Source organism: Parasteatoda tepidariorum, chromosome 8 (genome assembly GCF_982258835.1).
Source record: "Parasteatoda tepidariorum strain Cologne lab strain chromosome 8, Ptep-v5.0, whole genome shotgun sequence".
NCBI lineage: Eukaryota > Metazoa > Arthropoda > Arachnida > Araneae > Theridiidae > Parasteatoda > Parasteatoda tepidariorum.
The window spans coordinates 23,303,969-23,376,057 of record NC_141762.1 but is presented as its reverse complement, the minus strand read 5'-3'; the positions used below and the strand labels follow the sequence as shown (position 1 = coordinate 23,376,057).

The 72,089-nt window shown below is 26.7% G+C and overlaps 5 protein-coding genes across 5 annotated transcripts in view; all 5 read right to left on the bottom strand.

The window, feature by feature from the left end:
- The window catches only part of LOC107446170 (uncharacterized), a 5,742-nt gene extending 281 nt beyond the window's left edge, over positions 1-5,461 (bottom strand). Inside the window, exons 1-3 of the mRNA XM_043045292.3 lie at positions 5,282-5,461; positions 2,975-3,066; positions 1-34 (exon numbers count right to left, since the gene is read on the bottom strand). The exon at positions 1-34 is cut by the window's left edge and continues 281 nt beyond it. Coding sequence (XP_042901226.2) covers positions 1-34; positions 2,975-3,066; positions 5,282-5,283 — 128 coding nt within the window. The 5' untranslated portion in view covers positions 5,284-5,461. The remainder of the gene's footprint in view (positions 35-2,974; positions 3,067-5,281) is intronic.
- Positions 5,462-12,802: 7,341 nt separating this feature from the next.
- LOC107453860 (uncharacterized) lies at positions 12,803-18,962 on the bottom strand. Its single transcript, XM_043045295.3, has 3 exons — positions 18,811-18,962; positions 16,483-16,574; positions 12,803-13,117 (listed from the first exon to the last, which is right to left on the bottom strand). Coding segments are annotated over exons 1-3 (312 nt in total). The 5' UTR covers positions 18,813-18,962; the 3' UTR covers positions 12,803-12,899.
- A 10,421-nt stretch (positions 18,963-29,383) lies between these two features.
- LOC139424774 (uncharacterized) lies at positions 29,384-34,755 on the bottom strand. Its single transcript, XM_087149992.1, has 3 exons — positions 34,540-34,755; positions 32,671-32,762; positions 29,384-29,700 (listed from the first exon to the last, which is right to left on the bottom strand). Coding segments are annotated over exons 1-3 (312 nt in total). The 5' UTR covers positions 34,542-34,755; the 3' UTR covers positions 29,384-29,482.
- Positions 34,756-43,398: 8,643 nt separating this feature from the next.
- LOC107446171 (uncharacterized) lies at positions 43,399-49,534 on the bottom strand. The gene is made up of 3 exons (XM_043045296.3): positions 49,485-49,534; positions 47,253-47,344; positions 43,399-43,712 (listed from the first exon to the last, which is right to left on the bottom strand). Coding segments are annotated over exons 1-3 (312 nt in total). The 5' UTR covers positions 49,487-49,534; the 3' UTR covers positions 43,399-43,494.
- A 5,060-nt stretch (positions 49,535-54,594) lies between these two features.
- On the bottom strand, positions 54,595-58,813 carry LOC139424768 (uncharacterized). The gene is made up of 3 exons (XM_016070839.4): positions 58,675-58,813; positions 56,360-56,451; positions 54,595-54,915 (listed from the first exon to the last, which is right to left on the bottom strand). Coding segments are annotated over exons 1-3 (315 nt in total). The 5' UTR covers positions 58,677-58,813; the 3' UTR covers positions 54,595-54,694.
- Positions 58,814-72,089: the final 13,276 nt, after the last annotated feature.

The window sequence follows — 72,089 nt, the reverse complement described above, 5'->3', positions numbered from 1 at the left end:
CACTTGTAGACCTGACTATCACCGTAACAACATCCTGGAAAAGTTATGAAAAAATTAATTAGTATCCAAGAAGAGATAGTTTAGGCTTTTTGCGAATCAATGTACGACGTACTGAAAATCGTGCATCGTGTCCTAATAGTCGGTAGTTGCGTCATTAGATGCACTGCTTGGCTATTGCAATAATTAGCACAGACAATAGACACTCGAAATGGCAGTTACCGTAGCTGCAATTATTTGGTTATGGAGATAATAATTTGCTGCATGAAAAAGCTAGCTTAATTTAACTATTTTTCCGAAATATAGTTTATTTGCAATTTCTACGCACATTGTTGGACGCTTAGAGATAAAAATCAAAAGCATAATATTAAAAATACGTTAAATTTACGTAACTTTTGTACTTAAAAATTTTCAAAAAGGATCCTTTGAAAATTTTACTTTTACTTCTAGAGCTTCTGCAAACTTTTTTCTGAGCATATTTCGTAATATATTTCTATTCACTGGATGAATGATATGAAGCTTCTGATACAAAAAGACTAAAGTTTAGCCAACGTGATAAGATAATGTCATGCAGCATCAAACTCCTAAACTTTAAAAAAATACGGTAAGAAATATCGGCACTCAGGTGCTGATATTTTTTTCCGTAAAATCCATCTTTTTACGTAACAAGCTACGGAACAAAATATCTGATATACTGTAAATTTTAAAGCAATATTTAATAAAAAATCACTGAACTATTCTAATTAAATAAATTTTACTGTAAACATTACAATATAATGATATATGGTAAATATGTATTTTAAGATAAAATAGATTTCGCGTACGATGCACCCATTATGCACCGATTCACCCATCGCGTACAATGCACCATTAAGAAATATTGGCACTCAGGTGCTCGTACTTTTTTCCGTAAAATCCATCTCTTTACGTAACAAGCTACGGAACAAAATATCTGATATACTGTAAATTTTAGAGCAATAATTAATAAGAATTCACTGAACTATTCTAATTAAATAAATTTTACTGTAAACATTACAATATAATGATATATGGTAAATATGTATTTTAAGATAAAATAGATTTCGCGTACGATGCACCCATTATGCACCGATTCACCCATCGCGTACAATGCACCATTAAGAAATATTGGCACTCAGGTGCTCGTACTTTTTTCCGTAAAATCCATCTCTTTACTTAACATGTTACGGAACAAAAAATCTGATATACAGTAAATTTTAGAGCAATAATTAATAAGAATTCACTGAACTATTCTAATTAAATAAATTTTACTGTAAACATTACAATATAATGATATATGGTAAATATGTATTTTAAGATAAAATAGATTTCGCGTACGATGCACCCATTATGCACCGATTCACCCATCGCGTACAATGCACCATTAAGAAATATTGGCACTCAGGTGCTCGTACTTTTTTCCGTAAAATCCATCTCTTTACTTAACATGTTACGGAACAAAAAATCTGATATACAGTAAATTTTAGAGCAATAATTAATAAGAATTCACTGAACTATTCTAATTAAATAAATTTTACTGTAAACATTACAATATAATGATATATGGTAAATATGTATTTTAAGATAAAATAGATTTCGCGTACGATGCACCCATTATGCACCGATTCACCCATCGCGTACAATGCACCATTAAGAAATATTGGCACTCAGGTGCTCGTACTTTTTTCCGTAAAATCCATCTCTTTACTTAACATGTTACGGAACAAAAAATCTGATATACAGTAAATTTTAGAGCAATAATTAATAAGAATTCACTGAACTATTCTAATTAAATAAATTTTACTGTAAACATTACAATATAATGATATATGGTAAATATGTATTTTAAGATAAAATAGATTTCGCGTACGATGCAACCATTATGCACCGATTCACCCATCGCGTACAATGCACCATTAAGAAATATTGGCACTCAGGTGCTCGTACTTTTTTCCGTAAAATCCATCTCTTTACTTAACATGTTACGGAACAAAAAATCTGATATACAGTAAATTTTAGAGCAATAATTAATAAGAATTCACTGAACTATTCTAATTAAATAAATTTTACTGTAAACATTACAATATAATGATATATGGTAAATATGTATTTTAAGATAAAATAGATTTCGCGTACGATGCACCCATTATGCACCGATGCACCCATCGCGTACAATGCACCATTAAGAAGTATTGGCACTCAGGTGCTCGTACTTTTTTCCGTAAAATCCATCTCATCATCCAGAATGATATATGGTAAATATGGATTTTAAAATAAAATAGATTTCGCGTACGATGCATCCAAAGTACTGGTACTTCATACCGTAATTTGCTCTAGAATAGTGCGAGTAGCCCTTTTTTTAAAAAAAGAGTCACAACCTTTATTTAAATTTAAATATGTACAGGGGTGACAGTTTTTTTTCGTGTTCTTTAACTGCTAAAAGAGAATAGGCTCTTATCAAATCCAGATTTTAACTATTAAAAGAATATTTTAATAAAGGTGTTTTACATTATTTTAATGCAATTAAGGGAATTTTAAGATTTTTTTTGTTAATGGGAGTTGAAAGTCTTTGATCCATTTAACTAAAAATGTTTACATACAGTAAAAATTTAACAAAAACTTGCAGCATTTAAATTAAAAAGAAAGCAAAATTAAGTCACATTTACAGATAGTGCAATTATTCTAGATTGTGTAGTTATTTTTAAAGGTGTAAGTTGTGTTAATAATCTTTTTTGCATTTTATGTATTATGTATGAGTTAGAAAGTTCTTTTTTAATGAAAACATATAAATATTTATCCAAAATTGCTAGTATTTTTACAACATGCTTATGAGTTTTTAATTTTAAAAGATTTTTATAGAAAACAAGTAAAATGCAATCGATTTGTGAAAATACTGAATGTGTGTTGAAAACATGTTGAAAGTGTTTAGATTCTCTACAAGATATTAAATTTTACTCACTGCCAACTCCTGGGCAAGATCCCCAACCACATGTCTCTGAAGCAGCCAATAATGCCAAGCATAGGACGCCAGCGACAACAAGTAGTACCTTCCTACATAAACAAACAAATAAGTTTAAATAAGAGAAAAAAAGTAAGCGTTTCAAAAGTTTTTTTTTTTTTTTTTACCGTGATATCAAATGATAATAATTTTCTCAAAGAATGTAATTTTTTTACAAAAGAAAAGACGAAAAAGAAAAACATTTTTCATTTATAATTTTCAAAATGCACTTTTCAGAATATTTTCTTAAAATTATAAGCTAGCAGTTTTCGAGAAAAAACTTTTTCCCATTCGAGGATTTCATATTTTTCAATTTGTTTTTCCCGTTTCATTTAAACAAAAGCAGATTGTAGTTTATTAAAAAAATAGCACGTAGGAGCTTTTAGGTAATTTTTATGGCTTCCGACAATTTAAATAAAATGTTTCGTCTCTTAAGAAAATTTTTGTTCAAAATGTTGTTTTCAATTTATTATTGTCATTGAAAGTTAATAAAACAGTTAAAAAAAATAAAGGCTCATACAGTTTCGCTTTAATTGTAAGCAAATTATATTATTAAATATTTATATTCAAGCAAAAATTTAATTTTTCTGCACCTACATTTCAATGTATTAAAAGTTAATTATTTTTCTACATACTTTAATTGTCATTGATAGTATCATTAACAAAAGAAAGTCTCAAAAATCTTACTTTTATTGTTAGCAAATAAAAGAGTTTATTATTTTTATTTTACGAAAATTAATTTTTGCTTTATATGTATTTAATGTTTAATTATTCGTCTTAGCAGTTGGTTATTCCCTTTGAAAGTTAGTAAAACAGTTACTAAAACAAACTTTCAAACGTTCTTCCTTTTAATTTTAGAAAAGGACATAATACTTTTATCATTTAACAATGCCAAAAATTTATTTTTTCTTCAAAGTTTAATTTTAACTTGAAAGAAAAATAGAAGAAGCAGTTATAAAAATTTAGCATCAAACAGACTAATTTTATATTTAGTAATTGATATCATTAAATTTTCATCATTCAACAAATACTAAAATTTAAAAATTTTCTTTAAAGTTGTTGTGTATGAACATAGATAAAGCAGATACAAACAGTCTCAATTAAATTACTAGAAAACTATCTAATTATTTATCATTCAGCAAATACTAAAATTTTACCTTTATGTATGAAATTTTTAATTAATTTTTACACAGTTTTGTTACTGACATAAAACGTTGAAAAATTGCTTTCAAAATAAATTTTTTAACCCTTCTCACTTTTACTGTTTGAAAACAATATCATCAAATCCTTATTGTTTAACAATACTAATATTTTACATTTTACGTGCTAAGTTTTTAATTGTTCATCTTCATAGTAGTTTAATTGTTATGCTTTTAAGCTTTGATAAAGCTATTGCAAAAATAAGTTCCAAACAACAGTTACAAACACTATCACTTTTAGCAAATAATATCAATATAATAATAATATAATATTTACTTTATTTGTACCAAACTTTTAAGCAAATTTCATCTCCGTTTAAACATTATTTCTAATAAACATTGACGAAACGTTTTGAAAAATAAAGCTTTTGTAAGTCTTTTATTTATAAAATATATTAACTATTGCGAATAAACTTTTTGTTGTAAGATAGCGTATGGAATTTCAGAGAATGTTAACTGAATGATACATATGTTTCTAACAGTTATTTAGCTATAAAGTTAGTAATTTAGTTAACTTAAATAATTATTTGCAAGAAATGAAAGTAAAATTATAAATGTTCGATGCATTCTTTTTCTTTTATCACATTAAAAGAAGTAATTTTTATTAAAATTTCATACTGTTTCAGTTTACTTATGTCTCAAAAATTCGCTGAAGGCTTTAATATTTTTCTTTATAATTTTATTTAAGTAAATCGTTTTCTTCATTAATAACTTTATTTCATTTATTTTGAAAAAAAAATCCATTGTTCATTATAATGAATTTTCCAATTATTAAAAAACAATATTTATTATTTCAAAAGGTATAAAAAAACATAATAATTTATCTAAAACTGTATTAAAATTATAAGCTCTTACAACAAAATAAAAGAATAGAGAGGAAAAAAAACATTTCTATAGTTGAATTAATTTGTTAGATAATTAAATAATAATTACTTAGCAAATAAAGTATGAATCAATTAAAGCAAAATAATTTAAAATATATACTGTTCAAATTTAATGAAAGAACTGAGTAAAAATCATTTATATATCAACTAGTATTTAATAATACTATAAAATGATGAATACTTACATTATGTAATGATTCGAATATTCTCAAGTTGAAGAACAATAATGTAACTAATTGTTTCGGAATAATTACTACTTCCAAAACTTTTGATTTTTATAGTAAAACAGCTCTAAAATTATCTTTGATAATATTAGATAAGACTGCTTGAATAAAGTATGCAGTGAAAGTGCAACCAAAATCTCTTGTATTCGGAACAATACCAGGATCTCTTATTTCAAGATAAAAAGTGTTAATAAATTTATTCTATTGGTTAGTCTGAAAATTTGACTTATTGTGCTTTTCACCCATCAGGGACCCTTTCCAACTTAGTTTCATTTTAATTTTATTTTTCTGTTCATTCGAAGTTCCGTAAGAATTTGATAATAAAAATATTAGCTTTTTATTCTCTCAGACAAATAAGTAATTAATTCCTTAAATGTTAACCTCAAATTGTTTACCTATAAATAAATAAAGTGCCGAAATTTTTATTTTCAATTATTTAAAAGAAAACGCAATATATAAATTCATATTAATGTCATTTAGAATTAATTGGTGATACTCATTTTAATAGATTACTATCTATAGAAAATTGCTTATTTTTAAAATTAATATATGTTAATTTTATCTTTCAATCGAAACGTACTCACATTTAAACTGAAATAAATATCCTAATTTGTGTATCATAAATAAATAAATAAATAATTAGAAAAATCATTGTTTTCAACTATTTGAGAGACAAAAATGTTTTTAAGTCAAATTTATGACAATAAGAAATTAAATATGAATAACTTTTTGAATGTATCACCATCATGAATCAATGTTGCAAATTATGTTATTTACATTATTGCATGCTTATTTTATCTTTTAAATGGCCCTCAATAGAATCTCGCTCTCATTTAAAATGTAATAAACGTCCTAAGTTGAGTAAAATAAATAAACAATTAAAATAGAGGAATACATAAATAAAATAAATAATTAAATAAATAATATTTCATGGTTCATCTAGTAAAAACACAACTCAACCACAACCTAGCTCCAATGTCTAATAAGATTTTTTTTATGGTTTTATACCTAAGGTAGTTTTAAATAGTGAAAAAACTATATAGTTTTGTAATCATAGTTTATTTAACTATACCAGTTGTAAACATTTTAAAAACCATAAAGTTAAACAATATTATTTACGGTAATGCTAGATGGACTGCGGCTAGTTATTTTACCGGAATTTTGGAATGAAATTTCCAGCAGAGTTCTTAATGGAATCTCACTAACATTTAATATGCAATATATGTCGTAATTTGTGCACATTCAATCAATAAATATATAATTAGTGGAAGTCAGTTGATCCAATTAACCGCAACGTTTACGGGAAGAACATTTTATACTTTTATGGTTTTGAAACCGTTTATTACTATCATGGTTTCAAAACCGCAAAAGAGAAATTTAATTTCACTTTCTAGCTAGGCTTTTAGTTAGGTAATGGACTTCGAAAATAGGTAGTGGTTGAGTTGTGTTTTATCAAATGAACCGAAGAATGTGGTTTAATTAGTTTTTCTGGTTTTTCACCTGTAATAAGAGAGGAGAAATCCTAGACTTTTTGTGTAAAGCAGTTTTATGGCGCTTCCATCTATGCGCAAATGAGAGTATCGTATTCGAATAATCCAGAGTCACAAATTAGGAGTGCAGGAGGAGGGAAAGTCTTAGTGTGTTGAAGAGAATGTATGAGATATTTTGATGTCAATGCTGGGGCTTGACATCCCCCCCCTGCTGACGTTCATGAGATTGACTGAATAGCCCTCTCGGCTATAATGTGTACGAGACTGCAGGGTGCTAAGTGACTGCATAAGCTGGGCCTAATTGTTGCGATAAAATAATGTTGTTTAACCGTATTAGTTGAAACCGTTAATAAACTGTTTTTTTTACAGTAAACAATTTGAATACTATCTTATTTACGGTTATTTGACTATTTTGCTTGAATATGGTAAAATAACAATAAATAAAATGTTATTTAGCCAATTTTTTCGCGAAAAAATTTTTTTTTCCTTGATCAATAATGTGATTACCTGTGTTCTGAACTAAAACTTTAAAATGTTAAAGAAAGTCAATGAATTTGAACTAAATATGTTTCTTAATATTGAGTTTAAGAGTAATTAAAAATTTTGTTGCTTAAAGATTAATAAAAATAACAAATTCACACTTTGACCTAAGCTTTAGTTAAAAGTTTCGCCAACTTTATAGAAAATCTACATACAAAATTTAAAAAACTTCTATGTTAAATGGTTTTTTAATGTGTGTTAGCGTAAAGAAACTTTCTCAAAATCAACTTTCTTTCAGAAAATTTCGTAATGTAAAAATCTTTTGACAACATAAAAATTATTAATCGAAAACTAGTTTCTGGAAATGAATTTTATTTGTCTTAAAAAATACAGTTTATTAAAATGGAAGAAAAAGGTTTCGTCTGTCATACGAAAAAGCAAAAATAACTTCTTTTTTATAAATCAGAGTTCAAAAATGTAAAAATTTTCGAAAATTTATTGAGCCAAAGTTTGCATATAGATTAAAAAAACTATATAAATAAAAGAAAAACGGAATTTTTGTCGAAACTACCCATTTTTACCCAGGCGGATACCTTAAACTATTGTTTACATGTTTTTCTTATACCGATACTGGGGAGGACACAATATTGATAAAGAATTTTTATCTATTATTGTATTACGAATTCAAAAATATTTACGTAGTTGAATTTACAGGGTGTCCCACAACGATCGTTCTTAATAAAAATTTTTAGAATTTTATCCCAGAATGAATTTAAAAAAAATAGACATTTCACGAAAAAAAAATAATTATGGCAATTCACATAATTGAATTTACAGGGTGATCCACAACGCTCTTAATAAATATTTTTAGAATTGCATCCCAGAATGAAGTAAAAAATTATGGATAATATACTGGGAAAATATGGCAAACTCACCTTACTTGCATATTTCATATTTTATAACCGTCGTTGAACAGCCGGCCCAATTTTTGGGTTTAAGACTAGTAATGTTCAACTAAGTAACCTTGTAATTTTGGACCCAATTCAGAAGAAAAGGGAACTCATGGATCAAGTATTGGGAGAAATTTGCCGACGTGGAGGACTTTTTGATGCAGCTAATAAGCATTTGCGTTACTTGGAGATGAAGACCACTAGAACTTCCCAAAGTTTGCCTGATTGCAAGGGGACGCTTACCACTGAGGATATTTTACTTCAGCACTGAGGTTGGTGCAAGTCAGATGCGGAATTAGTATCGACCACCCATCGCTTGGATTACGAACCCGGGTCACCTCATTAGAAGGCGAACGCCCTATCCCCTGAGGTTTTTTACGATCGGAATAGCTTAGTTCGTTAAGCGTTTGACTAGTGATCGGCAGAAAGTGAGCTTGAGTTTAGCCAGCCGAAGTATATCGGTCTATTAAAATGTAACGGATGCACGCTGAATCTGTCGGGGTTACAAAGTCCTCCAAGTTTCTATAACAAATCAATTCGTCTGCTTAGATTCCCAAGCAGGTTTGCTGGAATGGCAAGTCGGAAATAGAGACAAAGACAGATTTTTCTCGTGAAAGGAACCACAATTCTAAGAATTAAATCGAAATATACGGTATTTAAATCATTCACGTGGTACTTTTACCGTTCTCTGTTGTTACTGTTTATTGGAAATTCTGATTTAAAATATTATAGTTCTCATTAAAATACATTGAAAAACAAATAAAAATCTCAGAAGTAAATGTAACCAAATAAGTGGTTTTTATGCCATATTTTTAAGTATCAGGGTAAAAAATTTACTTTTCTTGTATATGCCAACCAAGCTTTGAGGTGCTCAGGGAGCCAACCTTGGATGAGAGAGGTCCTGGGTTCGAGTCCCGTAGAATTCATGCATGTTCATTCTCAGTAGTATAAGTCCTTACTATGGGAGCAAGTCCCGCAGTGGACTGATAGTACAGAAACTATTCCTAGTCGAACACTTTGAGCAACAAATTTGTTCTACTTATGCCTAAATGATGAGTGTCAATCGGGTGGGCATTGGGAAAAAAATATGATATCTTAATAATAACAAGAGTTAAAGAGACAAAAATGATAGCTTGAAGTGTTTAATTAAAATGTTTTAAAGATACTTAACTCAGATAGATCATACTATGGTGACAATTTTATCCATCTTTTAAGAAATAGCGGGATTTATTAAGTAGCATATATGGGTTTATTTGTAAATACAAATAATGGCTTAAAAACTCTTTTTAGTTTAAAAAACATACAAGTATAATTTTACGAAAAACAGTAAGAATATACATAGAATGTTATAGCGGAATTCGAACACCCTACATTTACCCTTCAGAGCAGTTAGCGGGATAGCAATACTGCACGCCGAATTTCAAGTGAAACGACTATAATTGTGGTGACCATTGCCACAGAGTGTTGTCCTTCTGCTGAACGCTCAGAAACGTAGAAGTAGTGGGTTCAATATTTTTGAACTGTTTTTCGTATTCATATGTTATTGGTTCTGTAATTAGAAAAGAGTCAAGGAATTATTTCTATTCAGCAAACGATTCTGAACCAATTCATTTCAAATTTATATGTTCACTGTTACACATCCACGTTAACGCTTTGATTCGGACCCGCTACCTCTATTTTAATTTTGGGGAAAGAATAGTCAGGTTTAAAAAAAAATTATTACCTTTATACAAAATTATTTTGTTATTAATTGCTAATCATACATATGTAGGCTTGTATGCTCAATACAAAACACCCTCTATAAGCCTTACTCAGGTTGAAGAAAATGATAATCAAATTAGAGTAAAACATTATAAAGATGCATTTATTGCAAGATGGAGGTAGTTGGTTCAAATCCCACCGTGTACCAGGATGCTGTTTTGTGTTTTTTTTTCTATCTAGTGTTACCTGTATATGAACTCGACAAAGGCACAGTAGTCGAGCTCTGTATTCAGCACACAAGCCTCCGAATGTGTCCTTAACAATAAATAAATGAATTCATCCAGGGTTACTGTGGGATTTGAACCCTCTACCTCTACTCTTTCATTTTATTATGTTGGAACAGCCCTGATGGAGTAATTTTGTTTACTTTGATGTCGTATTTATTTAGTAATACTTAAGTTACTGATTTAGTTCAGCCTTGTTTAGGCATTTATGCAAATAAAATGTATATTTTTTCATAATTTTAAAAGTTGGTAGATGCAAACTTGCAATGGGAAAAAATCAAAACAAATAACCAACGAGAGAAACGTTAACTACTGTTTGCTAAATAAAATCGAGGCTATCAAAATAAACACTTTTTCGTCCTCTTAAGCTATGCTAACACTGCTAAAATTACCAACTTGCCCTTAAATTTACCTAATTTTACCCTATTAACTACCAAGCATCATTGTAATAAAAACCAAATTTATTTGATTAATTTTTCCAAAAAAAATCATTACAAAAGCGTTTCTGTAAAAATTACCTTGTTTTTTTGGTGTTCCCATAGAGCCAGAAAGAAGGTAAATGCAATCATATTCTGATACTTTTGACCACACTTTTTTTCCTCAGTGTGTCTCAAAGTAATATTTAAGTAAGTACATAATATAAAAGCTATATAAATTTATTGAATCAATGCTTTTGAAACGAGACTGAAAACTTCAAAACCTGCTTGATGGTCAACAAAGGCAAAGAAGAGTAGAAGGATTATTAATGAAATAACCTCCCATTTTCGTCATGCAATCAAACTGGTTTCGATAAATTCAGTCCCATCGTATTGGGTATGGACTTTCAACCTCGTATTTGAAAAAATTTTAAAAATATATTTCTTTATTTAACACTCAATAGAAATATGTTTTTAATTATTTATCTTCGTTTACTAAATTTAAAGTAAATATTTCTATGCATTTTTATATTTATATATATTTTTTAATCTCTCATCTACATTTTATGAAAGAGTGAATCTTTGAAAAATTGTGCGATATTTACATATCACTAAATAAGAAAACGTATTCCGATAATAATATCTTAAAAATCAATGTCTTACCCAATAATACTCGAAAGGAAGTTCTAAGATAACATATCATAGAAATTTCAATTAAGGAGCCATCCTTTTAAAACACATAAGAAAATAAAATTTAATTTAAAACTGGAAAATTTAGAAATCCTATTTTTCAAGTTGATTGATATGATATCTAACTAGTGAAACTACCCTAGCGTAAAATACCACAGCATTTTTGAATTTCAAGTATTGAAGCTGGAATAAATAATAAATTTAAAATAATAATTGATAAGTCATAAATAAATAAATTATATCGCTAAAACTAAGTTTTATAGCTGTGAGCGCTGTTTAAAAATGTTATATTCGAAGGATTGATATTAGCGTTGTTATCAAGTCGGCAATAATGCAATTAACAATAAAATGTTTGAATCGAAATAATTATTAAAAGAAAAATTTGTTTAAAAAACAAATAGGTTTTTAAGTCAAAAGTCTTAATTTAATTAGGTTAAAAGTAATTAATTGTCTCTAAAATAACACTTCATTAAAGTGCAAAGTCTTACATTAAGTATCGGGTAAATGATTATGTTTAAAAAGATATTGCTTTCTGAGTGTATAATTTTGTCTTAGTAAGAGTTTTTTTTGTGCGGAATCCTGAAAAATGTCAAGAATGTCTAATGATCCATGTTCAAATCGAATATAAAATTTACAAACTTTAGATTCAGAAAATAATATTAAAAATTTGCAATATTTGTATTTTTTAATTATTTTTTTAATACTGTGAATTAATTAATTTGTGAGTTAACTGTGAATTAATTAATTTGAGGCACTTACGCGAGGCCTCGCGTAAGTGCCTCAAATGTCTTAGCCTTACAACGATTCTGTGAATTATTTTTGAAAAGGGGGAGCATTCGGACACGAAATATTTAATGAAGTTATTTTTATCTAATAGAAATTAAAACTTTAAAAAAAATCAAAGTTATTACAAATTATTACTTTTTATAATAAAAAACCATTATAATAATTAAAATTTTCCTTTACTTAAACATAGTTAATTTATCACCGTTTGCTTTTTGACGACTTAAAAAAGGAAAAAAAATAAATAAAGTAAATAATTAAATAAAATAACGAAAATCTGAATTTGCAGCAAAAAAAAAAAAAAAAGCGACGAAAAGAATGTTACTAAATTTTATTTTCAAAAAATGCTATTAAATTATAGGCATAATTATAATTAAAACTTTTTTTAGCTAAAATTACCTATTTTAAATAAATTATTGTTCGTATTTTCACATAAACTTGATAGTAGTAATAAAAAGATAAATTCAAATAAATTTGATAGTAGTAAGAAAGTAGTGATCTAAAACTGTTAAACATTCATTGTATTACGTAATAAAGGTATAATATACTTATATTTATATTTCGTATTATATCTGTATTGTAAAATATAATATTTTATGATATATATTATACATTTATATTATAAATTTATATTGTATTTAAAAAGGATTTTTTTAAGAAGAAAGTAAATTCACATGATTTTATGCACATTGATGAAAACAAATATTTTATTCTTTCTTGTTTTTTAGACATTTATAAAAATCTTATATATTCTGAACACCTTTTAGTAACATCTTTTGTATTTCTTAAACATAACTCTTAGCATTCATGAGTGCTTCCGAGAGGCCCTTTTGAAAATCGAAGCTTCCGTCGCTGGAAACTGCCATAGCATTTACGCAAATGTAAAACCAAAGGACTTTGACGCAAGATTTTCCTGGAGGACAACTGTAGTCTCCACCAGGACAGCACACAGCATTGTCGAATGGAGCGCACTTGTAGACCTGACTATCACCGTAACAACATCCTGGAAAAGGAATGAAAAAATTAAATATTATTCAAGAAAAGATCATTTAGTTGCCTCATTAGATGTACTATTTGGCTATTACGAGAACCACCACAGACAATAGACACTCGAAATGGCTGTTACCGTTGTTACGAAAACAAATTATTTGGTTGTGGGGATAATAGTTTCGAAATGGTTCTGTTTAGGTTAGTAGAGTCATGTAATCTCTTCAGTTCTCCTCTGTTAGAAATGGTTTATCTTGTGTTTCCATGGCAGCAGACAATCTCAGAATGTCAATTGGGAGTAGTTCTTGTGATGGCTATGGAGTAATGTAACGGTAATTTACGAGATCATCACATTAGTAAAACATCTCAGGAACAAAATCTAAATGAGTTTTGAAATATGCTATAAGCATAATCTAGATCATACTTGCAAGATATCTTATGCAAAGTGTTCCACATTCACCATTCTTGATACATATTTTTAGCATTATCTCTAGATATGAGTAAATTAATTGACATTGTAAAATATTTTTTATAAGTTTGTCTTTAAAGACAAACAAGCTAAATCCTTCTGCATTTTTTTTGAATTTTAAATATATAAGAAATGTAAAAATACCTTTATAGCTGTGGTAAGAAGGAGACTTTTAGCAATATATAGCAATTTCTACAAAATTTTGAATCATCGAAATTAGCATGAATAATTATCAAAGCAATTTTTTTCTATAGTCGGCAGTGCTTTTCTCCTTCCATGAAGAAGAATTTCCCGTTTCACGAGAGGCAGAAATTGTTGTTTTAAACAGTCTAATAACTTCAAAATTCGGAATTTGATGTATCAGGTATACCGTAGCGAAATTTATGAAATCTGTAGTTTTAACCCAATTTTTTTTTACTTTCTTTAATAGATGAAAAGAAACCTGCCTTGAAAAATGAAATGTATTTTTTTTGTGTGCTGTAGAAAATTGTAATATTTAAAAAAAAATGCCTCTAAATTGTTGTTTACATGAGTAATTTGTATTTAGTGAATTTAGAAGAATATTTATACTAAAATGTATGTGAGATCATAGAAAAAAAGAATATTCTCATCAAAAGCAATTTTCATATCATAAAAAAGGAATAACTTTTTTATTTCTCAAATTTCGTTTTAAATCTAAGCATCTCGTAACAGATTTGCAGTCCTATCCAACATAAATACTTTTACACAGAGAAAAAGAGTATAGATAAAACTACCAGGAAATGGTAAGAATTACCGTGTTCCTGCTTCTATGGAAGCACTAAAATGCTCGGTAATTTTTATTGAAAGGCTTTGGTAATGATTTTGGAAAAATTAACAATGAAATATGGTGTTATAGTAAGTGATAAAATTTGTTAAATGTGTTAAAATTTGATAGTTTTATCATAATGTCTTAGACCATAGCACAAAGCCATTTAATCGGTTAAATTTATTTTTCATTTTTGTATTTTTGTATTTTTTATCAAATATGCGGTAATAAAATTTTTTTTTTAAAACTAGAATTTCCAGTTAACTGTTAGCAAATGAACGGAAAAAACACCATGTAAATGATTTAAATATATTTTGGTTTTGATTATCAACATTATGGTTGTTTTTTTTTACCAATGCCCCTACCAATATAATGAGCTAATTTTTCTAAAATTTTTTTCTTCATTTCGAAACTATAAGAAACTATCAAATATATTTATTTTTTATTGTTTCGTTCAAATAGAAAAACTTATAGCAATTTCCATATCAGAATCATTTTTCGTGCCAGAAAATGGAAATATTCAAAAAAGGAAAAGCTCATAGCTTTGTGATATTTTGTCCACAAATGATTAAATTAAATAATATTATTTGGTTTCTGGAAATGGAAGTGCACACTTAAAGCCTGAAATAAAAAATTCGATAATCAGTGCTTTAATTAGCTCCAATATTTTTAAACTACAAATATTTGGTGTAAGTAAATGCTTAGTTACAAAATTGATACAATAGTTAAGAAAGAGTCTATCTTTGTTAAAGAAAATTGTTTTTCTGAAATAAACATAATATAATTATTTAACAGGAAAATTTCTTTTTTTCAGATAAAAAAAAACGTAAAATATTTTTACTTGATTAAAAAAAAGCATTGTAATTGCCATGGTTTCAATATCTTATTGTAAAATATTGGATTCGAGTAAAAAACAAAAAAGGATGTGCTATTGAAATATTAAAATAGTAAAATTTAATAAAAACAGCTTGTAATTTAATCTGAATTCTTCATAATATTTTCAAAGTTTTGTTTGAAAAGAATTGTTTATTCAATAATATGATTATAATAACCCGCTTATCTTCCCAATAAATATTAAATAATGGAAATAAAATAATAATATACCGTATGATGAAGCTAGCTTAATTTAACTATTTTCTCGAAAAAATGTTTAGTTACAATACAAAAAGATAAAAGTTTAGCCAACCTGAAAACTTAAGATAACTTTTCAAAGCATCAAAAACCTGAATTTTAAAAAATTAAGGTAAGAAATACCGGCACTCAGGGAGCTGGTATATTATTCCGTAAAATTCATCCTTTTACGTAACATGTTACGAAACAAAAAATCTGATAAACCCTAAATTTTAAAGCAGTAATTACCGTAAAATAACTGAACTTCTCTAATTAAATAAATATTACTGCAAACATTACAACATAAAGATGTAAGGTAAATATGGATTTCAAGGTAAAATGGATTCACGCATGATGCACCCAAGGCACCGCTACTTTATACCGTAATTTGATCTGGAGTAATGTGAGTGGCCCTTTTTTTAAAAATAATCAAAGCATTTATATAAATTTAAATGTGTACAGGGGTGAAAGTTTGCTTTTCTCTTGCTCTGAAGATAAAAGTGAATTGGTTATTGTCAAAAACAGATTTTAAATATTAAAAGAATATTTAAATAATGGTGTTTTACATTATTATAATGCAATTAAAAGGGCTTTTAGGATTTTTTTTGTTAATGGGAGTTGAAAGTATTTGATCCATTTAATTAAAAATATTTACTTACTGTAAAAATGCAACAAAATCTTTCAGCATTTAAATTAAAAACAAAACAAAATTAAGTCACATTTATAGATAGTGCAATTATTTAAAATCGTGTAGTTATTCTTAAAGGTGTAATTTGTGTTAATAACCTTTTTTGCATTTTACATACTATGTAAGAGTTAAAGATTTTTTTAAGGAAAACATAAAAATATTTATCCGAAATTGCTAGTATTTTTACTACATAATTATGAGTCTTTAATTTCAAAAGATTTTTATACAAAACTAGTAAAATGCAATCGACTTGAGAGAATACTGAATGTGTGTTGAAAATATATTGAAAGTATTTAGATTCTCTACAAGATATTAAATTTTACTCACTGCCATATCCAGGGCAAGATCCCCACCCACATGTCTCAGCAGCAGTCAATGATGCCAAGCATAGGACGCCAACGACAGCAAGTAGTACCTTCCTACATAAACAAACAAAATAAAATAATACTTGAGAAAAAAGTAAGAGTTTCAAATTTATTTTCTTTTACCGTGATATCAAATGATGATAATTTACTCAAAGAATGTAAATTTAAATGAAAACGAAGCGAAGAAAAAAACATTTTTCATGTACAATTTTCAAAATGCACTTTTTAGAATATTTTCTTAAAATTATAAGCTAGTAGTTTTCAAGAAAAAACTTTTTTATATACGTGGATTTTATATTATTCAATATGTTCCCGTTTCACTAAACCTTCGCAGATTGCAGTTTATTCGACAATTGATATCGATAAATATAATGTTTCGTCTCTTAAGAAAATTTTTGTGCAAAATATTTCGTTCAATTCATTATTGTCATTGAAAGTTAATAAAACAGTTAAAAAAATAAAGGCTCTTACAGTTTCTCTTCCATTTTTAGCAAATTATATTATTAAATATTTATATTCAAACAAAAATTAAAATGTTCTGTGTCCACATTTCAATATAATAAAAGTTAATTATTTTTCTCATTCTTTAATTGTCATTCATAGTATTCATTAACAAAAGAAAGTCTCAAAAAATCTATCTTTTATTGTATAGTATCTTTTTTTATTTTACAAAAATTACATTTTGCGTTATATGTATTTAATGTTTAATTATTCGTCTTAAAAGTTGGCTATTGCCATTGAAAATTAATAAAACAGTTACAAAAACAAAGTTTTCAACATTCTTTCGTTTAATTTTAGCCTATGACATAAAATTTGTATAATTTAACAATTATGAAATTTAGTTTTTTCTTTAAATTTTATTTTTTATTTGAAAGTAGAAGAAACAGTTATAAAAAAGTTGTCTCAAACAGATCATTTTTAAATTTAGCATTTGATAGCATTAAATTTTTATCATTTAAAAAATACTAAAATTTTAAATTTTTCTTCAAAGTTGTTATTTATGAACATAGATAAAGTAGATACAAGCTGTCTCAATTAAATTACTAGAAAACTATTCTATTATTTATCATTCAACAGATACTAAAATTTTGCCTTTTATGTATTAAATTTTTAATTAATATTGACAGAGTTTTGTTATTCACATAAAACGTTGAAAATTTACTTTCAAAATAAATTTTTTAACCGTCTCACTTTTACTATTTAAAAACAGAATCATCAAATCTTTATCATTTAAAAGTACTAATATTTTGTATTTTGTGTATTCAGTTTTTAATTGTTCATCTTCATAGTGTAATTGTTACTGCTATAAAACTTTGATAAAGCTATTACAAAAATAAGTTCCAAACAACAGTTACAAACACTATCACGTTTAGCTATAGCAAATAATATCATTAATTTTTTATCGTTCAACAATGGTGAACTTTGCCTTCATTTGTATCAAACTTTTAAACATTTCTCTTCTTAGTTTAAAATTTATTTCTAATAAAAATTGATGAAATAATTTAAAAAATAAAGTTTATCAACTACTTACTATTGCGAATACATTAAAATATATTAACTATTGTGAATAAAGTTTTTGTTGCTATACAGCATATGGAATTTCAGAGAGAGTTAAGTGAATGATATGTTATTATACAATGATTATATAGTGAATGATATGTTATAACTATTATTTAGTTATAAATTTAATAATTTTGTTAACTTAAATAATTATTTTTCAAAAAAGGAAAAATAAAATCATAAATGTTCGATGCATTATATTTTTTATCACTTAAAAAGATGTAATTTTTATTACAATTTCATACAGTTTTGGTTTACCTCAAAAATTCGCTGAAGGCTTCAATATTTTCCTTAATAACTTTATTTAAGTAATTAGTTTAATTAAGTAATTAAGTAATTAGTTTAATTAAGTAATTAGTTAATTAATAACTTTATTTAATTTATTTTGAAAAAAAATCCATTACTGATCATTATTAATTTTTCATTTATTAAAAAACAATATCTATTATTTCAAAATATATAAATAAATATAATAATTTTTCGAAAAATGCATTAGAAATTATAAACTCTTACAACGTAGTAAAAGGATTGAGAAAAAAAAATTACATGGTTGAATTAATTTAGATAATTAAATAATAATTACCTACATGATGAAGTATAAATCAATTTAATAAAAAATAATATTCAGGCTCCATTTTAATTATATACTGTTCAAATTTGATGAAAGAATTGAGTAAAAATCATCTATGCATCAATTATTTAATTATATTATAAAATAATGAATACTTACATTATGTAATGCTTCGAATATTCTCAAGTTGATGAACAATAATATAAATAATTGTTTCGGAATAATTACTATTTCCAAAGCTTCTGATTTATATAGTAATACAGCTCTAAAATGATCTTTGATTATATTTGATAAGAATGCTTGAATATCGTAAGCAGTGAAAGTGCAACTGAAATCTCTTGTATTCGGAACAATACCAGGATCTCTTATTTCAAGATAAGAAGTGTTCCTAAATTAATTCTATTGGTTTGTCTGAAAATTTGACTTATTGTGTTTTTCAACATTCTGGGAATCTTGTCAACTAAGTTTCATTTTAATTTTATCCTTTTTTTCATTGAAAGTTCCTTAATAATTTGATAATAAAAATATAAGTCTTTTTTAAACAAATAAGTAATTAAATATATATTCTTTAAATGTTAACCTCAAAATGTTAACCAATAAGTCAAAAAGTGCCAAAACTATTATCTTCAATTATTTGAAAGAAAACGCAATATTTTAATTAATATTAATGTCATTTAGAATTTAATAATCATTATACATTGAAAATTACATATTTTTAAGTATATTACATGTCTATTTTATCTTTCAAGAAGCACTCAGTAGAATCGTACTTACATTTAAACTGTAGTAAATGTCCTAATTTTTAGTATTCTAAATGAAAAAATAAATAAATAAATAAATGATAATGCAAAATAAAAACTAGTGTTTTCAATTATTTTTAAAAAACACAATATTTCAGTTGAAATTAATGATATTTAGAAATGGAATGTAAATATTTTTTTTTACTATATTACTAAATTGAACAAATATTGCAAATTACAATGTTCACATGATTACATGTTTATTTAATTTTTAAGCACTCAATAGACTCTCTCTAGCATTTAATAAGTAATAAATGTATTATTTTGAGTGTAATAAATAAATAGATAATTCAAAATAAAATTATTGCTTTCAACTATTTAAAAGAAAAAAATGCTTTAAGTCAAATTAATGATGATAAGAAATTTAATCTATATATATATCAATGATATATAACAAATATATGATATATAATCTATATAGCTCTATATAGCTCTGAACTTTGAACTTTATGGGCTCTATAAACATCCTCAAATTATGCAGATAATCCGAAGCAACCGAAAGATGGCTCGGCCATATATGGAGAGGTTCTGAAGATAGCCCTGTAAAAATTGCCACCTTCAAGAACCCTCAGGGGTCCCGCTCTAGAGGTAGACCACCTACTCGATGGCTCAACGACACCGAAAACGACCTCAAAGTCCTAAAACTTAAGAACTGGAGGGGAGTTGCCATGGACAGAGAGAGCTGAAGAAGGCGTGCTGTTGAGGCAGCCAAGGCCTGCAAAGGGCTGTTGCGCTCCTGAAGAAGAAGCTCTATATATCTATTTTGAATATATTGCTATGATGAACCAATGTTGCGAATTACTTTGTTAACATTATTGCATGGTAATTTTTTAAATAGCCCTCAATAAAATCTCCCTCACATTTAAAATGTAATAAATGTCCTAATTTAAGTACAAATAAATAAAAAAAAGAAAGTAAATAAATAACTATGTAATAATACTGAAACTTTTTTAAATACACTGCTTAATTAAAAGCGCAGTAGCTTTTTAAATATATTACTATCATGAATAAATATGACGAATTACATTGCTTTACATTGTTTTATTTTTATTTTACTTTCAAGAACACTTTTAGAAATTTCTCCAAAAAATGGTTAAATAACAATTTATTTACTTTCAACAATTTACTTACACCTAATATGGTTAAACAATCAGAATTTTATCGCACCAACTAGGCCCATCTGATGGAACCACTTAGTATCTTGCAGCTGGGTATATATTATAGCCGGGAGGGCGAATTTATCATTCTTTTGTCCGCTAAAACGAGGGTTCGGGTCCCAGTGTTGACACTACACTATTGAACCCATTTCCTTCATCACATTTAGAATTTCCAGTGTTCCACATACCCTAGTGACCGCTGACTATTAGTTTATGATACTCTCATTCAAGCATAGATGACTGCAGCATGAAGTTGCTCAACACAAAAAAGTCTAGTATTTCTCATCTCTTAAAATAGGTGAAAGAAGCAAATAAACTTGTTAGGCCACATTCCCCTGTTATTTTGATAAAACACAACTCAAATATAGCATAGCTTCAATCTCCATTTCAATTTCTTGTTTTTACGGTTTTGAGACAATGGTAGTTTTATATGGTTAAAAACCCGTTCAGTTTTGTAATCATGGTTTTTTTAACCATACTAGCTGTTAACGGTTTCAAAACAACAGAGTTAAAAAAATATTCATTACCCTTAAAATTTACGGTTAATTAGATAAACAGACTTCTGCCGGTTATTTTATAGTAATTGTAGAATAAAAAAAAACAGACTGCTCAATAGAATCTCACTAACATATAATGTGTAATAAATATCCTGATTTGAGTATTATAAATAAATAAATAAATAAATAATTCAAAATAAAATCATTGTTCATAATTATTTGAAAGAAAAAAGTGTTTTGGGTCAAATTAAGGACTATAGGAAATTAAAAATATTTTTTTTTGAATATATCACTACCAAGAACAAATGTTGCGAATTACATTGTTCACATTATTGCATGTTTAATTTATCGTTCAAATAGACCTCAATAGAATCTCACTCACATTCCAAATATTATAAAAGTAATAATTTGAGTATAATTAATAAATAAATAAATAAAATAAAAAAGAAATAAATGAATAAATAAATAAAATAAAAAAGAAATAAATGAATAAATAAATAAAATAAAAAAGAAATAAATGAATAAATAAATAAAATAATGATAAAAATAACTTTTTCAATATACACTCCTTTCTTAACCCTCAGTAGCTTTTTGAATGTATCGTTATCATGAATAAATATTGTGAATTAAATTGTTTCATGCTTATTTTAATTCGCAAATAGCGATCAATAGAGACTCACTCGCATTTAAAATACAATAAGTATCTGAATAGTATAATAAATAAATAAATGTATAACATAAATAACTAATTAAATAAATAAATAAATAAATAAACAAATAAATAAATGTATAACATAAATAAATAAATTAATAAATAAATAAATTAATTAATTAATAAATAAATAAATAAATAAAATAATAACAAAACTTTTAGTTTAAAAATGCACACTACTCCCCTTTATAAAAAGCATAGTAAAGAAAAGAGAAAATAATTTTTAATCCAAAATCTTGAGAGAAAATTAAAATTCATGAAAGTGGTAAGGTTTTTTTGCAACAATGCTCTCTCTTATATATGATTAGAATAAATTTACCATATCATGAAAAGTCAATGTTATGTAACAAGAATATTATAAGATTTATATTAATGCATGACACATTTTAGAAATTGCTTCACAGTTAAATAGAGTGATAATTAAAATAAAAACTTCAAATTTCTACCCTGGAGTTTATACACTGCATAAAATGTTTTAATTTATTTTTTACTATACTTATATTCAGTGCTGTATCGCTAAACTTTTCTTTCTCCCAGGGCGGTATTTTCCGGGAATAGGTGAGGTATTTAAATTAAGGTATAAAATTGGCTTGGACACAATTTTTTCTTTCTTAAAACTTAATTGTAAATTTAGTTTTATGTTTGTTTTATGTTGATTCTAAAATTATGAACTTGAAGTAGAGTTTAAAAAAATTATAATTTTTTTTCAAAATTAGGACAGAATTAAGCATAACTTTTCATGTCACACTAACAGCTCTACATTGTTAGAATTTTTATTACGGTAATATAACCAGCAGAAATCAGTCGATCCAATTATCCGCAAAGTTTACTGTTAAGAACATTTTATACCTTTATGGAATATATTTTTCTCCTAGGGGGCATTTTCCGTGAATGAGGGAGGTATTTAAATTAAGGTATAAAACTGGGTTGGACACAATTTTCTTCTTTTTAAAACTTAATTGTAAATTTAGTTTTATGTTTGGCAAGTTTTATGTTTAGTTTTATGTTGATTCTAAAATTATGAATTTGAAGTAGAGTTTAAAAAAATTATAAATTTTTTTCAAAATTAGGACAGATTTAAGCATAACTTTTCATGTCACACTAACAGCTCTACATTGTTAGAATTTTTATTACGGTAATATAACCAGCAGAAATCAATCGATCCAATTATCCGCAAAGTTTACTGTTAAGAACATTTTATACCTTTATGGAATATATTTTTCTCCTAGGGGGCATTTTTCGTGAATGAGTGAGGTATTTAAATTAAGGTATAAAACTGGGTTGGACACAATTTTCGTCTTTTTAAAACTTAATTGTAAATTTAGTTTTATGTTTGGCAGGTTTTATGTTGATTTTGAAATTATAAATTTGAAGTTGAGTTTAAAAAAATTACAATTTTTTTCAAAACTAGGACAGATTTATGCATAACTTTTCATGTCACACTAACTCTACACTGTTAGAATTTTTATTCTAAAATTACGGTAAAATAACCATCAGAAGTCAGTCGATCCAATTATCCGCAAAGTTTACTGTAAAGAACATTTTATACTTTTATGGTTTTGAAACCGTAAAAGAAATTAGCTGGACATTCTAGCTAGGCCTTCAGTTAGGTAATGGGCTTTGAAGTTAGGAAGTGGTTGAGTTGTGTTTTATCAAATGAATAGTGGAATGTGGTTTAATTAGTTCATCTGCTATCACATAGTCACAAATTAGGAGTGCAGGACACGGGAAACTCTTGGTGCGTTGAAGAGAATAGAGGAGATATTGTGATGTCAATGCTTGGACTCGACACCCCCTTCCAGTTCTGTCGTTCATGAGATTTACAGAATAGTCCTGTCGGCTATAATGCGTACTAAAACTGACTGCAGGATATTAAGTGACTTCATTAGCTGGGACTAATTGTTGAGATAAAATGAAATAATGCTGCTTAACCGTATTAGTTGAAACCGTTAATAAACAGTTTTTTTTCAGTTAGCAGTTTTAATACTATCTTATTTAAGGTTATTTGACTGTTTTGCTTAAATATGGTAAAATAAAAATTAAATAAAATGTTATTTAGCCCTTTTTCTGCGAAATGTCTAACATTATAAAACTAATTGTAATGCATAAATTTCAAAATAACTCTTTTCCTAGATCAATAATGGGATTACCTATGTTCTGAACTAAAACTATAAATTATTTAAAAAACCACAAAAATGAAAAAGAACTAAATATATTGTTTCATATTGAGTTCCAAAATATTGAATTGTTACAAAATTGCTTAATATCGAATTGAGTAATTCCAAATTTTGGTACTTAAAGCTTAATAACAAATTCCCACTTAGACATAGCTTTTAGTGCAAAACATTGCTAACTTTATGCAAAATCTGCTTACAAAATTTCAAAAAATTCTATGATAAACGTGTTTTTAATGTGTGTTAGCGTGCAGAAACTTTCTCAAAATCAACTTTCCTTAGAAAATTTATTGAAAATGTAAGAAAATTTTGAAATGTAAAAAACTCTTGACAACATAAAAATCATTAATCGAAATCTAATTTCTGGAAATGAATTTTATTTGTCTGGAAATATATATAGTTTATTCAAGTAAAAGAAAAAAGGTTAAATATTCAAAAAGTAAAAAAATAAAAAAAAAAAAACTAGTTTTACTTTCTATTTTGGGAGTTTGTCTCCGATTTTGGTTTGGTATGTCATTATACGAAAACGCAGAAATAACTTTTTTTCTAAAAATTTCTTGATCAGTATTCTTAGAGGTAGGATTTATTATTGGAACATGGAGGACTTTGTAACCCGACAATTTTAACGTGTATCAGTCATCATTTACGACACGAGGAGTCTTCGACTGCAGGGATCAAACCCACGACTTCTTGGACATGGGCCCGGTGCCCTATCTACCAGGTCATCCCGGCCGTACCAGCCATCGGTGGGATTCTGACCCGGGTCACCTCATTGGAAGGCGAATGCTCTATCCCCTGAGCCATCACAGCTCACCTTACTTGTATAGTAAATATTTTTCTGGGGTTGGGATAGCTTGGTTCGTAAGGCGTTGGACTCGTGTTCGGGAGAATGGTAGTTCGAGTCTAGCCAGCTGAAGAATGCCCGTGTATTAAATGGTGACTGGTGCACGCTGAATCTGTCGGGGTCACAAAGTCCTCCAAGTTCCCAAAAAAGATCAATTCTTCGGGGGGTACTTAATTGGAGATTGATTGTTCACTGGTTCTCGTCAAAATTACGATCTGTGGATACATGAATGTGTACACCTAGTTAAACGGGCTGCGGCGTGTGTGTGGCTGAAGTCGTATTCTTGGACTTAGATGGCAACACTTAAAAGCAAGAAACAGACCCTCTGCGTTAAATTCATTTGCTTCCCAAGCAGACATGCTGGAATATCAAGTCGAAAATAGAAACAAAAAGAGATTTTTCTGGTGAAAGAAACCACAATTCTAAGAATTAAACCAAAGTATGCGGTATTTAAACGACTAATCTGATAATTTTAACATTCGTTGCTGTTACTGTTTATTGGAAATTTAGCCTTTAAAAATTATAGTTCCCATTAAAATACATCGAGTAACAAATACATATCTCAGAAGTAAATAAAACCAAATGGTTTTTATGCCACGCCTTAAAGTATCACAACAAATTTTTATTTTCTTATACACGCCGGCCGGACTGTGTAGTGGTGGTCAAGGAGCTGACCTTGAATCAGAGTTCGAGTTCCGAGCAAGGCATGGATGTTCTTCCATTCTCTGTACTATCTGTCCTTACTTTAGGAACAACGTTAGCCCACCTAATATGGTGCTCCAGAAAGATTGGCAAAAAAATTTGCCCTACTGATACTTAAATGACGAGAGCCAATCGGGTGAGAATCGGGTGAGAAAAATATAATATCTTAATAATAACAAGGATTAAAGGGATAAGAATGATAACTTGAAGTGTTTAATTAAAATGTTTTAAAGATATTAATCAAGTTATATGGTGACTATTTAATTCATCCCTTATAGTATAATCGGAATTATTTACTAGCATATGTGGGTTTATTTGTAAATGAATGGCTCTTTTCAGTTTGAAAAACATATAAGTACAATTTTACTGAAAACAGTAAGAATATCCATAGAATGTTACAGAGGGATTCGAACACACTACATACACCACTCAGAGTGGTTAGTCGAATTACAATACTGCACTGTGAGTTTCAAGTAAAACGACCATAGATAATGGTGGTGACCATTGCGGCGAAGTGTCATCCTTCTGCTGAACGCTCAGACGCATAGAGGTAATGGGTTCAATATCTTAGTACTGTTTTTTTTTAATTCCTATGATATATGTTCTGTAATTTGAAAAGAGTCAAGCAATTATTTGTTGTTAGCATAAGACTCAGTATATCTATCTAAACCAAATTTAGATGTTTACTTTTACACATCCATGGTTACGCTTTGATGTGGGCCAGCTACCTCTATTTTAAATTGCATTTTGTGGAAGGACGAGTCTGGTGTAAAAATAATTAAAAATAAATCATTACCATTCTAAAAATTTATTTTGTTATTAGTTGCTACTCATACATATGCAAGCTTGTATGCTTAATACAAAACACCCCCTATAAGCTTTACTCAGGTTTACGAAAATAATAATCAAATTAGAATAAAACATTAATGGATGCACCTATTACAACGAGGAGGTAGCTGGTTTAAATTCTACCATATCTTAGTCTATATATGTGTGCTGTTTTTTTCTATCTTGTGCTACCTGTGCAGGGATTTGGCTAAGGCATATTAGGCGAGCTTTGTTATGAGCACACAAGCCTGCGTATGTCACCGTAACAATAGTTATATGAATTCTTCCAGAGTTACGGCGGGATTTGAGCCCGTCACCTCGACGCTTTCGTTTTATTTTGTTGGGACAGTCCTGATGTAGTAATTTTACTTACTCTAATGTAGTACTTATTTAGTGACAATTAAGCTGTTGATTTAGTTCAGCTTTGTGCGTCCAGGCATTTATGCATCTAAAATGCATATTTTTTTAAAATTTATTGGCTGGTAGATGCTAACTTGCTGTTATTGCTGTTAATTTACGTCGCACTAGAGCTGCACAACGGGCTATTGGCGACGGTCTGAGAAACTTCCCTGAGGAGGATCCGAAGACAAACCATCACAATTTTGATCCCCTGCAGAGGGGATGGCACCCCTGCTTCGGTAGCCCAACGACGTGCACGCGAAGTCGAGCACGTTATGGTGGAACAGCTTAACGCGGACTAATAAAGCACATCCTCTGTCCCTACGCAGACTGATCTAAGTGGTCACCCACCCGCACACTAACCGCAGCCAGTGATGCTTGACTTCGATGCTAACTTGCAATGGGAAAAAATAAAACAAATAACCAACGAGATAAAAGTTAACAAGTGGTCAAAATAAAATAGAGGTCATCAAAATAAACACCTTTGCGTCAACTTCAACTATACTAGCACAGTTAAAATTACCTAATTTTATGCTTAAAATTACCTAAGCTTTCCATATTTACTACCAAACAGATATGGTAATAAAAACAACCAAATTTTTAAAATTAATTTTACCAAAAGCGCTTCTGTAAAAAATGCCTTGTTTTTTCAGCGTTCCCATAGAGCCAGAAACTCGGTAAATGCAACCATATTCTGATAGTTTTGACCACACTTCTTTTTTCTCCAAACGCTCTGTTAAGCGTGGAGGTAGCGGGTTCGAATCCCGCCGTAACCCTGGATGTATTCTTTGTGATGTCTTTCTCTGAATTGTTCTATCTGTATTTTCTACTTGACAATGACTTATAAGCCTATATTGAGCACACAAGTCAGCAAATGTATGTAATTTCAATAAAATCAAAAAAATTTTCTCAGTGTGTCTTCAAATAATATTTAAGTGAGGAAGAAAGATAAAAGCTATCAAAATCTATTGAATCAAAACTGATGAAATGAGACCGAAAATTTCAAAACCTGTTTGATGGCCGAAAAAGACAAAGAAGAGTTGAAGGGCAATTAATGAAATAACCTCCCATTTTCATTATACTATCAAACTGCTATCAAAGTCAGTCCCATCGTATTGAGTATGGACTTTCAACTTCGGATTTGAAAAAGATTTTAAAACTATATTTCTTTATTGAACACTCAATAGAAGTATTTTTTAAATTATTTATCTTCATTTGCTAAATTTAAAGTAAATATTTCCATTCACTTTTATATTTATATGTATTTTTTCATCCTTTATCTACATTACATGGAAGAGTGAATATTTGAAAAATTGTGTGATATTTACATATCACTAAATAATAAAAAGTATTCATATAATAATAACTTAAAAATTGATGTCTTACACAATAATACTCGAAAGGAAGTTCTAAGATAACATATAATAAGAATTTCAATTAAGGTGCAATCCTTTTAAAACATAGAAGAAAATAAAATTTAATTTAAAACTCGAAAATTTAGTAATCCTATTTTTCAATTTGATTCATATGATATCTAACTAACTAGTGAAACTATCCTTCGGCAAAATACCGCAGCATTTTTGAATTTCAACTTTTGAAGCGGTAGAAAATAATAAATTTTAAATAATAATTGATATGTCATAAATAAATAAATTATATTGCTATAAATAAAAAAAAAGGTTTTATAACTGTGGGAGCTGTCCAAAAATGTTATATTCGCAATATTAATATTAGCGTTGTTTTCAAATATTTAAGAATGCAATTAACAATAAAATGCTTGAATCGAAATAATTATTAAAAAAATAATTTGTTTAAAAAACATATAAGTTTTTAAGTGAAATGTCTTAATTTAACTAGGTTAAAAGTAATTAATTGTCTCTAAAAATCGCACTCCATTAAAGTGCAAAGTATTACATTAAGTGTCGGGAAAATGATCATGTTTTCTCAGTGTATAATTTTGCCTTAGTAAGAGTTTTTTTTTGTGCGGAATCCTTAGAAATGTCACTTGAATGCCTCACCTTCCCCAGCCTTATAACGATTCTGCGAACTATTTTTGAAAAGGGGTAGCATTCGGACACGAAATAATTAATGAAGTTATTTTTATCTAAAGGAAATTGAAACTTTAAAAAAATCAAAGTTATTATAGATTATTACTATTTATCATTGAAAAGCATTATAATAATTAACATTTTCTCTTACTAAAACATAGTAAATTTATCATAGTTTGCTTTTTAATGATTAAAAAAAGAAAAATAAATAAATAAAGTAAATAATTAAATAAAAAACGAATTTGAAGCAAAAAGAATGTTGCTAAATATCATTTTTAAAAAATGCTGCTAAATTATTGGTATAATTATATTTCAGAATTAATTTTTAGCTGAAATTACCTATTTTAAATAAACAATTATTTGTATTTTCAAATAAATTTGATGCAAATGGAAAATAGTGATTAAAACTGTTAATCAATCATTGTATTACGTAATAAGGCTATAATATATTTATACTTCGTATTATATCTGTAACGTAAAATGTACTATTTTATGATATGTATTATAAATTTATATTGCATTTAAAAGTGATTTTCATTTTAAAGAAAGTAAATTCACATGAATTCATACATATTGATGAAAACAAATATTTTATTCTTTCTCGTTTTTTTGACATCTATAAAAAATCTTATATATTCTGAACGCATTTCAGTAACATCTTTTGCATTTCTCAAACATAACTCTTAGCATTCATAAGAGCTTCCGAGAGGCCCTTTTGAAAATCGAAACCTCCGTCGCTGGTGACTGCCATAGCATTTACGCAAATGTAAAACCAAAGGACTTTGACGCAAGATTTTCCTGGAGGACAACTGTAGTCTCCACCAGGACAGCACACAGCATTGTCGAACGGAGCGCACTTGTAGACCTGACTATCACCGTAGCAACATCCTGGAAAGGAATGAAAAAATTAAATATTGTTCAAGAAAAGATCATTTAGGCTTTTCATCAATAAATGTGCGACGTACTGAAAATTGTACATAGTACATGAAATATTCTATTGTACATGAAATATTCTTTAAGCATAATCGAGATTATACTTTCAAAATATCTTAAACAAAGTGTTCCGCATTCACCATTCTTGATATATATTTTTAGCACTCTCTCTAGATATGAGTACCTTAATTTGCATTGAAAAATATAAAAACAAACTAACTAAATCGTTCAGCATTTTTTTGAATTTTAAATATATGAAAAATATACAAATATCTCTATAGCTGTGATGAAAACGACACTTTTAGCAATAATTAGTAACTTCTACAAAATTTTGAATCATCGAAATTACCCTGAATAATTATCGGAGCAATTTTTTTCTATGGTCGATAGTGCTTTTCTCCTTCAATGAAAAAGAATTGCCAGTTTCACGAGAGGCAGAAATTGATGCTTTAAACAGTCTAATAACTTCAAAATTCGGAATTTGATATATCAGGTATACCGTAGCGAAATTTATAAAATCCGTAGTTTTAACCCACTTTTTTTTTAATTTCTTTAATAGATGAAAAAAAACCTGCTTTGAAAAATGAAATGTATTTTTTTGCATGCTGTAGAAACTTGTAATATTTTAAAATATGCCCTAAATTGTTGATTACTTGAGTAATTTATATTAAGTGAATTGAGAGGAATATTTATGCTAAAAGCGATATGTGAGATCATAGAAAAAAAGAATATTTTCTTCAAAAGCAATTTTCATGTCATAAAAAAAGCGAAACTATTTTATTTCTCAAATTTTATTTAAAATCTGACCATCTCGTATCAGTCGTATCCGACATAAATACATTTACACTTAGAAATAGAGCTAAATAAAACTACCAGGAAATGGTAAGATTCACCGTATTACTGTCTCTCGGGGAGCACTAAAATGCTCGGTAATTTTTACTGAGAGGCATTGATAATGATTTTGGAAAAATTAAAAATGAAATACGGTGTTATAATAATTGATAAAACTTATTAAATGTGTTAAAATTTGGTAGTTTTATCATAATGTCTTAGACCATAGCATAAAGCCATTTAGTCAGTTAATTTTACTTTTCAGTTTTGTGTTTTCGTATTTTCTATTAGATATGCGGTAATAAGAACAACTTTTTAAAACTCGAAGTTTGGTTTAATTTTTTATTGTTTTGTTCAAATAAAAAAACTAATAACAAATAGTCAAAAAAGGAAAAGCATTGTGCAGAAGATTGCTTTGTGATATTTTGTACACAAATGATTAAATTAAATAACTTGGAAATTGAAGTACACATTAAAAGCCTGAAATAAAAAGCCTGAATTACAATAAAAATTGCTTTTCTGAAACAAACATAACATAATTTTTTAATTGCAAAATTTCTTTTTTCAGATTGAAAAAAAATCATGAAATAGTTTTAATTGATTTAAAAAAAGCATTGTAATTGCCATAGTTTTAAAATCTTATAAAACATTGGATTCGAGTAAAAAAAAGGGATGTTTTATTAAAATATTAAAATAGTACATTTTAATAAAAACAACTTGTAATTTAATCTGAATTTATTCATAATATTTTCAAAGTTTTATTTAAGAAGAATTGTTTATTTAATAATATGATTATATAAACTCTCTTATCTTCCTAATAATTAAAAAATAATGGAAAAAAATAATAATATACCGTATGATAAAGCTAGCTTAATTTGACTATTTTCCCGAAAAAATGTTTATTTTCAATTTCTATGCTCATTGTAGGATATTTAGAGTTAAAATTCAAAATTATAATAAAAAACACGTTAAAGTTACGAAACTTTTGTACTCAAAAACAGTTTCGTGAATGATCCTTTTAAAATTTTACTTTTACTTCAAGATCATCTGCAAACTTGCTTCTACGCATAATTCGTAATGTATTTCGATTTGCTGGATGAATGATATGAAGTTTCTGATACAAAAAGACAAAAGTTCAGCCAACCTGAAAACTTAAAATAACTTTTCAAAGCATCAAAAAACTGAATTTTAAAAAATTACGTTAAGAAATACCGGCACTCGCAGGGTGCTGGTACATTATTCCGTAAAATCCATCTTTTTACATAACATGTTGCGGAACAAAAAATCTGATATACCCTAAATTTTAAAGCAATAATTTCCGTAAAATCACTGAACTACTCTAATTGAATGAAGAGTACTGCAAACATTACAATATAAAAAAGTACGGTAAATATGGATTTCAAGGTGAAATGGATTCACGTACGATGCACCCAATGTACAGCTACTTTATACCGTAATTTGATCCGGAATAGTGTGGTTGGCCCTTTTGTTTAAAAGTAATCAAAGCATTTATTTAAATTTAAATATGAACAGGGGAGAGAGTTTTTTTCTCTCTTGCTCTGAAACTGTTAAAAGAGAGTAGGCTATTATCAAAGCCATCTTTCAACTATTAAAAGAATATTTTAGTAAAGGTGATTTACATTATTTCAATGTAATTAAGGGGCTTTTAATATTTTTTTTTTTGCCAATGGGAGTTGAAATAATTTGATCCATTTAATTAAAAATGCTTACTTACTGTGAAAATTAAACAAAAATTTGTAGCATTTAAATTAAAAAGAAAACAAAATTAAGTCACATTTATAGATAGTTCAATTGTTCTAGATTGTGTAGTTATTCTTAAAGGAGTAAGTAGTGTTAATAATCTTTTTTGCATTTTATATACTATGTATGAGTTAGAAAGCTTTTTTTAAATGAAAACATATAAATATTTATCTAAAATTGCTAGTATTTTTACTACATATTTATAAGTCTTTAGTTTTAGAAGATTTTTATCGAAAACAAGTGAAATGCAATCGATTTGTGAAAATATGGAATGTGTGTTGAAAATATGTTGAAAGTGTTTAGATTCTCTACAAGATATTAAATTTTACTCACTGCCATATCCAGGGCAAGATCCCCAACCACATGTCTCAGCAGCAGCCAATGATGCCAAGCATAGGACGCCAACGACAGCAAGTAGTACCTTCCTACATAAACAAACAAAATACAATAATACTTGAAAAAAAAGTAGGAGGTTCAAAAGTTATTAAACATTTATATTCAAACGAAAATTAAATTTGTCTGTACCTAAATTTAATAAATTAAAAGTTAATTATTTTTCTTCATACTTTAATTGTCATTGATAGTATTTATTAACAAAAGAAAGTCTCAAAAAGTTTAATTTTTATTGCTAGTAAATAACAAAGTATCTATTTTTATTTTACAAAAATTATATTTTGCGTTATATGTATTTAATGTTTAATCATTTGTCTTAAAAGATAGTTAGTGCCGTTGAAAGTTGATAAAACAGTTACAAAAACAAATTTTTTAACATTCTTCCGTTTAATTTTTGCATATGACATAAATTTTTTTATCATTTAATGATAATATTTAGTTTTTTCTTTAAATTTTATTTTTTATTTGAAAGGAAAATTGAAGAAGCTGTTATAAAAATGTAGTTGCAAGCAGACTAATTTTTAAATATAGCAATTGATATCATTAAATTTTTATCATTCAAAAAATACTTGAGTCCAAAATTTTTCTTCGAAGTTATTATCTGTGAGCATAGATAAGGCAGATACAAACAGTCTCAATTAAATTACTAGAAAACTAACCCATTATTTATCATTCAAAAAATACTAAAATTTTGTCTTTTATGTATTAAATCTTTAATTAATTTTTACACGGTTTTGCTATTGACATAAAACGTTGAAAATTTACTTTCAAAATAAATTTTTTAACCGTCTTACTTTTACTGTTTAAAAACAGTATCATCAAATCTTTATCATTTAATAGTATTAATATTTTGTATTTTACGTATTTAGTTTTTAATTCTTCATTTTTATAGTTTAATTGTTACTGCTATTGAACTTTGATAAATCTATTACAAAAATGAGTTCCAAACAACAGTTACAAACACTATCACGTGCAAATAATATCATTAGTTTTTTTATCGTTCACCAATGGTGAAGTTTTGCTTTATTTGTATCAAACTTTTAAGCATTTTTCTTCTTAGTTTAAAATTTATTTCGAATAGAAATTGATAAAACGTTTTAAAAAATGAAATTTATTAACTATTAAGTATTGCGAATATATTAAAATACATTAGCTATTACGAGTAAAGTTTTTGTTGTTTTATAGCGTTTGGAATTTTAAAGAGAGTTAACTGATTGATATGTATATTTCTAACTATTATTTAGTTATAAATTTAATAATTTTGTTAATTTAAATAATTATTTGCAAAAAAGGAAAAATAAAATCATAAATGTTTGATGCATTATTTTTTTTGTCACTCTTTTTATTACAATTTCATGCAGTTTTGGTTTACTTATACCTCAAAAATTCGATGAAGGCTTCAATATTTTTCTTAATAACTTTATTTAAGTAAATAGTTTAGTTAATAAATAACTTTATTTAATTATTTTTAAAAAAATACATTATTGATCATTATGAATTTTCTCATTATCAAAAAACAATATCCATTATTTCTAAATATATAAATGAACATAATAATTTTTCGAAAAAGGCGTAAGAAATTATAAGCTCTTACAACATAATAAAAGGATTGAGAAAAAAATTATATGGTTGAATTAATTTAGATAATTAAATAATAATTACCTGCATGATGAAGCATAAATCAATTTAATAAAAAATAATATTTAAGCTCCATTTAAAATACATACTGTTCAAATTTGATGAAAGAATTGAGTAAAAATCATTTATATATCAATTATTTAATTATATTATAAAATAATGAATACTTACATTATGTAATGCTTCGAATATTCTCTAGTAGTTGAACAATAATGTAACTAATTACTTCGGAATAATTATTATTTCCAAAGCTTCTGATTTATATAGTGAAACAGCTCTAAAATTATATTTGATAATTTTAGATAAGACTGCTTGAATAAAGTATGCAGTAAAAGTGCAACTAAAATCTCTTGTATTCGGAACAATACCAGGATCTCTTATTTCAAGATAAGAAGTGTTCTAAAATTTATTCTATTGGTTAGTCTGAAAATTTGACTTATTTTGCTTTTCCCCAATCAGGGAAAATTGTCAACTAAGTTTCATTTTCGTTGAAAGTTCCCTAAGAATTTTATAATAGAAATATTATTATTTTTTTGTTGCAAATAAGAAAATAAATGTATATTCTTTAAATGTTATACTCAAAATATCAACTTGTAAATAAAAAAGTGCCAAAATTATTATTTTCAATTATTTAAATGAAAACGCAATATTTTAATTAATATAAATGTCATTCAGAATTTAATAATCACTATGCATTGAAAATTACTTATTTATAAAATTATTACATGTTCATTTTGTTTTTCAAGGAGCACTCAATAGAACACAGTACTCACATATAAACTGTAGTAAAAGTTCTAATTTGAGTATTATAAATGAATAAATAAATAAATGAATGAATAAATAAACGTTGATTCAAAATAAAAACTAGTGCTTCCCAATTATTTTCAAAAGATTCAGTATTTCAGTTAAAGTTAGTGATACTTAAACATGAAATGTAAATAGTTTTATGACTATATTACTAACTTGAACAAATATTGAAAATTTCAATATTACACTTTTAAATGTTAATTTGGTGACATGTAACTACTACTAGCATTCTCACTAGCTCACTAACACGAGCATTTAATATATCATTTAATATAATTTACTCTCACTAGCATTAAATGTGTAATAAATATATTATTTTGAGTATAATAAATAAATACATAATTCAAAATAAAATTATTGCTTTCAACTATTTAACTAAAACACTGTTGTAGGTCAAATTAATGATAATAAGAAATTTAATCCATATATTTTTTTGAATATATCGATATGATAAACAAATGTTGTGAATTATTTTGCTAACATTATTACATGATAATTTTTTAAATAGCCCTTAATAGAATTTCACATTTAAAATGTAATAAATGTCCTAATGTGAGTATAATAAATAACAAAATAAACAAAATAAAAAATGAAAAAAAGCAATAAATAAATAAATAAATAAGTAATAGGCCTGAAACTTTTTTTAATATTCTGCTTAATTAAAAGAGCAGTAGCTTTTTGAATACATCACTATCATGTATAAATATGACGAATTACATTGCTTTACATTGTTTTATTTTTAAGTACAATTTCAGAAATTTCTCGAAAAAATTGTTAAATAACAATTTATTTACTTGTTTTTTTACTATATTCAAACAAAACAGTGAAATAACCCTAAATAGGATGGTATTCAAATTGTTAACTGTGAATAAAACAGTTTATTAATTGCTTTCACCTAATGCGGTCAAATAATCTGAATTTTATCGCACCAACTAGGCCCATCTGATGGAACCACTTCGTTTCTTGCAGCTGGGTATATATTATAGACGGGAGGGCGAATTTGTTACTCTTTTGACCAACAAAACGAAGGTTCGAGTACCAGCATTGACACTACAATATTGAACCCATTTCCTTCAACACATTTAGAATTTCCAGTGTTCCACAAACCCTAATTTATGACCCCTGACTATTAGTTTCAAGCATAGATAGCTGCACCATGAAGTTGTTCAACACAAAAAAGTCTAGTACTTCTCATCTCTTAAAATAGATGAAAAAAGCAAATAAACTAATTAAACCACATTCCCCTATTTAATTTGATAAAACACAACTCAAACACAGCATATTTCCAATGTCCATTTAAATTTCTTGTTTTTACGGTTTTGAAACTGTGGTAGTTTTATATGGTTAAGAAACCGTATAGTTTTGTAATCACGGTCTTTTAACCATACTAGCTGTTAACGATTTCAAAACAACAGAGGTAAAAAATATTCGTTACCCTTTAAATTTACTGTTAATTAGATATACTACTGCGTCTTATTTTATTGTAAATTGAGAATGAATGTACTAACAAACTGCTCAATAGAATCTCAGTTACAGAATTTCACTAATGTGCAATAAATGTCCTGAATTGAGTATTATAAATAAGTAAATATATAATTCAAAATAAAATCATTGTTCGTAATTATTTGAAAGGAAAAAATGTTTTAGGTAAAATTAATATAACTATAAGACTATAAGAAAATGTAAGAAAGACTATAAGAAAATGACTATAAGAAATTAATTATAAATATTTTTGAATATATCGCTACCATGAACAAATGTTGCGACTTACATTGTGCTCATTATTGCATGTATATTTTTATCGTTCAAATAGTTTTCAATAGAATCTCACTCACATTCCAAATATTTCAAAATTAATAATTTGAGTATAATAAATAAATGAATAAATAAAATAAAATAGAAATAAATGAATAAAAAAATAAAATTAAAAAGAAATGAATGAATAAATAAATAAAAAAATAATGAATATAATACAATGCCTTTTTTAATATACACTCCTTTCTTAAACGCTCAGTAGCTTTTTGAATGTATCGTTATCACGAATAAATATTGCGAATTACATTGTTTACGTTGTTTTATGTTTATTTTAAATTTCAAATAGCCCTCAATAGACACTCACTCACATTTAAAATACAATAAATATCCAAATTTGAGTATAATAAATAAAAAATAATAAAATAAAAAAATAAATAAAATAATTATGAATCAAAATGCACAGTTTTCCCCTTTATTAAAAGCATAGTAAAAAAAAGAGAAAATAATTTTTCATCCAAAATCTTGTGGGAAAAATACAAATCATAAAAGGGGTAAGGCTTTCTTGAAACACTGTTCTCTCTTATATGATTAGATTAAATTTATTTCATCATGAAAAGTTAATGTTATGTAAAAAGAATAATATAAGATTCATATTAATACATGACATGTTTTAGAAATTGCTTTACAGTTAAATAGAGTGATAATTAGAAAAAAAAATTCAATTTTCTATCTTGAGTTTATACACTGCAAAAATGTTTTTCATTTTTCTTTAACAATACTTATATTCAGTGCAGTATCAATGAACTTGTTTTTCTCCCAGGGCGGTATTCTCCGTGAATGGAAGAGGTATTTAAATTAAGGTATAAAAATGGGTTGGACACAATTTTTTCTTTTTTGGAACTTAATTGTAAATTTAGTTTCATGTTTGGCAAATAAAGATCCAAAAATTATTAATTTGAAGCAAAGTTTAAAAAAATTATAAAATTTCATCAAAATTAGAACAGATTTAAGCACAACCTTTCATGTCACACTAACAGCTCTAAAATGTTAGAATTTTAATTCTAAAATTACGGTAAAATAACCAGCAAAAGTCAGTAGATCCAATTAACCGCAAAGTTTACTGTAAAGAAAATTTTATATTTTTATGGTCCTTAAACCGCTTATAACTAGCATGGATTCAAAACCATAAAAAGAATTTAACTAGACATTCTAGCATGGCTTTTAGTTAGGTAATGGGCTTCGAAGTTAGGTAGTGGTTGAGTTGTGTTTTATCAAAGGAACCGTCGAATGTGGTTTAATTAGTTCGTCTGTATTTTCACCTGTAATAAGTGAGGAGAAACACTAGACTTTCTGCGTAAAGCAGTTTGATGGTGCTTCCACTTTTGCGTAAATGAGAGTATCGTATTCTAATAATCCAGAGTCACAAATTAGGAGTGCAGGACGCGGGAAACTCATGGTGCGTTGAAGATAGGAGATATTGTGATGTCAATGCTGGAATTCGACACCCCCTTCCAGTTTTTTTCAGTGATGAGATTGACAGAATAGCCCTGTCGGCTATAATGTGTACAAAACTGACTGCAGGATATTAAGTGGCTTCATTAGCTGGGACTAATTGTTGAAGTAAAACAAAATAATGTTGTTTAACCGTATTAGTTGAAACCGTTAATTAACAGTTTTTTTTACAGTTAAAAGTTTGAATACTATCTTATTTATGGTTATTTGACTGTTTTGCTTAAATATGGTAAAATTAAATAAAATGTTATTAATAAATGTTAAAATTAAATGAAGGCCTTCTTCTGCAATATTTCTAGCATTATGAAACTAATAGTATTGTATAAATTTCAAAATAATTTTTCTCTTAGATCAATAATGAGATTACCTGTGTTCTGAACTGAAACTATAAAATGTTAAAACAACCACAACAATGAAATAGAACTAAATAAATTGTTTAATATTGAATTTAGGAAGAATTCCATATTTTTACTTTAAGCTTAATAACAATAACAAATTCCCACTTGGACATAGCTTTTAGTGCAAAACATTGCTAACTTTATACAAAATCTGAAAAACAAAATTTCAAAAAATTCTATGATAAACGTATTTTTATTGTGTGTTAGCGTACAGAAACTTACTCAAAATCAACTTTCTTTAGAAAATGCATTGAAAATGCAAGAAAATGCTGAAATGTAAAAAAAAATTTGACAACATGAAAATCATTAATCGAAAACTAATTTCTGGAAATGAATTTTATTGGTCTTAAAATATATAGTTTATTCAAATAAAAGAAAAGAGGCTAAATACCCAAAACATTACAACAACAACAAAAAATTTTACTTTCTTTTTCGGGAGTTTGTTTCAGATTTTGGTTTCGTGTGTCATAATACGAAAAAGCAGAAATAACTTTTTTTTCTAAAAATCAGAGTACAAACACTTAAAGGGTTTCGAAAATCTAGTGAACTAGAATTTACATATAGACAACAAAAACTATGAAAATAAAAGGAAAATTGAATTTTTGTCGAAACTGTTGATTTTTATCCAGACGGATACCTTGAACTATTGTTTGCACCATTTTCTTATACCGATACTTTGGAGAAAAAATATTGATAAAGAATTTTATCCTATTATTGTATTCTGAATTCGAAAAAAATTACATAATTTAATTTACAGGGTGTCCCACAACGATAGCTCTTAATATAAATTTTTAGAATTAGATCCCTGAATGAAGTAAAAAAAAACATAAATATTACACAAAAAAAAAATAATAAAAAATTATGGAAATTCTCATAATTGAATTGATCCACAACGCTCTTAATACCTATTCGTAGAATTACATAACAGAATGAAGTAAAAGAAAACAGCATAGATAATATGCAGGAAAAATATGGCAGAATCACCTGATTGTATATTTTATATTTTCTATAACCGGTCCAATTTTTGGGTTTACGACTATTTATATGTTCAACTATAAAGCCTTGCAAATTTGATCCTAATCCAGAAGACAAGGAAACTTCTTGATCAGTACCCTTAGAGGTATGATTTATTATGGGAACATGGAGGACTTTGTGACACGACAAATTTAACGTGAATCAGTCACCATTTACTACTTGGAGAGTCTTCGGCCAGCAGGGATCAAACCTATGACCTCTTGGACATGGGTCCAGTGCCCTTTTAGCCAGGCTATCCAAGCCGTACCAGCCTTTGCTGGGATTCTATCCCGGGCCACCTCATTGGAAGGCGAACGCTCTATCTCCTGAGCCATCGCGGCTCACCTTACTTGTATAGTAAAGATTTTTCTGGGGTTGGGATAGCTTGGTTCGTAAGGCATTGGACTCGTGTTCGGGAGAATGGTAGTTCGAGTCTAGCCAGCTGAAGAATGCCCGTGTATTAAATGGTGACTGATGCACGCTAAATCTGTCGGGGTCACAAAAGCCTCTAAATTCCCATGACAGATCAAGACTTCTGGGGGTACTTAATTGGCGATTGATTGTTTACTGGTTCACGTCAAAATTACGATCTGTGGATACATGAATGTGTACACCTAGTTAAACGGGCTGTGGCGTGTGTGTGTGGCTGAAGTCGTATTCGTAGCCTTAGATTTGGACCGGCTACCTCTGTTTTAAATAGCATATTGTGGAAAGATGAGACTGGTAAAAATAATTAAAAATAAATCATTATTCTAAACATTTATTTTGCTATCAGTTGCTACTCATGTATATACAGACCTGTATGCTCAATACAAGTTTTACTCAGATTTACGAAAATATTAATCAAATTAGAGTAAAACATTAATGGATGCACCTATTGCAACGTGGAGGTAGCTGGTTAAAATTCCACCATGTCTTAGGCTATGTATGTGTGCTGTTTTTTTCTATCTAGTGCTACCTGTACATGGACTTGTCAAAGGCATATTAGCCGAGCTTTGTATTGATCACATAAGCCTGCGAATATGTCCATAAAAATAAATAAAAGAATTCATCCAGGGTTACTGTGGGATTTGAACCCTCTACCTCTATTCTTTCATTTTATTATGTTGGAACAGCCCTGATGGAGTAATTTTATTTACCTTGATGTCGTATTTAATTAGTAATACTTAAGCTAATGATTTAGGTCAGCCTTGTCCAGGCATTTATGCATATAAAAAATGCATATTTTTTTATAATTTCAAACGCTGGTGGATGCTAACTTGCAATGGGAAAAAATCAAAACAAATAACCTACGAGAGAAAAGTTAACAAGGGTTTGCTAAATCAAATCGAGTTTATCAAAATAAACACTTTTGCGCCATCTTCAACTATGCTAACACTGTTAAAATTACCAGCTTATGTTTAAAATTACCTAATTTTACCATATTTACTAGCAAACATTAAGGTAATAAAAATCAAATTTTTTCATTAATTTAACTAAAATAGTCATTACAAAAGTGCTATTGTAAATATTACTTTGTTTTTTTGGTAAGCCGGAAACACGGTAAAGGCAACCATATTCTGATAGTTTTGAAAATACTTTTTTTCCTCAGTGTGACTCAAAGTAAAATTTAAATGAGTATATATATAAAAGCAATCAGTATATAAGAGCAATAAAAATCTATAGAACAATACTGATGAAACAAGACTGAAACCTTCAAAACCTGTTTGATGGCCGAAAAATACAAAAAAGAGTTGAAGGGTAGTTAATGAAATAACCTCCCATTTTCGTCATGCAATCAAACTGGTTTCGATGAATTCAGTCCCATCGTAATAAGTATGGACTTTCATCTTCGTTTTTGACAACGATTTTAAAAATATATTTATTTATTGAACACTCAATAGAAATATATTTTTAATTATTTATTTTTCTTTACTTAATTTTACATAAATATTTCTATTAATTTTTATATTTATATATATTTTTTCATCTTTTATCAAAATTTTATGAAAGAGTGAATCTTTGAAAAATTATGTGATATTTACATATCACTAAATAAGAAAACGTCTTCAGATAATAATATTTTAAAATCAATGCTTACTTTATTATACTCGAAAGGAAGTTCTAAGATAACATATCATAAGAATTTCAATTAAAGTGCCATCCTTTTAAAACACTTAAGACAATAAAATTTAATTTAAAGCTCGAAAATTTAGAAATCCTATTTTTCAAGTTGGTTAATATGATATCTAACTAGCTAGTGAAAGTACCCTTGCGTAAAGTACCACAGCATTTTTGAATTTCAAGTACTGAAGCAGTAGTAAATAATAATTTTAAAATAAGAATTGTTAATTCGTAATTAAATACATTATATCGCTATAAATTAGCAATAAGTTTTATAAATGTGAGCGGTGTTCAAAAATGTATTATATACGCTATATTACTATTAGCGTTGTTATCAAATCTGTATATATATAATTAACAATAAAAAGTTTGAATCGAAATAATTATTGAAAGAATATATTGTTTGAAAAACAAATAGGTTTTAAAGTCAAATGTCTTAATATAATTAGGTTCAAATTATTTAATTGTCTCTAAAAATCACACTTCATTAAAGTGAAAAGTCTTACATTAAGTGTGGGTTAAATGATCATGTTAAAACAGATCTTGTTTTCTGAGTGTATAGTTTTGTCATAGTTAGAGTTTATTTTGTGCAGAATCCTTAAAAATGTCAAGAATATCTCCTGATCCGTGTTCAAATCGAATACAAAATTTTAAAAATTTAAAATAATATAAAAAAATTTGAATTTTTTAATTATTCTTTTAACACTGTGGGACAGAAAATAGGAATGCGAGGCCGCGCGTAAATGCCTCACCTGCATCAGTCTTACAACGATTCTGTGAATGATTTTTGAAAAGGGGGGAGCAATCGGACACGAAATAATTAATGATGTTATTTTTCTCTAAAAGAAATTAAAACTTTTAAGAAAATCAAAGTTATTACAAATTATTACTATTTATCGTCAAAAAACATTATAATATAACAATTAAAAATTTCTTTTACTTATACATAGTTAATTTATCATCGTTTGCTTTTTCACGACTTGAAAAATAAAAATAAAAATAAAGTAAGTAATTAAATAAAATTAAAAAACATCTGAATTTGAAACAAAAAAAATGTGACAAAAAAAATGTTGCTAAATTTTATTTTTAAATAATGCTGCTAAATTATAGTTATAGTTATAATTCTAATTTATTTTTTAGCTAAAATTACCTAAATTACATAAATAATTACGTAAAGAATTATTTGTATAATCAGCTAAAAGTTACATAAATAATTATTTGTATTTTTAAATAAATTTGATACAAATGGAAAGTAGCGATGGAAAATTGTTAATCATTCATTCTATTTAGTAATAAATCTATAATATATTTAAATTCACATTTCGCATTATATCTGCAATGTAAAATATAATATTTTATGATATATATTACAAATTTATATTGCATTTAAAAGTGATTTTTTTTTTAAAAAAAGAAGTAAATTCATATGAATTCATGCACATTGATGAAAACAAATATTTTATTCTTTCTCGTTTTTTAGACATTTATAAAAATCTTATATATTTTTAACACATTTCAGTAACATGTTTTGTATTTCTTAAGCATAACTCTTAGCATTCATGAGTGCTTCCGAGAGGCCCTTTTGAAAATCGAAACTTCCGTCGCTGGTGACTGCCATAGCATTTACGCAAATGTAAAACCAAAGGACTTTGACGCAAGATTTTCCTGGAGGACAACTGTAGTCTCCTCCAGGACAGCACACAGCATTGTCGAACGGAGCGCACTTGTAGACCTGACTGTCACCGTAACAACATCCTGAAAAAGGAAGAAAAAATTAAATATTATCCAAGAAAAGATCATTTAGTCCTCTTTAGATGTAGTATTTGGCTATTACGAGAACTACCACAAACAATAGACACTCGAACTGGCTGTTACCGTTGTTACGAAAACAAATTATTTGGTTGTGGGGATAATAGTTTCGAACTTGTGTTTCCATGGCAGCAGACAACCTCAGAGTTTCAATCTAGAGAAGTTCTCGTGATGGCTATGGTGTATTTTAATGATAATTTACGAGATCATGACATTAGTTAAACGTCTTAGGAACAAAATCAAAATGAGTTTTGAAATATTCTATAAGCATATTTCATATTATACTTGCAAAATATCTTACACAAAGTGTTCAACATTAACCACTCTTGATACATGTTTTTAGCATTATCTCCATCAATGCAAATTGTCAATGTAAATTAAGGTACTCTAGATATGAGTACCTTAATTTACATTGAAAAATATTTTTTATAAGTTTCTCTTGAAAGACAAACTAACTAAATCTTTCTGCATTTTTTGAATTTCAAATATATATAAAATATACAAATATCTTTATAGCTTTGGTAAAAACGACACTTTTAGCAATAATTAGTAATTTCTACAAAATTTTGAATCATCTCTTAACAAAATAGCCTAAATAATTATCAGAACAATTTTTTTTCAAAAGTCGACAGTGCTTTTCTCTTTCTATGAAAAAGAATTGCCAGTTTCACTAGAGGCAGAAATTTTTGTTTTAAACAGTATAATAACTTCAAAATTCGGAATTTGATATATTAGGTATATTGTAGCAAAATTTATAAAATCCGTTGTTTTAATCCATTTTTTTTACTTTCTTTAATAGATAAAAAAAACCTGTTTTGAAAAATTAAATTTAACATTTTTCTGCATACAGCAGAAACTTGCAGGATCTTGAAAATGTCACTAAACTGTTGATTACGTGAGTAGTTTGTATTTAGTGAATTGAGAAGAATATTTATGCCATAAGTGATAAGTGAGATAGTAGAAAAAAAAGAATATTCTCATCAAAAGCAATTTTCATATCATAAAAAAGAAATAACTTTTTTATTTCTCAAATTTCATTTTAAATCTAAGCATCTCGTATCAGATTTGCAGTCCTATCCAACATATAAACACTTTCACACATAGAAAAAGAGCATAGATAAAACTACCAGGAAATGGTGAGAATTACCGTGTTCCTGCTTCTATGGAGGCACTAAAATGCTTGGTAATTTTTTACTGAAAGGCTTTGGTAATGTTTTTGGAAAAATTAACAATGAAATATGGTGTTATAATAAGTGATAAAACTTGTTAAATGTGTTAAAATTTGATAGTTTTATCATAATGTCTTAGACCATATCATAAAGCCATTTAGTCGGTTAAATTTACTTTTCAGTTTTGTATTTTTGTATTTTTTATTAAATATGCTGTAATAAGAACAATTTTTTAAAACTAGATTTTTCCGGTTAACTGTTAGCAAATGAAAGAAAAAATCACAATGAAGATGATTTAAATATATTTTGGTTTTAATTATGAAAATTATTGATTTTTTTTTTGCCAGAAATGTCCTCACCATTTAATGAGCTAATTTTTCTAGAATTTTTTTCTTCATATAGAAACTATAAAATATATTTGTTTTTTATTGTTTCGTTCAAATAAAAAAACTAATAGCAATTTCCATATCAGAATAATTTTTCGTGAGAGAAAATGGAAATAGTCAAAAAATGAAAGGCTCATTGCTTTGTGATATTTTGTCCACAAATGATTAAATAAATTAACTTGGAAATTGAAGTACACATTAAAAGCCTGAAATAAATTATTTGTTATTCAGTGTTTTAATTTGCTGCAATATTTTTAAACAACAAATATTCGGTGTAAGTAAATGTTTAGTTACAAACTGATAGATTAGTTAAGAGAGAGTTGTGAAGGAAAATTGTTTTTCTGAAACAAGCATAATATAGTTATTTAATTTCAAAATTTCTTTTTTCAGATTTAAAAAAATCATAAAATATTTTTTCTTGATTAAAAAAAAGCATTGTAATTGCCATAGTTTTAAAATCTTATTATAAAACATTGGATTCAAGTAAAAAACAAAAATAATGCTTTATTAAAATAGTACATTTTAATAAAAACAACTTGTAATTTAATCTGAATTTTTTCATAATATTTTCAAAGTTTTGTTTAAGAAGAATTGTTTATTTAATAATATGATTATACAAACGCACTAATCGTCCTAATAAATAATAAATAATGGAAATAAAATAATAATATACCGTAAGATGAATTTAACTATTTTCTCGAACCTTATTTAAACCTAATCTAACCTAATTTAACTAATTTCCTGAAAAAACGTTTATTTATAATTTCTACGCACATTGTTGGATGTTTAGAGATAAAATCCAAAACTATAATATTAAATACGCTAAACTTACGAAACTTTTGTACTTAAAAAGTTAAAAAAAAATCTTTTTGAAATTTAACTTTTACTTCCAGATCTTCTGCAAACTTGTTTCTACGCATAATTCGTAAAATATTTCGATTTGCTGGATGAATGATATGAAGTTTTGGATACAAAAAGATAAAAGTTTAGCCAACCTGAAAACTTAAGAAAAATTTTTAAAGCATCAAAAACCTACACTTTAAAAAATTACGGTAAAAAATACCGGCACTCAGGGTGCTGGCACTTTTTCCATTCAAATCTATCTTTTTACGTAACATGTTACGGAACGAAAAATCTGATATACTCTAAATTTTAAAGCAATAATTACCGTAAAATCACTGAACTACTCTAATTAAATAAATATTACTGCAAACATTACAATATAAAAATGAACGGTAAATATGGATTTCAAGGTAAAATAGATTTACGTATAATGCACCCAAAGTACAACTACTTTATACCGTAAATTGATACGGAATTGTGGCCATTTTTTTTAAAAATAATCAAAGCATTTATTTAAATTTAAATATGAACAGGGGTGAGAGTTTTTTTCTCTCTTGCTCTGAAACTGCTAAAAGAGAGAAGGCTATTTTCAAAACCAGATTTTAACTATTAAAAGAATATTTTAAAATAGTGTTTTACATTATTTTCTTGCAATTAAGGGGCTTTTAAGATTTTTTTTTGTTAATGGGAGTTGAAAGTATTTGATCCATTTAATTAAAAATATTTACTTACTGTAAAAATGCAACAAAATCTTTCAGCATTTAAATTAAAAACAAAACAAAATTAAGTCACATTTATAGATAGTGCAATTATTTAAAATCGTGTAGTTATTCTTAAAGGTGTAATTTGTGTTAATAACCTTTTTTGCATTTTACATACTATGTAAGAGTTAAAGATTTTTTTAAGGAAAACATAAAAATATTTATCCGAAATTGCTAGTATTTTTACTACATAATTATGAGTCTTTAATTTCAAAAGATTTTTATACAAAACTAGTAAAATGCAATCGACTTGAGAGAATACTGAATGTGTGTTGAAAATATATTGAAAGTATTTAGATTCTCTACAAGATATTAAATTTTACTCACTGCCATATCCAGGGCAAGATCCCCACCCACATGTCTCAGCAGCAGTCAATGATGCCAAGCATAGGACGCCAACGACAGCAAGTAGTACCTTCCTACATAAACAAACAAAATACAATAATACTTGGAAAAAAAAGTAAGAGGATAAAAAGTTTTTTTTACTTTTTTTTTTACCGTGATATAAAATGATGATAATTTACTCAAGGAATGTAAATTTAAAAGAAAACGAAGCGAAAAAAAAACATTTTTCATGTACAGTTTTCAAAATGCACTTTTCAGAATATTTTCTTCAAATTAAAGGCTAGTAGTTTTCAAGATAAAACTTTTTTATATACGAGGATTTTATATTTTTCAATTTGTTTTTCCCGTTTCATTTAAACATAAGCAGATTCCAGTTTATTAAAATAGATATCATTGCACGTAGGAGATTTTAGGTTATTTTCATGGCTTTCGACAGTTTAAATATAATGTTTCGTCTCTTAAGGAAATTTTTGTTCAAAATATCGCGTTCAATTTGTTATTGTCATTGAAAGTTAATTATAGAGTTAAAAAAAAAGCTCTTACAGTTTCTCTTTCATTGTAAGCAAATTATAATATTAAATATTTATATTCAGACAAAAATTAAATTTTTCTGCACCTAAATTTAATAAATTAAAAGTTAATTATTTTTCTTCATACTTTAATTGTCATTGAGAGTATTTATTAACCAAAGAAAGTCTCAAAAAGTCTAATTTTTATTGCTAGTAAATAAAAAAGTATATTTCTCTATTTTACAAAATTTATATTGCGCGTTATATGTATTTAATGTTTAATCATTTGTCTTAAAAGATAGTTTGTGCCGTTGATAAAACAGTTACAAAAACAAATTTTTTAACATTCTTCCGTTTAACTTTTGCATATGACATAAATTTTTTTTATTATTTAATGCTAAAGTTTAGTTTTTTCTTTAAATTTTATTTTTTATTTGAAAGGAAAATAAAAGAAACTGTTATAAAGAAGTAGTCTCAAGCAGACTAATTTTCAAATTTAGCAATTGATATCATTAAATTTTTATCATTCAAAAAATACTTGAGTCTAAAATTTTTCCTCAAAGTCATTATCTGTGAACTTAGATAAGACAGATACAAACAGTCTCAATTAAATTACTAGTAAACTAACCTATGATTTATCATTCAAAAAATACTGAAATTTTGTCTTCTGTGTATTAAATCTTTAATTAATTTTTACACAGTTTTGTTATTGACATAAAACGCTGAAAATTTACTTTCAAAATAAATTTTTTAACCGTCTCACTTTTACGGCTTAAAAACAGTATCATCAAATCTTCATCATTCAACAGCACTAATATTTTTTATTTTACGTATTCTGTTTTTAATTCTTAATCTTCATAGTTTAATTGTTACTGCTATTAAACTTTGATAAATCTATTACAAAAATGAGTTCCAAATAACAGTTACAAACACTATCACTTTTAGAAAAGGCAAATAATATCATTAATTTTTTATCGTTCAACAATGGTGAAATTTTGCTTTATTTGTATCAAACTTTTAAGCATTTTTCTTCTTAGTTTAAAATTTATTTCGAATAGAAATTGATAAAACATTTTCAAAAATAAAATTTATTAACTATTAACTATTGCGAAAATATTAAAATACATTAACTATAGCGAATTTTGTTAACTTAAATATTTATTTGCCAAAATGGAAAAATAAAATCATAAATTTTTGATGCATTATTTTTTTTGTCACTTAAAAAGACGTAATTTTTATTACAATTTCATACAGTTTTGGTTTACTTATACCTCAAAAATTCGATTAGGCTCCAATATTTTTCTTAATAACTTTATTTAAGTAAATAGTTTAGTTAATAAATAACTTTATTTAATTATTTAAAAAAAAAATCCATTATTGATTATTATGAATTTTCTCATTATCAAAAAACAATATCCATTATTTCTAAATATTTCATAAATGAATATAATAATTTTTCGAAACAGGAGTAAGAAATTATAAGCTCTAACTACATAATAAAAGGATTGAAAAAAAAATTATATGGTTGAATTAATTTAGATAATTTAATAATAATTACCTACATGATGAAGTATAAATCAATTTAATAAAAAATAATATTTAAGCTCCATTTAAATTATATACTGTTCAAATTTGATGAAAGAATTGAGTAAAAATCATTTATATATCAATTATTTAATTATATTATAAAATAATGAATACTTACATTATGTAATGCTTCGAATATTCTCAAGTTGATGAACAATAATATAACTAGTTGTTTCGGAATAATTACTATTTCCAAAGCTTCTGATTTATATAGTAATAGAGCTCAAAAATAATCTTTGACAATATTTGATAAGAATGCTTGAATATCGTAAGTAGTGAAAGTGCAACCAAAATCTCTTGTATTCGGAACAATACCAGGATCTCTTATTTCGAGATAAAAAGTGTTCCTAAATTTATTCTATTGGTTAGTCTGAAAATTTGTCTTATTTTGCTTTTCCTCAATCAGGGAAAATTGTCAACTAAGTTTCATTTTCGTTGAAAGTTCCCTAAGAATTTTATAATAGAAATATTATTTTTTTTGTTGCGAATAAGAAAGAAATATATATTCCTTAAATGTTATACTCAAAATGTCAACTTGTAAATAAAAACATGCCAAAATTATATTTTCAATTATTTAAATGAAAACGCAATATTTTAGTTAATATAAATGTCATTTAGAATTTAATAATCACTATGCATTGAAAATTACTTATTTTTAAAATTATTACGTGTTTATTTTATCTTTCAAGAAGCACTCAGTAGAATCATACTCACATTTAAACTGTAGTAAATGTCCTAATTTGAGTATTATAAATGAATAAATAAATAAATGAATGAATAAATAAACGATGATTCAAAATAAAAACTCGTGTTTCCCAATTATTTTTAAAAGATCCAGTATTTCAGTTAAAGTTAGTGATATTTAGACATGAAATGTAAATATTTTTATGACTATATTACTAACTTGAACGAATATTGCACATTTCATTATTTACACTTTTAAATGTTAATTTTGTAACATGTAACTACTACTAGCATTCTCACTAGCTCACTAACACGAGCATTTAATATAGCATTTAATATAATTTACTCTCACTAACATTAAATGTGCAATAAATATATTATTTTAAGTATAATAAATAAATAGATAATTCAAAATAAAATTATTGCTTTCAACTGTTTAACTAAAAAACTGTTGTAAGTCAAATTAATGATAATAAGAAATTTAATCCATATATTTTTTTTTAATATATCGCTATGATGACCAAATGTTGAGAATTACTTTGTTAACATTATTTCATGGTAATTTTTTAAATAGCCCTCAATAGAATCTTACATTTAAAATGTAATAAATGCCCTAATTTGAGTATAATTATGAAAAAAAATAATAAAAAAATAAAGTAAATAAACAAATAAATAAATAAATAAGTAATAATACTGAAACTTTTTTAAATATACTTCTCAATTAAAAGAGCAGTAGCTTTTTGAATATATTACTATCATGAATAAATATGACCAATTAAATTGCTTTACATTGCTTTATTTTTATTTTATTTTCAAGTACACTTTTAGAAATTTCTCAAAAAAATGTTAAAATAACAATTTATTTACTTGTTATTTTACCATATTCAAACAAAACAGTGAAATAACCCAAAATAGGACGGTATTTAAATTGCTGACTGTGAATAAAACAGTTTATTAATTGATTTCACCTAATACGGTTAAACAACCAGAATTTTACCGCACGAACTAGGCCCATCTGATGGAACCACTTCGTTTCTTGCAGCTGGGTATATATTGTAGCCGGGAGGGTGAATTTGTTATTCTTTTGATCAACAAAACGAGGGTTCGAGTCCCAGCGTTGACACTACAATAAACTCATTTCCTTCAACACATTTAGAATTTCCTGTGTTCCACATACCCTAATTTGTGACCCCTGACTATTAGTTTATGATACTCTCATTCAAACATAGATGGTTGCACCATAAGTGGTTCAACACAAAAAAGTCTAGTATTTCTCATCTTTAAAAATAGGTGAAAAAAGCAAATAAAATAATGAAACCACATTCCCCAGTTAATTTGATAAAACACAACTCAATCACAGCATATCTCCAATGTCCATTTAAATTTCTCGTTTTTACGGTTTTGAAATTATTTTAGTTTTATATGGTTAAAAAACAGTATAGTTTTGCAATCATGTTTTTTTAACCATACTAGGCAGTTAACGGTTTCAAAACAACAGAGGCAAAAAAATATTCATTACCCTTAAAATTTACGGTTAATTAGATAAACAGACTGTTGCCGGTTATTTTATAGTAATTGAAGGAAAATACTAACAGTTATAGAATAGAATATCAATAGAATATCACCAACATATAATGTGCAATAAATGTCCTGATTTGAGCATTATAAATAAATAAATATATAATTCAAAATAAAATCATTGTTCGTAATTATTTGAAAGGAAAAAAAATTAGGTCAAATTAATGACTATAAGAAATTAATTATGAATAATTTTGAGCCTATCGCTACCATGAACAAATGTATCGAATTACATTGTTCACATTATTGCATGTATATTTTATCGTTCAAATAGACCTCAAGAAAATCTCACTCACATTCCAAATATTATAAAAGCAATAATTTGAGTGTAATAAATAAATAAATAAATAAAATAAAAAAGAAATAAATGAGTAAATAAATAAAATAAAAAAGAAATGAAAGAATAAATAAATAAAAAAATAATAAAAAAAACTTTTTTAATATACACTCCTTTCTTAAACGCTCAGTAGCTTTTTGAGTGCATCGTTATCACGAATAAATATTGCGAATTACATTGTTTACGTTGTTTTATGTTTATTTTAAATTTCAAATAGCCCTCAATAGACACTCACTCACATTTAAAATACAATACATATCCAAATATAAGTATAATAAATAAATAAATGTATGAAATAAATAAATAAATAAAATAAATAAATAAATAAATAAATAAAATAAATAAATAAATAAATAAATAAATAAAATAGATAAATAAATAAATAAATAAATAAATAAATAAGAAATAAATAAAATAAATAAATAAATAAAATAAATAAATAAATAAAAAATAAATAAAATAATTATGACTCAAAATGCACAATTTTCACCTTTATTAAAAGCATAGTAAAATAAAGAGAAAATAATTTTTCATCAAAAATCTTGTGAGAAAAATACAAATCATAAAAGAGGTAAGGTTTTCTTGCAACACTGTTCTCTCTTATATGATTAGATTAAATTTACTTTATCATGAAAAGTTAATGTTATATAACAAAAATAATATAAGATTGATATTAATACATGACATGTTTTAGAAATTGCTTTACATTTAAATAGAGTGATAATTAAAAAAAAAAACTTCAATTTTCTATCTTAGAGTTTATACACTGCAAAAATGTTTTTCATTTTTTTTAAACTATACTTATATTCAGTGCTGTATCGCTAAACTTGTTTTTCTCCCAGGGCGGTATTCTCCGTCAATGGGGGAGGTATTTAAATTAAGGTATAAAACTGAATTAGACACAATTTTTTCTTTTTCAAAACCTAATTGTAAATTTAGTTTTATGTTTGGCAAGCAAAGATCCTAAAATTATAAATTTGAAGTAGAGTTTAAAAAAATTATAAAATCTCTTCAAAATTAGGACAGATTTAAGCATAATTTTTCATGTCACACTAACAGCTCTAAAATGTTAGAATTTTTGTTACGGTAAAATAACCAGCAGAAGTCAGTCGATCCAATTAACCGCAAAGTTTACTGTAAAAAGCATTTTATAATTTTAGGGTTTTGAAACCGTTTATAACTAGCATGGTTTCAAAACCATAAAAAAGAAATTTAACTGGACATTCTAGCTAGGTTTTTTGCTAGGTAATGGGCTTTTTAAAGTCTAGTGTTTCTCCTCTCTTATTATAGGGGAAGGAAACAGATGAACTAACTAAGCCACATTCCACGGTTCATTTTATAAAACACAACTCAACCACTACTTAACTTATCTAACTAATGAAACTACTTTCGCGTAAAATACTGCAGCATATTTGAATTTCAAGTACTGCAGTAGTAGTAAATGATAAATTTAAAATAATAATTTATAAGTCATAAATAAATAAATTATATCGTTATAAATAAAAAGTAAGTTTTATAGCTGTGAGCTCAGTTCAAAAATGTTATATTCGCAACATTAGCGTTGTTATGAAATCTGTAATAATGTGATCAACAATAAAATGCTTGAATCGAAATAATTTTTGAAGTAATAAATTTTTTATAAAAAGAAAGAGGTTAAGTCCATTGTCTTAATTCAATTAGGTTAAAAGTAATTTATTGTCTCTAAAAATCGCACTTCATTAAAGAGCAAATTCTTACATTAAGTGTCGGCTAAATGATCATGTTTAAAAAGATATTGTTTTCTGAGTTTAAAATTTTGTCTTAGTTAAGAGTTTTTTTGTGCAGAATTCTTAAAAATGTCTCATTATCCGTGTTCAAATCGAACACAAAATTTTCAAATTTTAGATTCATAAAAAAATATAAAAAAAATTGGATTTTTTTAAATTTTTTAATTATTTCTTTAATACTGTGGGCCAGAGAAATAATAGTGCGAGGCCTCGCGTATGCCTCACCTGCCTTAGCCTGACAACGATTCTGTGACTGATTTTTGAAAAGGGGGAGCACTCGGGCACGAAATAATTAATGAAGTTATATTTCTCTGATAGAAATTAAAACGTTAAAAAAAAATCAAAGTTATTACAAATTATTACTTTTTATCATCAAAAATCATTATAATAATTTAAATTTTCGTTTAATTAAACATAGTTAATTTATCATCGTTTGCCTTTTCACGACTTAAAAGAGAAAAATAAATAAATAAAGTAAACATACGAATAAAATAAAAAAAAATCTGATTTTGAGGGGAAAAAAATTCGACCAAAGAATGTTGCTAAATTTTATTTATAAAAAATGCTGTTAAATTGTAGATATTATTATAATTCAAATTTATTGTTTAACTAAAATTACCTATTTTTAATAAATTATTATTTAATATACTATTTTCAAACAAATTTGATACAAATGGAAAGTAAGGATCTAAAACTGTTAATCATTTATTGTATTACGTAATAAAGCTATGATATACTTATATTTATGTTTCGTATTATATCTGTGATGTAAAATATAATATTTCATGATAAATATTATAAATTTATATTACATTTAAAAATGATTTTTTCTTTAAAAGACAGTAAATTCACATGAATTCATGCACATTTATGAAAACAAATATTTTATTCTTTCTCGTTCTTTAGACATTTATAAAAATTTTATATATTCAGAACTCATTTCAGTAACATCTTTTGTATTTTTTAAAAATAACTCTTCTTAGTATTCATGAGTGCTTCCGAGAGGCCCTTTTGAAAATCGAAGCTTCCGTCGCTGGAGACTGCCATAGCATTCACGCAAATGTAAAACCAAAGGACTTTGACGCAAGATTTTCCTGGAGGACAACTATAGTCTCCACCAGGACAGCACACAGCATTGTCGAATGGAGCGCACTTGTAGACCTCAGTATCACCGTAACAACATCCTGAAAAAAAAGAATGAAAAAATTAAATATTATCAAAGAAAAGATCATTTACGTTCTTCATCAATAAATGTACGACGTACTAAAGATTGTACATAGTGTTCTAATAGTCAGTAGTTGTCACTCTAGATGTACTGTTTGGTTATTACGAGAACTACCACAGATAATAGACACTCGAAATGGCAGTTACCGTAGCTGCGAAAACAGATTATTTTGTTATGGGTATAATAATTTGCCGCATGACAAAGCTATCTCAATTTAATTATTTTCCCGAAAAAAAGTTTATTTACAATTTCTACGCACATTCTTAGATGTTAAGAGATAAAATTTAAAACCATAATATAAACACGTTAAACTCACGAAACTTTTCTACTTAAAAAGTTTCAAAGAGGATCCTTTAAAATTTTACTTTTACTTCAAGAGCTTCTGCAAACTTATTTAGACGCATAATTTGTAGTATATTTGTATTTTGATTTGCTGATTGAATGATATTAAGTTTCGGATAAAAAAAGAAAAAGTTTAGCCAACGTGATAAGATAATTTCGAAAGCAACAAAAACCTGCACTTTAAAAAATTATGGTAAAAAATACCGTCACTTAGGGTGCTGATATTTTTTTCAGTAAAATTTTTTTTTTTTTACGCAACATGTTACGGAACGAAAAATCTGATACACAGTAAATTTTAAAGCAATAATTACAATAAAATTACTGAACTATTCTAATTAAATAAATAATACTATAAACACTACGATATAATAAAATATGGTAAATATGAATTTTAAGATGAAATAGATTTTACGTATGATGCACACTAAATTGCGGATACTTCATACCGTAATTTGATCCGAAATAGTGTGGATGGCCCTTTTTCAAATCTAATCAAATCACTTATTAAAAGTTTAATATCTACGGAAATGAGAATTTTTTTCCTCTTGTTTTGAAACTGCTAAATAAGATTAGGCCATTATCAAAATTATTAAAGGAACAGTTTGATAATTCTTTTTCTTATGTATTTGAATGCAATGAAGTGACTATTAAGATTTTTTCTCTGATAAAAGTGAAATGTTTTTGATCCGTTTAGCTAAAAATGTTTACTTACTGTAAGAATTTAACAAAAACTTGCAGCAGTTATATAAACAACAAAATAAAATTAAGTGCAATTATTCCAGTTTATGTAGTTATTCTTGAAGGAGAAAGTTCTGTTATAAATCTTTTTTTAAAAAAAATTTATACAATGTGTATGAGTTATAAAGTGCTTTTTTTAATGAAAGCATATCGAAATTTATCTAAAAATGCTACTATTTTACAACATATTTATAAGACTTTAATTTTAAAATATGTTTTATAGAGAACAAGTAAAATGTAATCCACTTGTGAAAATACTGAATGTGTGTTGAAAATATGTCGAAAGCGTTTAGATCTTCTACAAGATATTAAATTGTACTCACTGCCAACTCCAGGGCAAGATCCCCACCCACAAGTCTCAGCAGCAGCCAATAATGCCAAGCATAGGACGCCAGCGACAACAAGTAGTACCTTCCTATATGAACAAACAAAAAAGTTAAAATAATACTTGAGAAAAAAGTAAGAGTTTCAAAAGTCTTTTTTTTCTTCCGTGATGTCAAATGATGATCATTTACTCATACATAGAATGTAATTTAAAAAAAAGAAACGAAAAAAAAAAACATTTTTATTTATAATTTTCAAAATGCACTTTTCAGAATATTTTCTTAAAATTATGAGCTAGTATTTTTCAAGATAAAATTTTTTCATTTACGAGGATTTTATATTTTTCAGTATGTTTTTCCCGTTTCATTAAGCCTACGCAGATTGTAGTTTATTAAAATAGATATCATTGCACGTAGGAGCTTTTAGGTTATTTCATGGTTTTCGGCAATTTAATTATAATGTTTCGTCTCTTAAGGAAATTTTTATTCCAAGTGTTGCGTTCAATTTTTTAATGCCATTGAAAGTTAAAAAAATAAACAGTTAAAAAAATAAAGGCTCATTCAGTTTCCCTTTCATTGTAAGCAAATTATATTTTTAAATATTTATATTCAAACAAAAATTAAAATTTTCTGTACCTACATTTCGAAGTATTAAAAGTTGATTTTTTTTCTTACTTTAATTGTCATTGATAGTATCATTAGCAAAAGGAAGTCTAAAAAAATCTAACTTTTATTGCTAGTAAATAAAAAAGTCTATTTTTTTATTTTACGAAAATAAATTTTTGCTTTATATGTATTTTTTGCTTTATATGTTTGATTATTCGTCCTAACAGTTGGTTATTCCCATTGAAAGTTTGTAAAACATTTACTAAAACAAACTTTCAAACACTTTTCCATTTAATTTTAGCAAATAACATGAAATATATATCATTTAACAAATCTAAAATTTAATTTTTTCTTCCAATTTTAATTTTTATTTGAATAAAAAATAGAAGAATTAGTTATAAAAGTGTAATCTCAAATAGACAAATTCTTAAATTTAGTAACTGATGTCATTAAATTTTTTTTCATTCAACAAATACTAAAATTTAAAATTTTTCTTCAATGTTGTTGTGTATGAACATAGATAAAGCAGATAAAAACAGTCTCAATTAAATTACTAGAACACTATCTAATTATTTATCTTTCAACAAATACTAAAATTTTACCTTTATGTATTAAATTTTTAATTAATTTCTACACAGTTTTGTTAATTACAGAAAACGTTGAAAAATTGCTTTTAAAATCAATTTTTTAACCATCTCACTTTTACTGTTTGAAAGCAATATCATCAAATCCTTATCGTTTAACAATACTAATATTTTATATTTTATATATTCAATTTTTAACTGTTCATCTTCATAGTTTAATTTCTACTGCATTTAAACTTTCATAAAGATATTGCAAAAATAAGTTCCAAACAATAGTTGCAAACACTATCACTTTTAACTATAGCAAATAATACCATTAATTTTTATCATTCAACAATGCTGAAATTTTGCTTCATTTGTATTGAAGTATAAAGCATTTTTCTTCTCCGATGTCAATGTTTATTTCTAATAAACATTGACAAAACATTTGAAAAAATATGTTTTGAAATGCTTTTAAAAGTCTTTTATTATTAAAAAATATGAACAATTGCGAATAAACTTTTTGTCTTAAGACAGCGTATGGAATTTCCTAGAGAGTTAACTGAATGATACATATGTTTCTAACAATTATTTAGCTATAAATTTAAAAACTTAGTTAACCTAAATAATTATTTGCAGAAAAAGAAATTAAAATTATAAATGTTAGATGCAAAATTTTGTTTTCTTTTATCACTTAAAAAGACGTAATTTTTATTTTAATTTCATACAGTTTTAGTTTACTTACGTCTCGAAAATTCTTTGATGGCTTCAATAGTTTTCTTAATAACTTTATTTAAGTAAATAGTTTAGTTAATTAATAACTTTATTTTTTTATTTTAAAAAAAAATCATTATTGATCATTATAAATTTTAGAATTATTAAAAAGCAACATCATTATTAAAAAGCAATCATTATCAAAGCATTATCAAAATGTAACAAAATAAAAGAATTGAGGAAAAAACATTTATATATCGTTGCAATTAAATAGTTAGATAATTAAATAATAATTACTTATATGATAAATTATAAATCAATTTAATAAAAAATTAATTTAAAATATATACTTTTCAAATTTAATGAAAGAATTGAGTAAAAATCATTAATATATCAATTATTTAATTATATCATTAAATCATAAATACTTACATTATGTAATGCTTCAAATATTCTCAAACTGAAGAACAATAATGTAACTAATTATTTCGGAATAATTATTATTTCCAAAGTTTCTGATTTATATAGTAAAACAGCCCTAAAATTATCTTTGATAATATTAGATAAGACTGCTCGAATAAAGTATGCAGTGAAAGTGCAATTAAAATATCTTTTATTTAGAACAATACCAGGATCTCTTATTTCAAGATAAAAAGTGTTCCTTATTTTATTCTATTGGTTAGTCTGAAAATTTGACTTATTGTGATTTTCACCAATCAGGGAGTCTTGTCAACTAAGTTTCATTTTAATTTTATCTTTTTGTTCGTTAAAAGTTCCTTAAGAATTTTATAATAAAAATATTAGTTTTTTTTAAACAAATAAGTAATTAAATATATATTCCTTAAATGTTAAACTCAAATTGTCAAACTTTTTAAAAAAAAGAGCCAAAATTATTATTTTCAATTATTTAAAGGAAAACGCAATATTTTAATTAATAATGCCATTTGGAATTTAATAATCATTATGCATTGAAAATTACATATTTTTAAAATTATTACATGATTATTTTATCCAACAGGGATCACTCAGTAGAATCGTACTCACATTTAAACTGCAGTAAATGTCCTAATTTGAGTATTATAAATGAATGAATAAATAAATAAATTAATTAATAAATAAATAAATAAATAAATAAAAACTAGTGTTTTGAATTATTTTTAAAAACACAGTATTTTAATTGAAGTTAATGATATTTAGACGTGAAATGTTAATATTTTTTGACTATATCACTAACTTGATTAAGTATTGCAAATTTCAATATTTACATGGTTACATGTTAATTTGAATTTCAAGCACTCAATAGACTCTTACTAGCATTTAATATGTAATAAATATATTTTGAGTATAATAAATAAATAAATAATTCAAAATAAAATTCTTGCTTTGAACTATTTGATAGAAAAAAATGTTTTAAGTCAAATGATAGTAAAAAATTAAATCTATATATCTTTTTGAATATATCGCTATTATGGACAAATGTTGCGAATTAATTTTTTCACATTATTGCATGTTAATCTTTTAAATAGTCCTCAATAGAATCTCCCTCACATTTAAAAAGCAATAAATGTCCGAATTTGAGTTTTATAAATAAATAAAATAAATAAATAAAATAAATAAATAAATAAAATAAATAAGTGAAATAAATAAATAAAATAAATAAATAAATAAAATAAATAAAATAAATAAAATAAATAAAATAAATAAAATAAATAAAATAAATAAAATAAATAAAATAAATAAAATAAATAAATAAATAAAATAAATAAATAAAATAAATAAATAAAATAAATAAATAAAATAAATAAATAAAATAAATAAATAAATAATAATGGAACTTTTTTAAAATGCACTCCTTTATTAAGCGCCCAGTAGCTTTTTGAATATATCACTATCACGAAAAGAATATTGCGAATTACATTGTTTACATTATTTTATGATTACTTTATTTTCAAGTACGCTCATAGAAATTTCTCGAAAAAACAGTTAAATAACAATTTATTTGCTTATTATTTTACCATATTCCAACAAAATAGTCAAATAACCCTGAATATAATAGTATTCCAACTGTAAACTGTGAATAAAAGGCTTTTTTGATTGCTTTCACCGAATAAAGTTAAACAACCAGAATTTTATAGTATCAACTAGGCCCACCTAATGAAACCACTTAGTTCTTTGCAGCTGGTTACAAATTATAACTGGGAGGGGCTAATTTGTCAATGCCATGACAGACAGAACGGAGGTTCGAGTCTCAGCGTTGACACCACACTGCAATGACTGACCCTGGACTATTAGTTTACGATACTCTCATTCACGCATAGATGGTCACCATAAAGTTGCTTAACATAAAATGTATAGTATTTCACAACTCCTACAATAGATGAAGTAGGCAAATAAACTAATTAAGCAATATTCCATGGTTCATTTGATAAACAAATCTCATCCACTACTTAGCTCCAATGTCCGTTTAGATTGCTTTTTTACAGTTTTAAAACTATGTTAGTTTTAAAAAGTTAAAAAACCATGTAGTTTTATAATCATGGCATTTTAACCACACCAGTTGTAAACGGTTTCAAAACCGTGAAGTTGAAAAATATTCTTTATCGTACACTGTCGGTAAATTAGATGAACAGACTACTGAAGGTTATTTCACAGTAATTTTAGAATGAAAATTCTAACAGTGTGCTTAATAGAATCTTACTAACATTTAATATGCAACAAATAATAAATGTCTTAATTTGTGTGTAATAAATAAATAAATGTATGACATGAATAAATAAATAAAAATTAATAAATAAATAATAGATTAATAAATAAATAAAAAATTAAGAAATAAATAAATAAGTAATAAATAAATAATAGATTAATAAATAAATAAAAAATTAATAAATAAATAAATAAGCAATAAATAAATAAAAAATAATAAATACTCAAAAAAAAATAATAAAAGTTTTTTTTAAAAAATATTTCTCTTTATTAAATAGGTTGTAAGAAAAGAGAAAGTAATTTGTAATCAGATCTCTTTAGGAAAAAATATAAATCTTAAAGAGGTAGCGAATTTCTGGCAACAATGCTCTTCCTCTTATATGATTAGATTAGATTTACTTTATCATAAAAAGTTAACGTTGTGTAATAACAATAATATAATTTTTGTATTAATGCATAACATATCTTTAGTTTCTTCGATATTATAAATTATTAAATCTTTTTTTTTTTTATTGATTGAATTTGACACCAATATTTATTTAAACAATTCGAATTTTATTAAAACTACACTGAATTTTTATACAACGCTGTTCAATATAGAATAAAATATTCATTGTTAAGTATTTCCACTCTACTTTCAAAATTGCTTTACAATAAAATAGAGTGATAAATAAAATGAAATATTCAATTCTTTATCTTGAAGTTTATGCACTGAATAAAAATTTTATTCATTTCTCTTTAACTAAACCTGTATTCTGTGTTATATCGTTATACTGTTTTTTTTTCTACCAGAGCAGTGTTCTCCATGCATGGGCTAGGAAGAGGCGGGCAAACAAATTTAAATTAAATAATTGTTTGCATGCTTTTTCTCATACCGCTACCGGGGAAGACGAAATTCTGAAAAAGAATTATATCCTATAATTATAATATGAATTCGGAAAAATTCATGTAATTGAATTTACAGAGTGAACCACAACGATCGCCTTTAACCGTTTGAGTGCGGTTGTGTGTACTTATGGTGTAGAGGAAGTCGAATTCTTAGCCATAGATGGCGCCACTGGAAAACAAGAACAGTCGTACCCTCTCTGCCTAAACAGACATACGTCAACAACAACAAAATAAATATTTCTATGCATTTTTATATTCAAATATATTTTTCCATATGCATTTTCCTTTAATCTTTTATCTACATTGCTCAGTAGAGAGGATCCTTAAAAAATTACGCACTATTTACAAATTACTAAATAATAAAATGTAACTGAATAATAATAACATACTAATCAATGTCTCAGATATTGATTTGTATGTTATTATTATTCAGTAACACTGTCTTAGTTACACTGTCTTAGACTTTGATACTCGAAAAGAAGCTCTTGGATAATATATTATAAGAATTAAGGTGCCTTCGTATTATAAAATAAAGTAAAAATAAAATTTGGTTTAACACTCTAAAATTCTGAAACCGTATTCTTCAAATTGATTGATATGCTATCTTAGATATATGATATGTGATATATGATATGATATTACAAAAAAAATCGTTTATTGGATCAAATGCTATTCAGTTTTTTAAATTTTAGGTTCAGAAAATAATTTCGAAAAATCAAAATTTCTATTAATTATTTATTTATTTACTCAAATACCACGGTGCACAGCCTTTCAGAGAAAAAAGAATGCAAGACCCTTGCCATACCCTTATGATGATTCTATGAATGGCTTAAAATTATAAGTCTTTGGATACGAAATATGCAAAAAATTATTTATTTTTGTCCAATTGAAATGTAACCTTTAATAAAATTAAAGTTATTACAAATTATGATTGTTCATCAGCACAAAGCATAGTAATTTTAACTAGGTAAAATTTTACTTTTTTCATATAAAGTTACTTTATCATCATCTGTCTTTTCTCCACTCATTATAATAATTAAAATATGTAAATAAAATAAATAAATAAAATAAATATATAAATAAAATAAATATATAAATAAAATAAATATATAAATAAAATAAATATAAAAATATAATAAATATATAAGTAAAAAATAAATAAATCTGAATTTGAAGTCAAAATTTTGTGCTGAAAAGTATACTGTCAAATTTTCTTTTGAGTCTCTCAAAATTTAGTTTTGAAAATTGCTGTTGTAAAAATATTAATATAATTTATAGATCTCGCTCCAAATAAAATATAAGGGATGACTCATAAACTATAATTTTCTATTTTTTGAAACTAAATAATTTGTATCATTACGCAATTAAAGTGGAATTGGCGATACGTTTTTGAAAATTTGAAATTCTTTTTAAAACAGCATACAAAGCAAATGGGAACGGGAAAAAATCTGTTCAAGATTAAAATGCTTCAATTTATTTTCCATAGCTACATTTAGATATTTTTAATAAATTGAAATTATTTTCAAATAAATTTAATCCGAATGAATAGTGGTGATTTAAAACATTTACTCATTTAATATAAAAATGCATAAATCATATAAAAATATATTTATATAAATCATTATAGCTGTAACCGTATAATGTAATTATAATCATTATAGCTGTAACCGTATAAATAATAGAATTCAATTTATATAAATCATTATAGCTGTATTAAATCAATATGATATACTGTATGCAGATTTTCATTTTCATTTTTTTTTTTTACAAAAAATAAAATAAATTCACATAAATGCATGCATAGTAATGTGAACAAATAATTTATTATTTCATATTTTGTAAACATTTCAAAAACATTATATATATTCTGAATACATTTTGGTAACATCTTTTGTATTTTTTAAGCATAGCTCTTAGCATTCATGAGGGCTTCCGATTGTCCTTTTTGCAGGTCATAGCTTCCATCACTGGAGGCTGCAGTAGCATCTACGCAAGTGAACCAGGATTTTTTTAATGTAACAATTTTCCAGCAAGTTTTTCCTGGACGACAACTGTAGTCTCCATCAGGACAGCACGCAGGATTGTCAAACGGAGCGCACTTGGAGACCACCATATCACCATAACAACATCCTGGAAAAAAAAGAAGAATGAAAAAAATTAAATATTAACTAAGGAAAGATTTACGCTTTTATCATTAAAGGCACCATGTACTAAAAATTGTATATAGTGTTCTTACTATCAGTAGTTAACTTTTTTTCCTCATTAGATGTACCATATGGCTATTACGAGAGCTAAACCAGACAATAGAAGTTCGTGCCGGTAGTTATCGTAATTAAAAAAACAAATTATTTGGTTTTGGGATTAACCGTTTCGAAATGCTTTTGTTTAGGCTAGTAGAGTCATGTCATCTCTTCAGTTCATCTCTATTAGCAATAGAACTTGTGCTTCCATGGCAGCAGACAACCTCAGACTTTAAATCGAGAGTTGTTCTCCTGATGGCTTTAGAGCAGTGGTTCCTGAAATTTTTTGTATCGTAGACCCCTTGCCATATTTTTCGGTTTTGGGTAGACCCCTGCTTACCTGATATTGATTTTTTGTAAATTCATCAATTTCAAATGTATTTTTTATAGCTGATGCAGTGCTACGTTAAATTTCTAACTGTAGTGAAGTGTAGCGTAAAAAACTTAAGAAAAAAAGCACATGTTAATTTTTTACATTTATTAATTAAATTCAAGCTAATTTAATTTAATTAATATGCAAATGGAATAAAATAGCGCACTATAAAATCCGTACTCCGTTACTAATATTATAGTTGAGTAAATAATTTTGTATACAAAACCGTAGTAGTGTACTGTCGGTCTGTTCACGTAAAAACTAAGCAACAAATCTCCGTGATCTTGTGCTCAGATAAAACTGGAGGTCCAGCTAGCTAAAGAGCTGACACACTTGCGAGGCTACAATTTACCGCGGAAAAATACTTTTTTGTTTCAAAACAAAACCTTACACCCAGAGAAAATAAAAATGTATGCGGGCGGAGTTGCAGGCAACTGTTAGTTTATAATAATTCAGTTTCGTATATCAAAAATAATCCTAATAACTTAAATCATAATAAAATTTTTACTTACTTCATAGATACTTTTATAAATTATGTAGAATATAGATAGATATATGTCTTTATATTATAAAGTAGTATAATGTAAGTAAATAAGTACTATCAGTGTATGTTGATTATTCCATTCATGAAATGCCTAAATTAAAAGCCAGGATCTGCTTATATGAGATCCACTATCGTTGACCCCTATTTTCACTTGAAATGGACCCCTTGCACGTTGTCGTCGACTCCTGGGGGTCGATATAGACCACTTTGGGAATCACTGCTCTAGAGAATTTTAACGGTAATCTATGAGACTGCTCGCATTAGTAAAACAAATTAGGAAAAGTCTTGGAAAGTTTTGAGGTATATTCTAAAAGCAAAATCTAGATTATAGTTGCAAAATATCTAATACAAAGTGTTCTGTATTCACCACTCTTGATGTATGTTTTTAGCTTTCTGTTTAGCAATGAGTACCTAAATTAATTTGCATTAAAAAATATTTGTTATCAGTTAGTTTTTTTTTGACAAACTGACTCAAATTTGTTTGCATTTTAAAAAAGAATTTAAATACAGAAAAAATACAATATTTTTTAAATACAGTGCTTTTCGTTTTCAATTAAGAGGAATTGCCTGTTTTTGTGAAGCGAAAATGTATATCTTAGACAATCTATAACTTTTAATCTAGAATTTCAAAATTTGAAATCTGACATTCAGGTACACTGCAGCAAAGTTCAAATTAGTTGTTTTTAACAACAAAAAAAAACTGATTAAACAATTGAAATGTTACTTGTGGGGATTTTTTATAAAGTGCAAACATTTGCAACATTTTGAAAATGCCGTTAAATTGTTGTTTACTTGTTGACTGTTTCGTTGTTTACTTGTAAATTAAGAAAGACATTTATGCCAAGAGCGATTTGTGAAATCATTAAAAAAAGAATATTTTTATTAAAAGCAATTCTGATATATTAACGAAATGCAAAACTACCTTTATTTCTCGTAATTTTTTAAACCTAATCATCGCGTATCAATTTTGCAGTTCTATTCATTTATAATGATACATTGAGTAAACATTGAGTAAAAAAGTATGGACCAAATTACCAGAATATAATAAAATTTACCGTGTTTCTATCTCTATGAGAACAGCAAACAACTAGATAATTTTCATCGAAGTGCTTCGGTATTGATTTTAGTAAAAATAACAATAATAAATAGTTTTCTGATGTGTGTTGAAATTTTGTAAATGTGGTCAAATTTGATATTTATATCATGATATCTTAGAGCATGGCACAAGAACCATTTATTTGGTATAATTACTTTTCTTCTTTTTTTTCGGTCAAATTTGCTTTTAGAACGAGTTTTTAAAAAAAATATTACTGTAAAAATTACAGTTTAAAATTTTGAGGTGAAAATGGGTTTTACGGATGATGCACCCAAAGTGCCGGTACATTATACCGTAATTTGGTCCGGAATTTTTTATAGTGTAGTTTTTTTTAAAACTAATTAAAACATTTATTTAAATTTAAATATCTGCAGTATGGAGATTTTTTCCCCTTGTTTCAAAACTGCAAAAAGAGATTAGGCTACTTTCTAAACTGATCTTAATTATTTAAAATGCTGATCTTTATTATTAAAAACATATTTCTATAAAGGTTTTTTTATATGTATTTTAATGCAATTAAGGGACAATTAAAATTTTTTTTGTTAATGAAAGTTGAAATTTTTTTGATTCATTTATCTGAAACTAATCACTTTCTGAATGAATGTAACTGAAACTTGCTGCATTTAAATTGAAAAAAAAAATAATAAGTCCCTTTTATTGATTGTGTAATTATTTTAGATTGAGTAATTATTTTAGACTGAGTAACTATTTTAAATCGTGTTATTATTGTAAATTGTGTGACTATTCTTGATTATGTAATTGTTACTATTAACTTTTTTCCCATTTTCAACAATACGTATAAGTTTTAGTGTTTTTTTAATTTCTTCTGATTTATAAAAGCATATTGTTATTTATCTTAAATTACTAATATTTGTACGACATTCTTATGAGTCCTTAATTTTAAAATATTTCTCTTATAGTGCAAGAAAAATAGAATCTACTTGTAAAAAAATGCTAAATGTATGTTGAAATTGTTTAGATTCCTTACAAGATATCATATTTTAATTTACTTACTGCCAACTCCAGGGCAAGATCCCCAGCCACATTTCTCATCACCAGCAGCCAATAATGCCAAGGATAGGACTCCAACAACAAAAAGTAGTCATTCTAAGAATAATTATTAAATGCTAAAATACGAAAATGAAATTCAAAAGTTAAAATTCCTTTAATAGATATTATTCTTTTAATATTTATTTTATGCTATAAGCTTCATTGAACAGAAGAACCAATTTTTAATTTAAGATTACTAATGCTCAATTCCGTAACCTTTTAATTTTGAACCCAATTCAGTAGACACGGGAAGTCCTGGATTCAATATTGGGAGAAATTTGTCGTTGTCGTGGACTTTTTGATAGAAATAATCCGCATTTGCGTTACATGAAGAGGAAAACCACGAAAACCTCTCACGGTTAGCCTGACGGCAAGGGAACTCTAACACATGATCCCTCTACCACTGTGGTAGGCAGGGTAAGTCTAATTGTAAAAGTCTGAAAGATTTTCTAACTAGCCTAATACATTTTAGACGTGATCCCACATACGTTTAGGCTAATTAAAAGGCATAGAATTCCTTTTTCAATAGGCTTGATTTATTTCAGGCAGTTTACAATTGGCAAAGATTATAAAATCTTTAATTTTTTTGTTTTCTGTTTATAAGTTGAAGGTTGAATTGATAATGCTTGTTGCAACTTTATTAATGGTTTATTGCAATATTGTAAGCAAATTTAGTTTAAGTAATTCATCGAACATTTCTTAATTAGCTTAAAGAAATATTTCCTAATTAGTACATATGAATCTAAAATTATTAGGCATGTTAAAAAACGTTAAAGGCATTTCCAATAAGTCTAGCGCATTGCAAAAATTTGGTGATTACGGATGGTGTTTTCAATATAAATCTAAACAATAACAATCTCGAGCTCAATACTTGCTCTAATTCCAGTTAGAAAGTTTGCAACTGCATACTACAGCTTATTCTGCGATATTTTCAAACTGATAATTTTGTTTTTAATAAAAGAAGTAAATTAGATAATGCTCGAGCTCAAATCTGCCATATTTCATAAGATATTAATGTTATTAAGCAATTCTGGTGAGTTTGAAGTGAAAATTTGTTGTAGTTATTTATCGATATATTGTTAAGAAAGGTGACATGGTTGCTAGATTTTGAATAACTCGCTTTATTGGCTGTCCTGATTGGGCCTCTTTCCATTTGTTTATTACTGTTTCTTGTCGTTGCAAGCTGTGCACCATCTTACGATAGTGTTAGCACCTTTAGCTTTGTAAACACAAGCAATAAGTAATCAAATACCACGTTTGCAAGAATCTTACAACACAATCACTTTGTCAGTTAAATGGCTTTAAAATACACCGCAAACAGTAACCCGGAAGTATAGGCGGTATGGAGCTTGCAGTGTTCCCTAGTGTAAAAACTATAGAGTTGAAATACTACTATCTCAACTCTATGGTAAAAACACCATCCATTAGCAAAGAACCTGTTCGACGATGAGGAGCGGTTGCTCAGTGGATAGAGTATTCAGCTTTTAATGCGGTGCCTAGGTTCGAATCCTAACGATGGCTGATCAATACGAATTCTATTCCTGTCTCGCACCGACCTCAATGCTGACGTCTAATGTTCCGAGAGGCAGACGGGTTATGGATTAACTTTGCAGTTGGTTAACTGTGGAAAGTTTTCCCCTCCCTGTAACACAAATGCGGGTCAGTTTCATCAAAAAGTTCTCCCCCATGGCTTCTCTTCCCCAATGCTAAATCAAAAATTTCAGTGTATCCTTTGTTGGGTTCAAAATTACTAGGCTTCAGAGATAAATAACGTTAGCCATAAACTCAAAAATGGGTCGACTGTTTTTTATTCGGTAATTAGTAGGGTAAAAAATTCCGGATCAAATAACGGTAAAAAGTACCTGCACTTAAAGTGCTGGTACTTCTTACTGTAACATAATTTTTTTAACGGAGCAAGAAAGCTGATCTATCATAATTTTTACAGTAATGCTCTAATCACTGAATTACTCTAATTAAATAAATATTACTGCAAAAATTATGGCATAATATTTTACGCTAAAAATGGATAATGCACTCAAGTGCATGGATTTGGTACCGTAATTTGATTGGGTGTTTCTTACAGTGTGTGACACAATATGAGTTGTAAATGAGAATTAATCTTACTAGTTAATGATGTTACTTACTGGTTTCTACAGGTTACAGAATTGCTGATACGAGACAACCTAAATGTTAGAAGTGAATCTCGCCTAATTCACTAACTCATCCTAACGTTAGGCTTAGCTCATACATTTAGCGTAAATGTCAACGGGTATGATCGCATTTTTAAATATATATTTTTTAAAAGGTCGAATCATTTTATTTCAGGAAAATACCCTGCTTTTAAGTAATTCTTATTATTAAGTTTAAGAATATTTACACTGTTAAAAGAAATTGCTGTTCACATTTTTTAATATTCTATAAACAGCACAGAATGTTTATATGCGTGTATGTGAATGTGTGCATGTGTGTATGCACCTTACACAAATTTCTGCAATTCTGAACCGATCTACACTTAATGTAATGCAAATACGTTCGAAGACACGGCGGTACTAACTGACTCTTTTAAAACTACCTTTAACCACCAATTCGAGAGCTGCATTCTAAAAATGCCTTTTCTGGAAGATTTTTAAATATTAAATAAGACGATTTTCTAGCTTCAAGCTCTAATCAATCATTTATTCAAATAAGATAAGGTATACTTTATGCAAAAAAAAAACATGAATAAAACACAGATTAAAGTTCAGAAATGAACAAACTATAGTTTCGGAATTAAATATAAAAACCCCCCTCAGTGTCGAAAACCAAAAATCTATCCATTTATCTCTCTGTATATCTATCTATATATATGTTTCTCTTAGTAAGTTGAAGATCAATCAGATTATGATAAATCAGAGAAAAGAAGATTTGCTTAATCTGACTGCACGAAGTCACCTGGAAAGTTATAAGTAAGGGGAAAAACCTGTTGATTATGGTAAAGAGTTTGTTTGTGTGTATGTGTGCCTCTTATATCTCAAGAACCAATTGTTCTATCATCCTGAAATTTGAATAGCAGCAGCCGGGGGGAAATTTTATTCCCCGATCCTAAAACTCATTCAGAATTTTCAATTATTTCGTTCAGTTAAGCAGTATGAAAAACGAAATTTATTATTTGACTTTGAACTCGCCATTGATAAAAACGAGACTGCTGCTGACGATTTTCGTTCTTATTTTAAAGTAATATTTGCCAGCTTATAGCTCTTATTTAAAAATAATATTTTGCAATGATCAGCATGAACGTGATAGCATTTGCGAAGAACGTCTCCTACTTAGTATCTCTAAAATTATTTGAAACCACATGTCCATTTATTTATAAATATGCATTTAAAATGTGAATCTATAAAAGTAAAAGAAAAATTAAACTTAAAAGTAGTTGAAATAAAAGAAATGATAGGTTATTTATTGAAAAGTAAGACTAATGGAGAAATAGTACTAATTCCTTTATGAGAAATGTAAATACTTATAGGTTGAAAATCGCCAGACTATAATTGACTCCAATGAGGCATTATAAATTTTGATGTGTGCGAATTGAAATAAAAAATAAGCTGTGTACTAAAAATATGTGGAAATAAATGGAAAAATGTACTGATTCGTTTAAGACACACGTAAAAATTTAAGGTACTATAAACACCAAAGATGCTTTATTGATTTTGGTAACACTGACTGAAATGAAAAAAAAATGCGTTCTATAAAGCAAAATGAAATTTTTTCATTTTGCCGGCGCTGGCGATAAAGTTTGCCAACATCAAAATTTCTAAAAGTAAGAAAATATAACTGTTTTTATTTACTTATTTTCTTTAAGTGACATATTTTTTTTAAAATTGATAATACAGCCGAAATTACTTGTGCCGGCGAAATGGAAAAGTACCAGAAAAATTATTAGATAATTTATGCAAAATCATTTAGAAAAAACGAAAAAAATCGCCATTTTATTACTGTCACTACTTCTGCTTAAATAATTTAGGTAGCAATTACCAAGTGAAATTAACCCCTTAAAGCATAGAATTTTTGAAAAAAACCGGTCAAAAAAAATTTTTTTTTGTGTAAAAAAGCACACTTTGGAGCACATTAGAACACAGTAAAATAACATTTTCAATTCTCGATTATATTCGAGTGTGAAAAATTATGGCAGAGAAATTGTGAAATGAGAATTACGTTCCCTCTTAAGATTTTTAAAAAGATTTCTTATGGTCCATTCTTAGATAAGATTGCACAAATACACCATTCTTTTCTTTGGGTTGAACAAATATTTCTTTTTCTCTTTAGTTTGAACAAATATTTATTTATTTATTTTACTTCCCCTTTGGCTTTTAATTTATTTTATTTTTCACTGTAAATTTCACTTTACATTTACAATTTTATTTTTTACATACAATTTACATTATACTTTTCATTTCACTTCTATTTGCACTTTATTTTATATTTTACACTTTACTTCATATTCTGCTCTTTATTTTATTTTATACTTTACGTTTTACATTTATTTTATTCTTAAAGCTTTAACTTAGTTTAAATTTTCGCTTTAATTCGCGCTAATTTACGCTTAGTTAATCGCTTTAATTTATTTTAAATTTTACCTTTTTATACCTAGCACATTGCTTCAGATTTAACTTTATATTCTGTGCTTTATTTTACTTGATGTTTTAGTTAACTTTTTATTTTACTCTTTACTTTCTTATACTTTTATGTTATTTTTTTATATTTATATTATTTTTCTTATATTTAAAGTTAAATTGTACAGATTAATGGTTAACAATAAAAAGTAGGGGAGAGTCGGGTAGCCCCGCCCACTGTCATTTTCATATGTATAGAATATTTTTTCAAGTCAATGGGCCATCGGACATTAATTGTTATATTAAAAAAAGATTATTTTCAAAGTTTCAAGTATTTATGCAACTGGTAACATGGTAAACAATA

What these genes read in the sequence shown, in the direction of transcription:
- LOC107453860 (XM_043045295.3), bottom strand. An exon ending in ATCTTGCCCTGGATATGGCA is followed by an intron (nt 13,118 to 16,482) that starts GTGAGTAAAATT and finishes TTCCTTTTCCAG; the next exon opens with GATGTTGTTACGGTGATAGT.
- LOC139424774 (XM_087149992.1), bottom strand. An exon ending in ATCTTGCCCTGGATATGGCA is followed by an intron (nt 29,701 to 32,670) that starts GTGAGTAAAATT and finishes ATTCCTTTCCAG; the next exon opens with GATGTTGCTACGGTGATAGT.
- LOC107446171 (XM_043045296.3), bottom strand. An exon ending in ATCTTGCCCTGGATATGGCA is followed by an intron (nt 43,713 to 47,252) that starts GTGAGTAAAATT and finishes TTCCTTTTTCAG; the next exon opens with GATGTTGTTACGGTGACAGT.
- LOC139424768 (XM_016070839.4), bottom strand. An exon ending in ATCTTGCCCTGGAGTTGGCA is followed by an intron (nt 54,916 to 56,359) that starts GTGAGTACAATT and finishes CTTTTTTTTCAG; the next exon opens with GATGTTGTTACGGTGATACT.